The sequence below is a fragment of the Aegilops tauschii genome, chromosome 3 (genome assembly GCF_002575655.3).
Source record: "Aegilops tauschii subsp. strangulata cultivar AL8/78 chromosome 3, Aet v6.0, whole genome shotgun sequence".
NCBI lineage: Eukaryota > Viridiplantae > Streptophyta > Magnoliopsida > Poales > Poaceae > Aegilops > Aegilops tauschii.
This window is the reverse complement of record NC_053037.3, coordinates 38234332-38306420: the sequence shown is the minus strand read 5'-3', so window position 1 is coordinate 38306420 and position 72089 is coordinate 38234332. Positions and strand designations below refer to the sequence as shown.

Genomic DNA, 72089 nt, shown 5'->3' with positions numbered 1-72089 from the left:
ATGAATGACACAAAACACGACTAAATCTAAAGAGTTTTATTATGGCGTTCACATTCCTTCCGTCTCAATTTGATTGCTCAAGAAGCAATTGCAACATCATGCAGTTTTTCTCGCTGACAAGACCTTCTTCCGCTTAGCCACCATATAACGGAACAAGTATGGAAACCCTGCAAGCGCAACCCAAGAAAACAAAAATTATTTTGTTAAATTCCTCATTTTAACGAATTTTTTAACACTATTATATAGAAAATATAGGCGGTATTCTCTAGGCTTTACTTTTCTATATATGCACAAAGAAACATAAAACATCCTTATAGCTTCGGGTATGCATGTGAGATTCACCCTCTAAACATCGAATCGGGTACACCACCATTTCAGCTTATGGGATTCTACATTACATTCTCGACTGAGAAGGTCTGGAAGGCTCATGGGGAGCCCAATTGCACTTTGCTGTCTTGGTTAATTCTACATCGAAAGATTCTCATGCTGACAAATTATTCGTCAAAGACTAGCTCGATGACCCTCTTTACCAACTTCGCTTTGAGACCTCATTGAATGTTATCCACCTATATGCATTGTGTTTTACAAGGAGACATGGCTCTTGGTCAACTATTGATACTTTGCTTTCTTGGCTAATATTACATTACCGACGCAGACAACTTGGTGGTCAAACACAGGCTTGTAACCCTCTTTACCAATTTCGCCTCGGGGCCTCGGCGATTGTTACCCACCTTTGTAAGGATTGTCCCTTCCAGGGATATATGGCTCGTAACCCTCTTTACCAATTTTTCCTTGGGGCCTTGCTGATTGTTATCCACCTTTGTAAGGATTGTCCTTTCCAGGGATATATGGCTCTTGGTCAACAACTGGTCAAATTAAATTATGAGAACCCGATGGCTCAAGATCTGGGAATTCCCCCTCGACTATGGATTGATGGGATCTGAGTCAACATAAGAGTCGAACACATGTGAACTGATTGGCTTCCTTATGTCACGCGTAGTGTGTAGAAGGACTGATATAGAAGAATTTTCACCAAGCAGAGGCTAACCTACATCATAGTGATCTACATGGCCTTAGAGGACATCAATAAGAATACCATCGCTTTTGGCACAACAACCTAGATTGTAGCATATGCCCGCAAAGTAGCTACTAGGTGTATAATAGGAGGGGTTAAGCATGCTCCCCATGAAAACATGGTCCATTTTTATAATTATGTATATATCATTCCTAATGAAAATTCACCACTCTTTTTAGTTGCTCAAAGAAAAATATCACTTCAGTTGTGAAGTGAAGGACTACAATGTCGACAAGATGAAGCATTGTACCTGGAACATATAGAGTCATGGTGAGAGCCAATTCATAGCGATAGTCGAAGGAGAAATTCCATTTATTAGGCATCATAAGGCGGCATTTCCATGATGACTGAGGTAAACTCCAAATATCAGAGCATGTAGCAAACATGACTGCATGCTCAAATGAACAACATTGAGCTCTTTCCATATTTAGTTAATAATCAGGTTACCTTCATAGAAGGAATGGCAACAAAGATTAGGCCAACCTCACTTAACAGACCGATAGGATAGAACACCAAAAAGGTGCTATATCTGGAAACAAATCGTCACACAAGTTATAAAGCAAAAGGCAAGAATATTTAACATAAAATGCACTACATTTGCTTAGAAGTTTGTGTTAAACAACAATTTCTTCATTAACTATAACCAGTACCTACCTAAGCCATAGGAGCCAGTAAGGTGCAAACCCAAATGTCTCCTTCATGCCAAAGAAAGAATATCTGATGATCTGCAGGCAACCAATAAGTTTATGTAACATTACATTTAAAGTGAAGAATACTACAAATCTTGGTTTGGTTCAGATCAACACAAGAAAATAGTGTTTACATTGAGAAACTTCATTAAATAGTTTAGATTTCATTAAATAGTACTAGTACATTAGTTTTGGGGAGTGATAAATGTGTACCTCAGTGATGGACCAGCTTATGATCAATGAAGTTACAAGAATATGAGATTGTGCCTGCAAGAGAGTTAAATGTGCAGAGTGACCAATTAATCAATATCACTGAGAAACTTAAACTAAATTAATGTTTCTTATAATATGAAAAGATCAAAGGCTTGGTAGCTAGCTAGGGACAAGTGGCCGATGATACCTCACGAAAGCTCCACAAGATTCCCCATGTGATGTACAATCTTCCAGTGATTTGTGGAAGAGTTGTCGAGATCGGAGACCTCACGAATCCTTTAAACAATTGGACATTCATCACAACAAACACCAAGGTCGGGTGAGCACACCATGCAAGTTCATAAGTTGCCACGAGTGTGTTATATATACTCATTTGAGTGAACCATACCACAAGAGGAAAATAATGGATACTACTCCCTCAGTTCCAAATTACGAAGTTTTGAGTTTGTCCTAAGCCAAACTTATTAAAATTTGACAATACCAACATCTACAACACCAAATTAGTTTCATTATTAAAATATTTTCATACTGTATATATTTAATGTTGCAGAGATTAACATATTTTTTTGTAGGCTTGCTCAAACTTAAAGATGTTTGACTTAGGACAAACCTAAAACATCAAATAATCTGTAACGGTGGGAGTACATAGTAGCATCACTCTAGAAAATATATAGATCAACTTATCACTTTTTTGAAGGATCTTTTAGACAAAATCCGTTTGCCAAAGAGCTTGCACACACATACTTACACAGTTACACTACACTTGTCGAGATTGACGAATGTTGAGAATATATAATAATGTGACAGGGACTTGCTGGGCCACCACCGGCCCGGCCGGACCCCAACGGGTCCGGACAGTCCCTGCAGCCACGCTGCAGCACGCCGGCCGCCGGAGCCACCACCACAGCAGCCACGGCCCCCTCGTCCCACCACCAGGGAGCCACGCCGTCGCGCACCGGATCGCAAGCCCGCCCCAGCCCAGATGGGGCCCGAAAGGGCCTAGATCTGGGCCGAGCGGGCGCCGCCGGCCAGCCGTCCACCGCGCCGTCCCACAGCCAACGGCCACGCCGCCACGTCGAGTGCACCCGAGGCCCGTAGGACGCCGCCAGCCGAGCAGCACTGCCGCCGGGGAGGAGGGAGCCCCGACTCTCCCTCCCGGCGCGCGAGGAAGGGACGTCCGCCGCCGGCGGCGCCACCCGGACACGCCAGAGGCCGCAGCCGGTGGCGGAGAAGGGGGATGAGGGAGAAGGAGGACCGAGACGGGGGGAGGGCAGGGGGCGCTCCGCCACCTCGGGGGGCGGCAGGAGCGCCAGAGGAGGGGGAGGGGGAGGGGCAGAGGAGGGGGGACCGGGGGGCGCGCGCGAGGCGGCCGGTGCCGGCGGGGAGGGGGCGAGGGAGGCCGGCGGCGGCGGGGCGGAACCCTTGTTCACCCGCGCTAGGGTTCCGCCCCGCCGCCACCGGCCTCCCTCGCCCCTCCCGCCGGCGCCGGCCGCCTCGCTCGCGCCCCCCGGTCCCCCCTCCTCTGCCCCTCCCCCTCCCCCTCCTCCGGCGCTCCTGCCGCCCCCCGAGGCGGCGGAGCGCCCCCCTGCCCTCCCCCTGTCTCGGTCCTCCTCCTCCCTCATCCCCCTTCGTCGCCGTCGGCTGCGGCCTCCGGCGTGTTCGGGTGGCGCCGCCAGCGGCGGACGTCCCTTCCCCGCGCTCCGGGAGGGAGAGTCGGGGCTCCCTCCTCCCCGGCGGCGGTGCTGCTCGGCTGGCGGCGGTGAGGCTCGGCGGCGGCGTCCTGCGGGCCTCGGGTACCCTCGACGCGGCGGCGTGGTGGGCGGCTGGCTGGCAGCGCCCGCTCGGCCCAGATCTAGGCCCTTTCGGGCCCCATCTGGGCTGGGGCGGGCCTGCGGTCTGGTGCGCGACGGCGTGGCTCCCTGGTGGTGGGACGAGGGGGCCATGGCTGCGGTGGTGGTGGCTCCGGCGGCCGGCGTGCTGCAGCGTGGCTGCAGGGACTGTCCGGACCCGTTGGGGTCCGGCCGGGCCGGTGGTGGCCCGGCAAGTCCCTGTCACCATGTCCGGCCGGCTCCGTGCGGCAGTGGAGGTTGTTCCCTCCTGTCGGCTGCGGTGCGGTTGCCTCTGAGCCCGGTGTCTTCTCGTCCTACCTCCAGGTCTCGTGTTGGTGGCCTCAGTGAAACGGTGAAGATGGTGCGATATCCGTGGTGGCACAGGCTGGTGGGCGGCATGTTGGGCGGTGCGCTTCCGATTGTTTGAGGTGGCGGTGGTGGCTTCGGGGCGGGAGAAATCTCTGGCGGCTCGTTCGCCACCGGCACAGCTGCGCCCGTGGGCGTTGCCGGACCCTCCTGAGGGGCGTCGGTGATACCCCCTTCCCCATTGCCATCCGCGTACCGGGGGAAACCCTAGGACTTGTCCGGGCAGCAGCGTCGTCGTCGTCGCATTTCTTCCTGAAGATGTTGCTTGGTACGCGAGGCTTCGGAGTGCTTGGCGGGCGGTGGTTCTTCTCCGGTGGGTGCAGCGGGTGTCGGTCATCTTTGCTTAGTTGAGCTGTCGGCGTCGGCATTTGTTTTTTTTGTTTTTTTTTGGGGTTTGTTTGTGCTGCGGCCCCAGCGAGCTGGTTGTATCGGTTGGATGTTGCTTTATAATCTAAAGCGGGGAAACCCTTTTTCGTAAATATATAATAATGTGAAAGCTAGAGAAAGAAGAAAGTAATTACCTAAAATCGAATGGAGAATCTGGTTTGCCAGCAAGAGGACGTACCATCACCAGGCAAACAGAATCAAGACGTTCAGTTAGTAACATGATAATTAAGAAAGAAAGGAGTCCGCTGCTAAGAAGAGAGCGACCTCCATGAAGGCTGCGGTCTGCGCGAACTGCAGCGGCCGCTCGACGGCGGCGTAGACGGCCTCGTGGCCGGTCTCCAGCAGCGCCGAGGCCGCGTAGCATAGCACCTGCGCCCTGCGAACCATAGAGATCTTCACGGTCAACGGAGCAAGAAACCAGAGAGATCCACTCCACCCATCCATGCATCCATGGCCGTTTGTATTGCGCTACTCACCATCCGAAGAAGACGACCCAGCTGTAGGCGGAGAGGTAGAGCCGCCGGAGCGCCGACCCGGGCGCGGCGGCCGCCATTAGCTGCAGATCGAGCTGCGGCGGTGGATAGCTTGCTCGATGTCAGTTAACTGATTGCATGCAAATCATACGCATCAGAATGATGAAGTCGGAAGTCAAATATATACTGATAGCTATCTGGCTTGCCGCCACGATCACTTTGCCGGGGATATTTGCACTGCTTCTCAACATTGAATCGGCATCGATTTGATCGATCCGGCGGACGGATACGGTTGGGGAGTGCACAGTGGAACCGTTGGATTGACGTTGCAGCGACCGACTTCCCGCCAACTCCATGCATGCATGTGATCCACATGCTTCACCACACCCTGCACGCATATGTATTCTCAAACGAGTATATTGGAAATCGAAGAAAACGTGCATGCAAATATAGCCGAAACAGCATGATGAGGCTACACGTCAGTTGACCGACTTTTTCAAATCGGGTCAATCGATTTTTTGAACGCACGATCGAAATCCAACGACGCCCGACCTTTCTTCTATCTCCATCTCTTCTTCTTCTCCAGCCACCGCCCGGGCGGCCGGCCGAACCGCCTGCGACCACCACCCACGGCCGGCGGCGCTCCCGCGCCGTCCTCCCCGAAACCGCCGGTCTAGCCGCCGCCCCCGGCCATCCCTCTAGGCCCGCCCGCGTTTAAGTTTTTTCTCCGGCAAAGTGCACCACCATCCCCCACCACCGCCGTCCACCACCGCCCCCACCCTGAACCCTAAGAAAGATACTAGGGTAGCCCTCCGGCGAGCCCCTTCTTTCTCCTTCCTTAATTACCTCCGGCTCACTCCGGCCATCTATCGACTGACCCTATTTCAAAATCAGTTGATTGACATTTAGCTAAACTGGAAACAGCACGCATGCATGGATGTCAACGAACAACTGCATGCAGCATTGTACTGCATGTTTCTTTCTTCTAGACTTTTGCATTTCCACCTATGTAAGCTCGTTTGAGCAAGTTATCAATCCAGGATCCCTATTGCATTTGCTTCATCTTCTACCGCAATTTGTTCTTGACTTTGAGTATGGCTTAGGCTCTGCTGTGGATTGCTAATTGAAATGTTCAGGGACTTGGCGATTCTGACAAAATGCTCGTTAGTCAATGATGCACTTATGTATGTATAGTCGATCGAACGCTGTTTGCCTGCAGGAAACTAAGTTGCGGGTGGTGGACGTGATGAAGACGGCCTCTTTTCTCCCCTCAAATCTGCGATCTTTCATATTCATGCCCGCCAGCGGTTCTTCTGGAAGGTTACTTGTGGCCTGGTATATGAGTGTGCTTGCCATGAAAAAGAAAAACAGCTGACAAAAAATTTCAGCTGGCGCCGATTGAAATCACTGAATTTCAGTTGGCAAAAAATTCAGCCGGTGCCGAAACCGTTGAATTCTAGTGAAACTCTGTGATTTCAGTTTTCAATTCGGCCAAATGACCGAAATTGTGATTTGAATTTCGCCTAAAAACCTACCGAAAATTGACTGAACTGAAATTTCAGTGCAGAGAAACAAAACATCCAGGGAAAGAAAAAACACCAGATCACCGTCAAATAGCATATGAATTCTACAAAATATAAATCATCATCTCAACGACAAACATTACTTCATGGAGTCAATAAAATTAGAAGTTCATGATAGTCCAGGATAACATCACTTCGGCAGTCCATAACAGTTCATACAAATATCACAAAAGATGATGAAAATATGATTCTTGACACCCTCGGCAAGCCAAAGTCAAAGTCACTTGTCTTGTCGCCTTTCTTGATTCTTGACACCCTTGGCAAGTCACCCATGATCGCCCTTGCAGCATGTCATCTACACTACACAAAAATGCACAAGTCCAAGGATGCATGAGAGGATTTTCCAGAACATGCCAATTTAATATTTATTTGATAAGTAGTGACAACTGTTGTGGTTACACCAGATTTCAGTACCTTAGTTTGCTGAAAAACAAGGACACCTTTAAATAATTATGTACTCCCTCCGTTCCAAAATAGATGACCCAACTTTGTACTAACTTTAGTACAAAGTTGGGTCATCTATTTTGGAACGGAGGGAATACATGTACATGTGGAATTAGTATAATATAGAACAGTGGCAGAGGCACATATCCACATATTTGGCATGTTCAGCAAGTCATCTACACTGCACAGATGCCATTACTATAATAGAAGTAAAGCTAGAATCAGGTATAAACCAATCCAATTGCAAACTGAAGCTTTGTAATTTAGCAAATAAGTTAAGCAGAAGAACTGACCATTGCTAATAGTAGACACTATCTTTGTCCTCCTTCTTCCCAGATGGTCGTTTTGACTTCCGAGTCTCACTCGCTTCTTCGGTCACCCTCACTAGCTCAGCCTCTTCTCCTGGTTCAACCCCTTGAGTGCTTCTTTCAGGTGAAGGCATCCCACATATCCTCCTCTTCTTCATCATCGAAATCTTCTTCATCACCACTTTCTTCGTCTTTTCCTGATCATCTTCACTTTCCGAAGCTTCCCCCTCTTCATCCAAAGCAGCCATCTTACCTTTCTTCACCCTTTTCCTCCTCACAAGACTTGAAACCTTGACCATCTTCCTCTTTGAGCACACATCGCGAACTATGTCACAAACAAACTGAGATGGGCGACCTCCCTCGTCCAGAAGTGGTTCCGACTCACTCCTTGAGTTGCTCATCCAATCCATGATTGGGTTTGTTTCATCATATTGAGTAACATACTAACATCCATCATGAAAGCACATGGATCAACCTCCTTGTCTTCTCGATAAGTCTCATTTTGCTGAAGGCGGAGCTGCAAGCTGTAACGTGTGTACACCAGCTTTGTCAGCTTAATGTAACTTAGCCTATTCTCACTTTGGTATGGATCAACGCGAAAGTACTCCAATTGTGCGCACACCCACTGATGACACACAATTGTGTACTCTTTGTAGAGTCCCGCTTCGGTACAACCCCCCTTTCACTCGTCTTATCCATTTTCGTATGTATGGTGGGTTGCCCGTCGTACACGTATGTTCCAGAAGCCCAACTCTGTGCTAAACCAACGAGTCTTGAGCTCGGCCCTTTTTTTAATATTCAAAAATAAATGCGGGTAGTGAGATTTCAACAAGTTACCTCTTCATATCTGCCGGTACCAATAATCAACTAGGACATCCCGCCCAGATGTGCAAACTATTATTTTTGGATATTCTTGTGCTAAAAAACTCGTGTGAACAACCTCTTTTTTTGGGGAAATAAAAGGAAGATTGGAGTGGAACCTAAGACCTCAGGTTCGAGGGCAGCTATTCCAACCAATTGAGCTGGCGACTGTTTACAAACAAAACACAATGCAAAACTTAAATTACTCGTACAGTGGTAGATCCGGTTTTTTTTCTTCAAAAATTTCAATATTTCTTTGAAAAACGTGAACAATTTTTTTTAAAGATGCGGTTAATTTTTGAAACTCATGAACAAATTTTGAAATTCGAACAAATTTCTGAAAAAAAGTGAAGAAACAAATTGAAAACATGAATACAAATTTGAATTATGAACAATTATTGAATTTTTTTATATACGGTGAAACATTATGATATACACTTAAAAATATTTAAATACACATTGAACATTTCTTATGGCATATGCTGAAAAATATTTCAATACAATACACATTGAACATTTTTGTGAACTACGTTGAACAATATTTAAATACACATTGAAATTTTTTGTGATATATGCTGAACAAATTTTGAATTGTGAACAAATGTTTAAAAAGTGAACAAACTTTGAAACCGTGAACAATTTTTGAAATCATGAAAAATGGAATCTCGAGCATTTTTTACCACAAAGGATAAAAATAAAATAAAAAAGGATAAAAAGATAAGAAAAAATACAAGCAGAAACAAAAAGGAAGAAAAATAAAAAAAGCAGCAAAAAAAAGAAAATCGGCAAAAGAAAAAGAAAATAGAAAAGGTTTCAAGTGGGCCGCCCGCTATGACCTTTCGCTCGCGCGCTTCAGCGAAAGCATAGCAGCTGGACGCACACGCACATCAAATAGGGTTTGCCAACAAAAAGGCAACGCCATGTTTTCTTTTTTTAGGTCTTATCTGCCAGTTTTTCTACTGCTTTTTTTCTCTTTATAATTCTTTTTTCATTTACATTTCCTTTTTTAATTCGCATTTTTCTAAAATCCTGAACTCTCCTTAAATTCCTGGACTACGTTTCAAATCCGTGTATAATTTGTTTAAATTGGGAACGTTTTTCAAATACATGAATGTTTTCCCAATCCACCATTTTTTCTTAATTTTTACAATATTTTTCAAAACACGTGAACTTTCTTTAAATTCGTCAACTATTTTTAAATCTGTGAACTTTTTGAAAAAATATATGAAAATTTGCAGTTTTCATGATCTTTTTGAAATGTCATGAACTTTTCAAAATTTAAATTTTGTGAAATTCGTGAATTTATTTTCAAATCTTGTGTTATTTTTCAAATTCACACACTTTTTAAAATTGGTGAAAAAATTAGATACATGATTTTTTTCAAAACTGTAATCTTTATTCAAATTCATGAACCTTCTTCAAATTCTTTATTTTATAAATCTGTGAACTTTTTGTCAGATCCATGTTGCTTTTCTACATCCCTTAAATGGCCCCAATTTTTTTCATGGCCTTTTATGACCAATTCAAAGAACCATGACAAGTTGTTTGAGTTTTCGACAATTTTTTTCTGGAGTTTTCTTGGTGAAAAATGATCGATAAATGGTCGGGCGTGACGCAACTTGCATATGGTGTCGGAATTCGATCAAACGTAGCATGGATGCCTAACATGGGCATGCACACCGGCTTGCAAAAGTTTGGGTCATTTCATGCATCTCAAAAAATAGACCATTTTCAACGAAGGGTGTTCGGGTAGGCCAGAAGGGTCCATTTGAGAGCTTTTTTTCGGCAACTGTCAAATGACCCCATTTTTTCATGAGGTTATATGATCGACTCAGGGCACCATGCCAAGTTCTTTGAGTTTTCGACCATTCTAGCATTTTCTGGAGTTTTCTCGGTGAAAATTGGCCAATAATGGCTGGACGTGACGCAACTTGCATACGATGTTGGAGTTTATTCAAACCTGGCATGAATGCCAATCATGGGTATGCCCACCAGCTGGGAAAAGTTGGATTCATTTCGTACATACATGTCTAAAAATAGACAATGTTCAACGGAGTATATTCGAGTAGGCGAAAAGGGTCCGTTTGGGAGCACTTCATTTCTCAACATCCCTAAAAGGCTCCAATTTTTTCATGGTCTTGTATGACCAATTCAAAGCACCATGACAAGTTATTTGAGTTTTCGACAATTCTTGCATTTTCTAAAGTTTTCTAAGTGATAAATGGCCAAACGTGACGCAACTTGCATACAGTGTCGGGGTTCATACAAACTGAAGGAAATATGCCCTAGAGGCAATAATAAAGTTATTATTTATTTCCTTATATCATGATAAATGTTTATTATTCATGCTAGAATTGCATTAACCGGAAACATGATACATGTGTGAATACATAGACAAACAGAGTGTCACTAGTATGCCTCTACTTGACTAGCTCGTTGATCAAAGATGGTTATGTTTCCTAGCCATAGACATGAGTTGTCATTTGATTAACGGGATCACATCATTAGGAGAATGATGTGATTGACTTGACCCATTCCGTTAGCTTAGCACTCGATCGTTTAGTATGTTGCTATTGCTTTCTTCATGACTTATACATGTTCCTATGACTATGAGATTATGCAACTCCCGTTTACCGGAGGAACACTTTGTGTGCTACCAAACGTCACAACGTAACTGGGTGATTATAAAGGTGCTCTACAGGTGTCTCCGAAGGTACTTGTTGGGTTGGCGTATTTCGAGATTAGGATTTGTCACTCCGATTGTCGGAGAGGTATCTCTGGGCCCACTCAGTAATACACATCACTATAAGCCTTGCAAGCATTGTAACTAATGAGTTAGTTGCGGGATGATGTATTACGGAACGAGTAAAGAGACTTGCCGGTAACGAGATTGAACTAGGTATCGAGATACCGACGATCGAATCTCGGGCAAGTAACATACCGATGACAAAGGGAACAACGTATGTTGTTATGCGGTCTGACCGATAAAGATCTTCGTAGAATATGTGGGAGCCAATATGAGCATCCAGGTTCCGCTATTGGTTATTGACTGGAGAGGTGTCTCGGTCATGTCTACATAGTTCTCGAACCCGTAGGGTCCGCACGCTTAACGTTACGATGACCGTTTTATGAGTTTATGAGTTTTGATGTACCGAAGAAGTTCGGAGTCCCGGATGAGATCGGGGACATGACGAGGAGTCTCGAAATGGTCGAGACGTAAAGATCGATATATTGGACGACTATATTCGGACATCGGAAAGGTTCCAAGTGATTCGGGTATTTTTCGGAGTACCGGAGAGTTACGGGAATTCGTATTGGGCCTTAATGGGCCATACGGGAAAGGAGAGAAAGGCCCCAAAGGGTGGCCGCACCCCTCCCCATGGACTAGTCCGAATTGGACTAGGGAGGGGGGGGGGGGGGCGCCCCCTTCCTTCTTTCTCCTTCTCCCTTCCCTTTTCCTACTCCAACAAGGAAAGGAGGAGTCCTACTCCCGGTGGGAGTAGGACTCCCCCCTTGGCGCGCCCTCCTCCTTGGCCGGCGGCCTCCCCCTTGCTCCTTTATATACGGGGGTAGGGGGGCACCCCATAGACACAACAATTGATCATTGATATCTTAGCCGTGCGCGGTGCCCCCCTCCACCATATTACACCTCGATAATATCGTAGCGGTGCTTAGGCGAAGCCCTGCGTCGGTAGAACATCATCATTGTCACCACGCCGTCGTGCTGACGAAACTCTCCCTCAACACTCGGCTGGATCGGAGTTCGAGGGACGTCATCGAGCTGAACGTGTGCTGAACTCGGAGGTGCCGTGCGTTCGGTACTTGATCGGTCGGATCGTGAAGACGTACGACTACATCAACCGCGTTGTGTTAACGCTTCCGCTTTCGGTCTACGAGGGTACGTGGACAACACTCTCCCCTCTCGTTGCTATGCATCACCATGATCTTGCGTGTGCGTAGGAATTTTTTTTGAAATTACTACGAAGTAGAGGACGTAGCAGCCACGTAAAACTTGCTAAGCCCGTAGCAGCCACGTAAAACTTGCAACAACAAAGTAGAGGACGTCTAACTTGTTTTTGCAGGGCATGTTGTGATGTGATATGGTCAAGACATGATGCTGAATTTTATTGTATGAGATGATCATGTTTTGTAACCGAGTTATCGGCAACTGGCAGGAGCCATATGGTTGTCGCTTTATTGTATGCAATGCAATCGCCATGTAATTGTTTTACTTTATCACTAAGCAGTAGCGATAGTCGTAGAAGCAATAGTTGGCGAGACGACAATGATGCTACGATGGAGATCAAGGTGTCGCGCCGGTGATGATGGTGATCATGACAGTGCTTCGGAGATGGAGATCACAAGCACAAGATGATGATGGCCATATCATATCACTTATATTGATTGCATGTGATGTTTATCTTTTATGCATCTTATCTTGCTTTGATTGACGGTAGCATTATAAGATGATCTCTCACTAAATTTCAAGATAAAAGTGTTCTCCCTGAGTATGCACCGTTGCCAAAGTTCGTCATGCCAAGACACCACGTGATTATCGGGTGTGATAAGCTCTACGTCCATCTACAACGGGTGCAAGCCAGTTTTGCACACGCAGAATACTCAGGTTAAACTTGACGAGCCTAGCATATGCAGATATGGCCTCGGAACACTGAGACCGAAAGGTCGAGCGTGAATCATATAGTAGATATGATCAACATAGTGATGTTCACCATTGAAAACTACTCCATTTCACGTGATGATCAGTTATGGTTTAGTTGATTTGGATCACATGATCACTTAGAGGATTAGAGGGATGTCTATCTAAGTGGGAGTTCTTAAGTAATATGATTAATTGAACTTAAATTTATCATGAACTTAGTCCTGATAGTATTTTGCAAATTATGTTGTAGATCAATAGCTCGCGTTGTTGCTTCCCTATGTTTATTTTGATATGTTCCTAGAGAAAAATTATGTTGAAAGATGTTAGTAGCAATGATGCGGATTGGATCCGTGATCTGAGGATTATCCTCATTGCTGCACAGAAGAATTATGCCTTGATGCACCGCTAGGTGACAGACCTATTACAGGAGCAGATGCAGACGTTATGATCGTTTGGCTAGCTCAATATGATGACTACTTGATAGTTTAGTGCACCATGCTTAACGGCTTAGAATCGGGACTTCAAAGACGTTTTGAATGTCATGGACCATATGAGATGTTCCAGGAGTTGAAGTTAATATTTCAAGAAAATATCCGAGTTGAGAGATATGAAGTCTCCAACAAGTTCTATAGCTAAAAGATGGAGGAGAATAGCTCAAGCAGTGAGCATGTGCTCAGATTGTCTGGGTACTACAATCGCTTGAATCAAGTGGGAGTTAATCTTCCAGATAAAATAGTGATTGACAGAATTCTCTAGTCACCATCACCAAGTTAGTAGAACTTCGTGATGAACTATAGTATGCAAGGGATGACGAAAGTAATTCCCAAGCTCTTCGTGATGCTGAAATCGACGAAGGTAGAAATCAAGAAAAACATCAAGTGTTGATGGTTGACGAGACCACTAGTTTCAAGAAAAGGGCAAAGGGAAGAAGGGGAACTTCAAGAAGAACATCAAGCAAGTTGCTGCTCAAGTGAAGAAGCCTAAGTCTGGTCCTAAGCCTGAGACTAAGTGCTTCTACTGCAAAGGGACTGGTCACTGGAAGCAGAACTACCCCAACTATTTGGTGGATAAGAAAGGATGGCAAAGTGAACAAAGGTATATTTGATATACAGATTATTGATGTGTATTATACTAGTGCTCGTAGCAACCCCTCGGTATTTGATACTGGTTCAGTTGCTAAGAGTAGTAACTCGAAACGGGAGTTGCAGAATAAACATAGACTAGTAAAAGGCGAGGTGACGATGTGTGTTGGAAGTAGTTCCAAGATTGATATGATCATCATCGCACACTCCCTATACTTTCGGGATTAGTGTTGAAACTAAATAAGTGTTATTTGGTGTTTGCGTTGAGCATGAATATGATTTGATCATGTTTGTTGCAATACGGTTATTCATTTAAATTAGAGAATAATTGTTGTTCTGTTTACATGAATAAAACCTTCTATGGTCATACACCCAATAAAATGGTTTGTTGGATCTCGATCATAGTGATACACGTATTCATAATAATGAAGCCAAAAGATGCAAAGTTAATAATGATAGTGCAACTTATTTGTGGCATTGCCGTTTAGGTCATATTGGTGTAAAGCGCATGAAGAAACTCCATACTGATGGAATTTTGGAATCACTTGATTATGAATTACTTGATGCTTGCGAACCGTGCCTCATGGGCAAGATGACTAAAACACCGTTCTCCGAAACTATGGAGAGAGCAACTGATTTGTTGGAAATCATACATACATATGTATGTGGTCCGATGAATATTGAGGCTCGTGCCGGATATCGTTATTTTCTCACCTTCACAGATGATTTGAGCAGATATGGGTATATCTACTTAATGAAACATAAGTCTGAAACATTTGAAAAGTTCAAAGAATTTCAGAGCGAAGTTGAAAATCATCGTAACAAGAAAAAAGTTTCTACGATCAGATCGTGGAGGAGAATATTTGAGTTACGAGTTTGGCCTACATTTGAAACAATGCGGAATAGTTTCGCAACTCACGCCACCCGAAACACCACAGCGTAATGGTGTGTCCGAACGTCGTAATCGTACTTTACTAGATATGGTGCGATCTATGATGTCTCTTACCGATCTACCACTATCGTTTTGGGGTTATGCATTAGAGACAGCTGCATTCACATTAAATAGGGTACCATCTAAATCCGTTGAGACGACATCTTATGAACTGTGGTTTGGCAAGAAACCAAAGTTGTCGTTTCTTAAAGTTTGGGGTTGCGATGCTTATGTGAAGAAACTTCAACCTGATAAGCTCGAACCTAAATCGGAGAAATGTGTCTTCATAGGATACCCAAAGGAGACTGTTGGGTACACCTTCTATCACAGATCCGAAGGCAAGACATTCGTTGCTAAGAATGGATCCTTTCTAGAGAAGGAGTTTCTCTCGAAAGAAGTGAGTGGGAGGAAAGTAGAACTTGATGAGGTAACTATACCTGCTCCCTTATTGGAAAGTAGATCATCACAGAAACCAGTTTCTGCGACACCTACACCAATTAGTGAGGAAGTTAATGATAATGATCATGAAACTTCAGATCAAGTTATTACTGAACCTCGTAGGTCAACCAGATTAAGATCCGCACCAGAGTGGTACGGTAATCCTGTTCTGGAGGTCATGTTACTTGACCATAACAAACCTACGAACTATGAGGAAGCGATGATGAGCCCAGATTCCGCAAAATGGCTTGAGGCCATGAAATCTGAGATGAGATCCATGTATGAGAACAAAGTATGGACTTTGATTGACTTGCCCAATGATCGGCGAGCCATTGAGATTAAATGGATCTTCAAGAGGAAAACGGACGCTGATAGTAGTGTTACTATCTACAAAGCTAGAATTGTCGCAAAAGGTTTTCGACAAGTTCAAGGTGTTGACTACGATGAGAGTTTATCACTCGTATCTATGCTTAAGTCTGTCCGAATCATGTTAGCAATTGCCGCATTTTATGAAATCTGGCAAATGGATAAAACAAAACTGCATTCCTTAATGGATTTATTAAAGAAGAGTTGTATATGATGCAACCAGAAGGTTTTTGTCAATCCTAAAGGTGCTAACAAAATATGCAAGCTCCAGCGATCCATCTATGGACTGGTGCAAGTATCTCGGAGTTGGAATATACGCTTTGATAAGTTGATCAAAGGATATAGTTTTATACAGACTTGCGGTGAAGCCTGTATTTACAAGAAAGTGAGTGGGAGCACTACAACATTTCTGATAATACATGTGAATGACATATTGTTGATCGGAAATAATATTGAATTATTCTGCAAAGCATAAAGGAGTGTTTGAAAGGTGTTTTTCAAAGAAAGACCTCGGTGAAGCTGCTTACATATTGAGCATCAAGATCTATAGAGATAGATCAAGACGCTTGATAAGTTTTTTCAATGAGTACATACCTTAACAAGATTTTGAAGTAGTTCAAAATGGAACAGTCAAAGAAAGAGTTTCTTGCCTGTGTTACAAGGTGTGAAATTGAGTAAGACTCAAAGCCCGACCACGACAGAAGATAGAAAAAGAATGAAAGTCATTCCCTATGCCTCGGCCATAGGTTCTATAAAGTATGCCATGCTGTGTACCAGATCTATTGTATACCCTACACTGATTTTGGCAAGGGAGTACAATAGTGATCTAGGAGTAGATCACTGGACAACGGTCAAAATTATCCTTACTGGAATAAGGATATGTTTCTCGATTATGGAAGTGACAAAAGGTTCGACGTAAAGGGTTACGTCGATGCAAGTTTTGACACTAATCTAGATGACTCTAAGTCTCGGTCTAGATATATATTGAAAGAGGGAGCTATTAGCTAGAGTAGCTCCGTGCAGAGCATTGTAGACATAGAAATTTGCAAAATACTTACGGATCTGAATGTGACAGACCCGTTGACTAAAATTATCTCACAAGCAAAACATGATCACACCTTAGTACTCTTTGGGTGTTAATCACATAAGCGATGTGAACTAGATTATTGACTCTAGTTAACCCTTTGGGTGTTGGTCACATGACGATGTGAACTATGGGTGTTAATCACATGGTGATGTGAACTATTGATGTTAAATCACATGGCGATGTGAACTAGATTATTGACTCTAGTGCAAGTGGGAGACTGAAGGAAATATGCCCTAGAGGCAATAATAAAGTTATTATTTATTTCCTTATATCATGATAAATGTTTATTATTCATGCTAGAATTGTATTAACCTGAAACATGATACATGTGTGAATACATAGACAAACAGAGTGTCACTAGTATGCCTCTACTTGACTAGCTCGTTGATCAAAGATGGTTATGTTTCCTAGCCATAGACATGAGTTGTCATTTGATTAACGGGATCACATTATTAGGAGAATGATGTGATTGACTTGACCCATTCCGTTAGCTTAACACTCGATCGTTTAGTATGTTGCTATTGCTTTCTTCATGACTTATACATGTTCCTATGACTATGAGATTATGCAACTCCCGTTTACCGGAGGAACACTTTGTGTGCTACCAAACGTCACAACGTAACTGGGTGATTATAAAGGTGCTCTACAGGTGTCTCCGAAGGTACTTGTTGGGTTGGCGTATTTCGAGATTAGGATTTGTCACTCTGATTGTCGGAGAGGTATCTCTGGGCCCACTCAGTAATACACATCACTATAAGCCTTGCAAGCATTGTAACTAATGAGTTAGTTGCGGGATGATGTATTACGGAACGAGTAAAGAGACTTGCCGGTAACGAGATTGAACTAGGTATCACCGACGATCGAATCTCGGGCAAGTAACATACCGATGACAAAGGGAACAACGTATGTTGTTATGCGGTCTGACCGATAAAGATCTTCGTAGAATATGTGGGAGCCAATATGAGCATCCAGGTTCCGCTATTGGTTATTAACCGGAGAGGTGTCTCGGTCATGTTTACATAGTTCTCGAACCCGTAGGGTCCGCACGCTTAACGTTACGATGTCAGTTTTATGAGTTTATGAGTTTTGATGTACCGAAGGAGTTCGGAGTCCCGGATGAGATCGGGGACATGACGAGGAGTCTCGAAATGGTCGAGACATAAAGATCGATATATTGGACGACTATATTCGGACATCGGAAAGGTTCCAAGTGATTCGGGTATTTTTCGGAGTACCGGAGAGTTACGGGAATTCGTATTGGGCCTTAATGGGCCATACGGGAAAGGAGAGAAAGGCCCCAAAGGGTGGCCGCACCCCTCCCCATGGACTAGTCCGAATTGGACTAGGGAGGGGGGGGGGGCGCCCCCTTCCTTCTTTCTCCTTCTCCCTTCCCTTTTCCTACTCCAACAAGGAAAGGAGGAGTCCTACTCCCGGTGGGAGTAGGACTCCCCCCTTGGCGCGCCCTCCTCCTTGGCCGGCGGCCTCCCCCTTGCTCCTTTATATACGGGGGCAGGGGGGCACCCCATAGACACAACAATTGATCATTGATATCTTAGCCGTGTGCGGTGCCCCCCTCCACCATATTACACCTCGATAATATCGTAGCGGTGCTTAGGCGAAGCCCTGCGTCGGTAGAACATCATCATTGTCACCACGCCGTCGTGCTGACGAAACTCTCCCTCAACACTCGGCTGGATCGGAGTTCGAGGGACGTCATCGAGCTGAACGTGTGCTGAACTCGGAGGTGCCGTGCGTTCGGTACTTGATCGGTCGGATCATGAAGACGTACGACTACATCAACCGCGTTGTGTTAACGCTTCCGCTTTCGGTCTACGAGGGTACGTGGACAACATTCTCCCCTCTCGTTGCTATGCATCACCATGATCTTGCGTGTGCGTAGGATTTTTTTTGAAATTACTACGAACCCCGACACAAACCTGGTATGGATGCTTAACAATGGCATGCCCGCCCGCTGGCAAAAGCCGGGGTTAGTTCATTCATGTCCAAAAATAGACCATGTTCAACGGAGGGTGTTCGGTAGCCAGAACGATCCGTTTGAGAGTGCGTTTTTTCGGCATCCGTCAAATGACCCCAATTTTTTTCATGAGCTTATATGATCAATTCTAGGCACCATGCCAATTTGTTTGAGTTTTCAACGATTCTTGCATTTCTTGGAGTTTTCTCGATGAAAAATGACGGATAAATGGTCGGATGTGACGTGACTTGCATACGGTGTAGGAATTCATTCAAGCCTGGCATGGACGCCTACCATGGGCATGTGCACCTGCTTGCAAAAGTTGGGGCATTTCATGCATGTTCTCAAATAGACCATGTTCAACGTAGGGTGTTCGGGTAGACGAGAAGGGTCTGTTTAAGAGAGCTTTTTTTCAGCATCCGTCACATGACTCCAATTTTTTCCATGACTTTATATTACCAATTCAAGGCACCATGCCAAAGTTGTTTGAGTTTTCGACAATTCTTGCATTTTCTGGAGTTTTCTCGGTGAAAAGGGGCTGATAAATGGCCGGAGGTGTCGCAATGTAACGCCCATGATGCGGCTATATCTCCCACGTGTCGAGGCACGACTTAGAGGCATAACCGCATTGTGGTATTGTCGCAAGAAGGGTTATCTTCACACAATCCCATGTAATGAACAAGAATGGGATAACGAGAGTTGGCTTACAATCGCCACTTCACACAATACATAAATATAATTCATACATCATCCAAAATACACACATAGACCGACTACGGTCAAAATCCAAATGAAAATAAGATAACCCTAAATGCTAGATCCCCGATCATCCCAACTGGGCTCCACTACTGATCATCAGGAAAAGAAACATAGTAACGACCACGTTCCTCACCGAACTCCCACTTGAGGTCGATTGCGTCGTCTGCACTGGCATCGTCGGCACCTGCAACTGTTTTGGTAGAATCTGTGAGTCACGAGGACCTAGCAATCTCACACCCGCGAGATCAATACTATTTAAGCTTATAGGACAGGATGGTGTAAAGAGGTGGAGCTGCAGCAGACACTAAGCATATATGGTGGCTAACATACGCGAAAGAGAGCGAGAAGAGAAGCAACGGAACGGTCGTCATCTAGTAATGACCAAGAAGTGATCCTGAACTCCTACTTACGTCATTCATAACTCAAACCGTGTTCACTTCCCGGACTCCACCAAGAAGAGACCATCACGGCTACACACGCGGTTGATGTATTTTAATTAAGTCAAGTGACAAGTTCTCTACAACCGGACATTAACAAATTTCCATCTGCCTCATAACCGCGGGCACGGCTTTCGAAAGATAATACCCTGCAGGGGTGTCCCAACTTAGCCCATCATAAGCTCTCACGGTCAACGAAGGATAAACCTTCTCCCAGAAAGACCCGATCAGTCTCAGAATCCCGGTTTACAAGACATTTCGGCAATGGTAAAACAAGACCAGCAAAGCCACCCGAATGTGCCGACAAATCCCGATAGGAGCTGCACATATCTCGTTCTCAGGGCACACCGGATGGGCAAGACGTCGGGTTGGCATAGACCCTGGTTGCCCAGGGGGCGCCGGACATCGCCCAGTTTGGGCCAGCACTCGAAGGAGCACTGGTCCGGGGGTTTAAAATAAAGATGACCCTCGGGCTCGCGAAAACCCGGGGGAAAAAGGCTTAGGTGGCAAATGGTAAAACCAAGGTTGGGCCTTGCTGGAGGAGTTTTATTCAAGGCGAACTGTCAAGGGGGTCCCATAAATCATCCAACCGCGTAAGGAACGCAAACTCAAGGAACATAAAACCGGTATGACAGAAACTAGGGCGGCAAGAGTGGAACAAAACACCAGGCATAAGGCCGAGCCTTCCACCCTTTACCAAATATATAGATGCATTAATTAAATAAGAGATATTGTGATATCCCAACATATCCATGTTCCAACATGGAACAATCTTCAACTTCACCTGCAACTAGCAACGCTATAAGAAGGGCTGAGCAAAAGCGGTAACTTAGCCAAACAACGGTTTGCTAGGAAAAGGATGGTTAGAGGCTGACATGGCAATATGGGAGGCATGATATAGCAAGTGGTAGGTAGCGCAGCATGGCAATAGAACGAACAACTAGCAAAGCAAAGATAGAAGTGATTTCGAGGGTATGGTCATCTTGCCTGCAAGGTTCTCAGAGTTGTCGAAAGCTTGATCCTCGTAAGCGTACTCAACAGGTTCCTCGTTCACGAACTCGTCTCCCGGCTCTACCCAAAACAAGAACACAAGCAACGGAACCACAATCAATCACGGGAAATGCACAAGCAACATGATGCAAAACATGTATGATATGCGAGATGTGGTATGCGATGCATATGCGTGCTCCGGAAGGAAAATGATGAACAAGGTAGTAACTTGGCAAACCAAGTATGCCACTGGAAAGATGAGGTGATTTCGGTCGAAATCGATATAAAGATCACTGGAAACGGGTGCACGGTTTGCAAATGACAAGCAAAATAAGAGTGACACGAATCTGTGATTAACAGCATGATAGCACTTAGAATGCAACAAGTAACAATGCTACAGCACTCTAACGTAGCAACAAAGCATATGACAGTAATCTACAGGAGATGCTTGACAAAAGATGAACACTGAGATACGGCTAGTTCATAACATAACAGGTCCAAACAAGTATGGCAAAAGTGCAAAAGATAACAGGTTCACAGACTTGGTGAAAATTACTGGACATGCCTGAAACAGCATCAGGTAGCAATGTTGAGAGCACGAAATCAACATGCTATAGGAACTTAACATAGCAAAACAAGGCATGGCATGAATCTACTAAATGCATATGACAAAAGTCGCTTACTGACCATAAGCCAAAAAGGACCATAAGAGATGATGGCAACCATCTAAACATAGCAAGTTTCGTTAACAGGTTTCAGAGTTAGCAGAAAACAGAGCATGGCAGAAACAATAATATAAAGGCATCTTGGTGAGCTTGATGCACTCACCACAAAGCAATGCATGACAAAACAAGCATACCTACAGCAATATGGCATGTTTATCAAGCTATCCATGGCAAGAGCAAGTATATAGCATGTATGGATCAACTACAATAAGCTTGGCAAAATTGAATAACACGTAAACAATCTGCCAGAAATATTTTATAGCAAAAGTAGAGCAAGATTGAGTTATGCTATGGCACTCCATAATTTCAAACAAGGGCATGAATGGATCATTTACAACAATATCTACAAAACATCCTTATTGAACATCTCCAAAATAAGCATGGATCTCTCTGTAACTACATGGATACATAGCAACAAAATAACAGCAGTCACAGACTTAGAGAAAATACTAAGTCCCTGAAATCAGAAACATTACGGAGCCTAGTTTGCATGCTTGTGCTAGTCACCACAGAGATCACAAAAATACATGGCATACATCTCTGTAAAGATGGCATGACATACAACAAAACACATGTAGAGCTCATGCCCATAAGATGCACAGATTAAAAGCAACAAAAATAACAAATCTCCAAGTTCTGCTAAGTAACAGCAGACAACAGCAACTAGCACTCTTGCACCAGAGATTTGGGCATCAAGATGGACTCAAATGAACATGGTGCAATGGAACAAAATGAAGAGCATCACGAGGCGAACATTTTGATATATTACACGCATGAAACGGAGCTATATGCAGAGAGTTATAATGCGATGAACATGAGCATGTATTGTGAAAATAAAAGACTTGGAGGAAAAACGAGGTCAACCCTTTATCTCTCAGATCCAGATCCGGGGCGCGGAAAACGAGGACGGCCGGAGCTGTTCGCCGGAGGGATGGGGAAGGTCGCTGGGGTTCGGTCCGGAGAGGAGGGAGGCGAGGCGCCCGGGCGGCGGACGGGCCAGGCGGCGGCGCGGCGGGCTCGCGCGGGCCCCGGATGGGCTCCGCGGGCCGCGGGCGTACGGGCGGCGGCGAAGTGACACGTGGCGGGCGCGGAGTGGCTGCGGGGCGGCGGCGGCTTCTGTCCGGCCCCGGGCGGACGTGTCCGGCGGCGCGGAGGAGCGGGTTAGGGTTTGATCTGCGAAATATTTCGAGAGGGGAGGTGTATATATAGGTAGAGGGAGCTAGGAGACTCCAAATGGAGTGCGGTTTTCGCCCACACGATCGTGATCGAACGACCTGGAGCATGGAAGAGACTTAGAGGGGTTTTGGGATGTTTAGAGAGGGGTTTTGCTGCAACACACAAACGGACTTTGCGGTTACCCGGTTAACCGTTGGAGTACCAAACGACCTCCAAATGGAACGAAACTTGACCGGTGGTATACCAAGGCCACTTGGCAAGCCTCGGTCCATTCCGAGAACGTTCAATACCCGCTCACGAAAAGAAACAAGAAGGGCGCGCCGGAGGAGGTGGGAGTACCGGATTGCAAAACAGACAACGGGGAAAATGCTCGGATGCATGAGACGAACACGTATGCAAATGCAATGCACATGATGACATGATATGGGATGCATGACATGAACAAAATGCAAAACGGAAAACAAAACCCGACCACGGAGGGAATATCATAACAAATAGCCGGAAATGGCAAGAGTTGGAGTTACAAATATGGAAAGTTACATCCGGGGTGTTACACGCAATGTGCAAACGGTATCGGAAGTCGTTTAGACCTACCATGGATGCATCATATGTTCATGTCATGCTGCTGAAAGAAGTTGTGGTCATTTATCCATAGTCCAAAAAAGCACCAACTTAGAGGAGTGTGCCAGACTAGGCCATACAAGTGCATCCGCGAGCATGTTGTTTTTCCTAATTTGAATGCTTCTATTACTTGTAATTTCTATCATTATAAATCAACATGAACATTTTGTTATTCACTAACCATTTATTTAGATTTGTCAACAATTTTGAATATTTAAATTATGTATGAAAATTTTACAAGTTTGAACACCTTTTCTACAATTGTTAACAAATTCCTAACAATTGATGAAAATTTTGAACACAAATTTCAAACCATTTACTTTTATAAAAGTTTGCTAACTTTGTTTGAAATGCAAATACTTTTAAAATTTGTGAACAAATTTTCTGAAACGTGAATATTTTTTAAAATTCCAAAATATTTTTAAAATTTGTAAACAATATTTGAAAATAAGAACATTTTAGGGTATCCCAAACAATTTCAATTTTTTTGAATTTTTTTCAAAAAGAATAATAAGGTTCAAAAAGGAGACAAATAAATTAATGAAAAAGAGAAAAAACGAGAAAACCTAGAAAAAGACGCTTAGATGTTGGCCCAACTAGGGACAACATCTCCCATCAGGTGCCTGTTGGTTCTATTTGACGTTCGTGCGTCAAATAGTCGCTGTTTCGCACGGACCTAATTGATACGAGGGAACATGGGCCAGCCATTTTAATTATTAGTGCCTCTATAGATGCCGGATTTGGGAACCTTCTAGATGGTTCCAGGCTGGTTTTTACCGGTTTGGGAACCTTTTAGAAGGTTCATGGATCGTTTTTTCCCTTTGAAAATCATAAAGTTCAAAAAATGTTCAACATATTTATTTATTTATTCATATTTCTCAACAAGTTTGTAAATATCAAGAAATGGTCGCATTTTCAAAAAAGTTCAAATTTTCAAAATTGTTTATGTTTTCAGAAATTGTCCGGAATTTAAAAAACTCATTTTCAAAATCAAACTTTACAAATGTGTTCCACTTTTTGGAAATTTTGTTTTCATATTCAAAAAAAAGTTCGCGTTTAAAAAAAGTCACATTCAAAATTCCAAAAAAATGTTCAACTATCTCGCTGTTCATAGTTCTTAACACTCCGCAGTCCTCTTTTGTCAAGATACTTTGGTTGTTGTAGTGGTTCGGTTCTTGTGTGTTCAACTAAGAGGTTCTTTTAATCAGGCGTTGTTGGCGAAACAGGCTTGGCGACTCATTGATAACCTAGGAAATTTATGTGCAAGGTTGCTCAAGGCAAAATATTTTTCAAATGGGAACTTGCTAGACATAGTCTTTTCTGGTAATGCTTCTGCAGTTTGGAAGGGTATTGAGTATGGATTAGAGCTTGTTAACAAGGGGATGATATTGAGGGTGGGAGATGGGAATTCTATCCGAGCTTGCAGGGATCCATGGATCCCTAGGGGCCCATCTCTTCGCCCAATCACACTGAAAATGAACTACAGGTATAATCGTGTGTCTGATTTCATAGATGAGAATGGTGCTTGGATCAAGGAGCGACCAGACAATTTTTTTTGGCAGCCGGATGTGATACAAATTCTCAAGATCAGAACCTCTCCACGGCGCCAAGACGATTTTCTGGCTTGGCACTCGGAGTGATCGGGGTTGTTCAAGGTTCGTTAGTTCTATGAATGTGTTAGTTCTATGAAAATAGATATATGGGGTTTGATCTGGAATTTTCTTCCATAATTTTCTATTGCCAGTTTGCCACTGCTCCCAGTCATGTGATTCTGGAATTTAATGATCAGTAGTTGTCTATCATAGTAGAAATCCCTTCAATTGTTGCAACCTTTATTATTGAATTGAAAACCATTTGTCTGATAATTTAATTTTCTAGAGTAAAATGAGAGCAATTGGTTTGTACTGTCGCCCCTACTGGAAATTGCATGGCATCATGACTTACTGAATTGCCAGATCCCCTGTTCTTAAAACTTTTTTTATTTAGCTTAACATTTAAGAACAAATTCATCCATAGCTACGTTCACAGAGATGGTAAATAGCTTAAGATGTGCTTGTGGTTCAGATTTCAGAAAAGGCCTACTTGCAGTGCCACGTGCAAGTAATATAACCCTGGTAGTACAGTACCTTGCATGTAGGGCCACGAGTAATATAAGACTATTGTTTTGTTGCTGGTAATTAGAACGTTTGGATGCTCGTTGTTTAGGTTCTGCGTCTAGTTTGGTACTAGTGCTGCTGTGTGTGGCTTAGTTTCTGATGTTTTGAGGTACCCCTGGAGGGGGACGAACTTGAGACATGTGATGTTTTCAGTAATGGAAATTGGGAGCTATGCTCCTAAGTAGATTTTTTTTGAAGAATTGGGTCATGGGGCTAGCTGAGTACCATGCTCTTTTCTCCTATATGTAATTCTTACAAACTGTTCCCTAATTTTCATTTGATGCTTTCACTGAAATAATATTTTGGATTTTTTGTTTTGTGAGCAGTATGCATGTTGTTTGTCCTCTCCACCAAGTAGCGTCGACTACTCCATACAAGCACATAAGCTTATGCTCTTCTGATTATATATTTACCAATGACTATTATGGTTGATAGCTTAAAAGTCTTTGCTTCTATATATGCAGCTGAGAGTGACTTATAAGTTCATGGCAAAAGCAGCAACACGAGTACGCAACCACAAGCAAGCTGAGGAGGTAATAATCTTGGTAGTTAAGTCTTAGATTCAGTATTTTTCTTTTGGATACATGTTTGCTGCTATTTCAGAACATTGAAACTTATTTAGCATTTCGTTTCTTATATGCTTCATGCAAATAAAACTGCAGTAAACATATGAACCGAGAATTTGCTTGGCATGTGTATGTATGCACAGTCAGGTAACCGAATTGACCGAAGCACCGAGGCCCACCACTAACTGTCTCGTGCGTCTTCCATAAATTAGTTCCCATTTGTTCGCTCTGTGTTGCCAGCCAACAAACAAAAAATCAATTGTATTGATGGGATGGCGCGTTAATATGATGAGTGGAAAACAGTGCCGTAGGCTGGCCGGCTGGCCCCCTGATTCTCGTCACATGTACAGGACGCCCGCCAGCTTTTTTAGTGAACCTAGGTACTGTTTGTTGTTGCCTGTTGTCTCGCTCACCTCATGTATTTTTTTTCTTTGAGCATAACACGTGTTGTTATCTAGCCCCGCCGAGACAAAAGTATAGCAGCCATCCCATCCCGCCATCACATCCCGCCAACTGTTCGGCCTGTTCGGTGCAAAACCGAGTACCGAACCGATCGATCGGGGCACGATGATTAATGGATTATTCACGCAGGTTCCTGTCAAACTTTGCTATCAATTCTGTTCCCATATCCTCCGGCACGCAAATTCGCTCAAAGTCATTAAAAATCTGGGAGTTTCCAGGGAACACATATGGAACTGGGATATATGGGTTTCTACAAGTTTTGCGCTTCATATTTCAACTAGTTCCAGTCAAAGCCAATTTCAGGTTTCTGGTTACAAGAAAAATCAGTTAACACTTAACTAGGTTTCAACAAGTTTCTTCATACAAACAGATTTCTGGTTACCAGCAAAATCAGTTAACACTTAACTAGATTTCAGCTAGTTTCAGATAGGTGTTGTTTTGCAATATGCTTGACCAAGGCCACCATAGTTACTGTGAATGTCTGCATTCAGTTAAACCTAAGATACACCCTTTGTTCTCAGGATTTTGTTAGCAGCTTGTTAATAATGCACTTGCCTCTAAATTGCCAGTTACCTCTGAGTTGATACATTTTACTGTCTCGAGATTCTTTTGGCATCCCTGAACAGTTTCCGCTGATCCAAATTATCATCCCTCATGTTATGGGCCTCAAAGAGCAGCTGAAAGACTAATTTAAGGTATGTAAAATCTTGACCATATCACGCATTAATGATCTATCAATGTGCTTGTTTTGTGCCCAGATCCACGATGCCAATATTTGGCCAGGCACAAAATTTTACCCTGGCTTGGGTGGTTACAATTTTTTTTTGCATGCTCAATGCTTGCTCTCAATTTATTTTTACACCTTAAAAGTCTGCTTGTATGTATGCAGCTGCAAGTGGATAAGTCTAGCAAATGCAGTAATGTGACCACAAGCAAGTTGAGGAGGTAATATGCATCTTCAACTTTGATTTTTTGCTGTACAGTCCTCTGGTTTTTCAAATTTGTTTTGTGGATTCTTTCTTTTGTTCTAGGTTGACTTTCATATCAGATCTGAAAGTTTACTGATAAAATTAGTGCAATCTATTTCTTGGGTGAGCTTGGACTATACAGTTTAGTGAAGCAAGCAACAATGTTACACATTCTTGTTTTGTCATATTTGCCCATGGAAGATTTTTGTATGTGAAGCGCAAATAATTTCTGCTTGATCTAATTATGTACGTAATAATCACTACTTGTTGTGATGATGAAGTGCATAACATTCAGAAGAGTTATATGCTGACGTTAAACTGCAGCACATCAAAATCTTTAATATGTTGATTTAAAATCTGAAACGATAGCACCATTTTCCGAGTTTCCGATTTGTTGCAGGCTTCTCAAGATACACAAGTTGATGGAGGTTTGGAAGATCTACAAGTTGCTGGAGGTTTTGAAGGTCTGACAAGTTGCTGGAGTGATGATATATATGTAATATGTCTTGTTTGTTGAACCTCCAGATATTGACAAGTTTTACACTGCTCATTTTGGTGGTTGTTTCAGCAGACAAGCCATTGTATGCCAATTTTGGTTGCATGGCACGATTTCTTTACCTTAAACATATGTACTTTGCATTTTGAGGCATATAATGTCTATATATGTACGGTTCATGCATGTGTTAAAAACATATGTTTTTGGTCTATTTATGTTATTGCATGAGGTCTTACATGTAATCTGATTGAACGTATGTGTAAGTTGTGTGATCTGTCCTGACTGTTTGAACATAATGATTGGATATTTAATCAGGGATATTGCACACAGAATAATTTTGATTGCTTGTGAAAAAGCACGTGATGGCATATTACCTGCCGGGTAAATGTGCTTGTGCAGGCAGTGAAACTGCCGGTAAACTGCAGTTGCTAGCCACTATGAGTCTGCCGGGTGAAAGTAAACTGCCGGCAGATAAAATGGTCGGGGCAGAAAAACTGCCGGGGATTATTTATCTGCCGGGACAAGTAATCCCTGGCAGCCGTTGACGCGGCAGTTCTATCTGCCGGGAAAATCTCTCTCGCGGCAGTTTATCTGCCTTCTTAATGGTGTTCTCCCGGCAGATTATGTGCCATTGCATTGGTGTTGTGGTGTAGTGACACCCGGTTGATTTGAGGGAGCCATCAGCCGGCTGGAAGGGAGTGTTTTCCTTTTTCTTTTCTTTCTTTCAACACCTTTCCAGTCGGATTTTTATTTTCTGGGTACACCTATATACCTACTGGTTCAGCCGGTTCGGCTGCCGTCTGATCGCACCTGGTCTGACGTCTCTAGCCGCAGCTTCCGTGCAGATGCGCGGCATAGTCTAATCACTGACTATTCGTGTCGTCCGTGTGACCCGCACTGCTAAAAGTTCTTCACCGGGGTCGGACCCGACCATGCACGTCTTCTATCTCTTGACTAGTACTAGCTGGTAGCATTGCGTCTGCTTCATTTACCTACTACCTACTGTGACATTTCTTTTGAACATAGTACAATCGAAGTCGATCACATACATAAACATACACTCATTCTTATGAATGCACATGCACATCGTGCCCCTATGAGTATCTCCGAGAGACTGAGCCTGCATGACATCTTCAGATTTTACGAAGTCAGCACAGACATCTCACAGTCGACGGGAACGTCTCCTCCTACTGAACGAACATTGCCGGAAGGCTGAAATAAGTTATAGACTTGAGATTGTTGCTTGCATTATTTTCTGGATTTATTGTAATGTAGCATCACTGACTAGCAATGGCGGCGACACCCTACACAACACCGCGTCTTGGCTTGCAGCATCACCAACTAGAAAATGACGGTGACGCCCGACCTTGCAGTGTCCCATCCCAGCTTGCGGCATCGCCGACTAGTCTTTTCAACGCCAAATGACTTGCTTCTAGCGGCGGTGCCCAACCTTGGGCGTCCCGTCTCGACTTGAAACAACACTGGCCAGCCTTGCAATCTTGTGCGGCCCGAAATACCGTGAAAACTATTTGCACCACGACACAAAATTGCACATACACTACATGGGTGATCGCACCATATCGCTTATGTATTTGTGACATATATTACGTCATCCTCGCAACGTCACGCCATGTGTCGGCGACGACATTATCTTAACAATGTTGCCTCCTGGCTTGCCACAAATGACGACAAACATTTGGAGCGGCAATATTGCCTCGTTGTGTTGCATCTCGGCAAGCCTTTGCAACAGTTATGGCGCCGCCACGCAACGTCACACCTGACTTGTGCAAGTGATGTCGGCGTTGCAGTGTCACATCATGACTTGTGGCAACTAGCCTTTGGAGCATCAGCGTCGTCGTCCTCGTAGCATTGTGCCCCGCCTTGCAGCAATGCCGTCCAACCTTTGTAGTGCCACGACCACGATCCTGTTGTAGTAGAATGATGTGGACCTTGCAGTGTCACATCATGTCTCGGCTTGTAGCGGCGGCGTCACCGGCTTTGCAGTTTTGCGTCCTGGCTTCCAGCAATGAAGACGAGCCTTCCTAGGCCCACGGGTCCTGCTTGTAGTAGAGACGACGTCAACCTTGCAGTGTCACACCGTGTAAGGGCAAGTACAATGGGGGCATCACCCTAGTACTGCCTCAACTCTTAAACTAATCAAAAAGTAAGGAAGCCACCATTTTGAAAAAAATTCTGGCCAACCGTAGCCACACTGCTGTAGCGGAACCCATCGTCCTTCACATGCGTAGTATTTGTTCTTCCTCTCTCTATCTCTCTCCTTGCATGCATCAGCAGAGCTGCCCTTTTCTTTCTTTCTCTCGCTTTTCACACCGAAGAGGCCGGCTCTTCTGCAGGCTACACCTGCTAGTGCGAGGCTATACCTTTTAGTCCGAACCTAACTCCGATCCTACGTGGACCTGCGGGGCAGCAGGTTGAGGCCACCCATTGGCCATGCCCTAATGGCTTGTACTGGTAGTGCCTCAACACCGACCAACATTTGCATTGGGGGCGTCGGCCTGATAGCGATGCATTCTGGCTTGCAATATCGCCTAAAGATAGATTAGCCCTAAGAGTGCTTATTGTTGTTAAATGCGGGAATGGCTACATGGCAGTTGCCTGATTTTCAAATTTGGGCCACTCTATCTTTTTGGCCGTTGGATGCATATCGAACGGTGGGCAACCCTTCTTCTTCTTCCCCAGGCCACCGCACGGGTCACCGGTTGAACCGCCCGCGACCACCACCTGCGGCCGGCAGCGCTCCCGCCCAGCCTCGCCACCCTGCCCTCCCCGGAACTGCTCCCCGGTCTTGCCACCGCAGCATGGGTCACCGGCCGAATCGCCTGCGACCACCACCCATGGCCGGCGGCGCTCCCGCGCAGCCTTGCCGCTCCGTCCTCCCCGGAACTGCTCCCCACCGCCGGTCTTGCCGCCACCCCCGACCATCCCTCTAGCCCAACCCACATCCAGCTTTTTCTCCGGCGAAGCCCACCACCGCTCCCACCGCCGCTGTCCACCATCGCCCCCACCCTAAACCTAAGATAGATAATGGGGTAGCCCTCCGGCGAGCCCCTCCCTTCTCCTTCCTTCCTTTCGGCTCACTCCGGCGAACTCTCAAAATCGACTAACCCCAAATTTGGAAGTCAGTCGACTGACATTTAGCTAATGTGGTTAAATACGCAGCATATACTAGCTAACACTACTCCTAGTACAGTATCTTGTGAGTTACAAAAATAGTAGCAGTTTTTTAGATGAATAGCATCAGTTTCTTGTTGAGTACGTATTATATCAACTAGGTACTACTACTAGAAATGACAAGTCAGTGTCAATGGCATGCAGCCATAGGCGTAGTCAGGTGAAGAAACACAGGCGGGAGCACGACATGGACTGGCCGTCATGTTGGCTTCGCGGTGGGCGTGTTCGCTCGCGAAATCGAAAATGCCACAAATGATTTATAGCCCCTCACCCTAGACACGTGGTTGGAAGGAGAGGCGGCGGATGAAGCGCTCGGTTACAGTCGGTTGTGAGGGATCAATTTCCCTTTTTGAGACGGAAAGGAAAAGATTGAGAATCATCCAAACCGGAGATTGCATGTATGAGATGCTGAGGAAGTTTGAAGCTAGCGGTCAGTGAATGTCACAAAACACGATTCAAGGTTTAAATAATTTTATTCTAGTATTCCACATTCCCTCTTTCTCAACATGATTGCACAAGAAGCAATTACAGTATCATACTGTCTTTGCTGCTAACAAGACCTTCTTCCGCTTATCCACCATATAACGAAACAAGTACGGAAATCCTGCAAACGCAACGAGATAAAAAAAGCATTATCTTGTTAAATTACACATTTTTTTACTGAAAAAATTAACACCATTATGTGCATAATATATGTGGCTCTACCTCTATCTATGCACAAAGACACCTAATTCAACATCCTTATAATTTCAGCTAAGTATGTTAGATTCACCCTCTAAACAATGAATGTGGGGACACAGTGATTTTGGCTTAGGCGGTTCAGTCCCATGTTCAAAGTTCAGAAGAGGTGGAAGGTTCATGGGGAGACCAATCACATTTTGCTCTCTTGCTAATTCTACATTGAAAGATCCCCACGCAAAAGGGCCCCAGTGAATTATCCATCTTTGTAAGGATTGACCCTTCCAAGGATATATAGCTCTTGGTCAACAAATTGTTAGACTATATATGAGAACCCAATAGCTCAATATTTGGGAACTTCCACCTCGGATGTGAATTGTTGAGATGCCATATTGCTGTGAGTCGACAAGAGAGTCAAACACAAGCAAAGTGGTCGGTTTCCATACGTCATGTGGAGTGTCTAGAATGGTTGAAATAGAAGAATTTTTATTAGGCAGAGACTAACCTATGCCAAAGTGGTCCATCTGTCCTTAGTGGCCATTAACAAGAAGGGCCATCACCTTTGGCACAACACCCAAGAGAGTAGCACATCTTCACAAAGTTGTTACTAGGTGTATGATAGGGGTTTTAAGAATGCTGCCCATGTAAACATGGACCCTTGTTTATAGTTACTTAATTACATATATTATCTTTAGTGGAAATACACCACTGTTGATGGTTGCTAAAAAAATATCACTTCGGTTGCAAAATGAAGGCTAATGTCGAGAAGGAGTATTGCACCTGGTATGATTAGAGCCGTGTCAAGAGCCAATTCATGGCGGTAGTCGATGGAGAAATTCCATTTATTAGGCATCATAAGATAGTATTTCCTTGACGTCTGAGGCAAACCCCAAATATCAGAGCATATGTAACAAACAAGACTGTTCAAATGAACAACATGAAACCATTTCCATCTGTAGTTATTAATTTGAGTTACCTTCATAAAGGGCATGGCAACTAAGATTAGGCCAGCCTCGCTTAACATGCCGGTAGGATAGAACACCAGAAAGGTGCTATACCTGGAAATAAATTGGCGCACAAACTATAAAGCTAGTGGCTTTAAGAGCAATTTACTAAAAACATACTAGATTTATTTAGAAGTTTTTGTTAAACAAAATTTCATTCTTTTGTTATAACCAGTACCTACCTAAGCCATAGGACTAGGGGTCTGGAAGGTGCAATTTTGAAATATGACTAGTACCTACCTAAGCCATAGGAGCCAGTAAGGTGCAAACCCAAATGTCTCCTTCATAGCAAAGAAAAAATATCTGATGACCTGCAAGCAAACCAACATGTTTTCATTGTAACATCACATTTAAAGTGAAGAATATTGCAAATCCCAGTTCAGTAAAGCTCAACAGGGGAATTTGTGTTTAGATTGAAGAATTGTAGGGATTACTATCAATTTAGATCTCATACTTAATACGCCCTTTCTATATAAACTAATGATGCCTTGGCCACGTGTGTACCTCAGTGATGGACCAACTTATGATCAATGAAGTTACAAGAACATGAGATTGCGCCTGCACAAGGGTTAGATGTGCAAAGCGACCAATTAATCAATCTATTCCCGAGAAACTAAAACTAAATTTGTGTTTCTAATTATATGAAAATGTCAAAGGCTTGGTAACTATGGAGGAGAGCCAGATGATACCTCTTGAAAGCTCCACAAGATGCCCCATGTGATGTACAATCTTCCAGTGATTTGTGGAAGAGTTGTCGAAATCGGAGACCTCACAAACCCTTTTAACAGTTGGACATTCATCTCAATAAACAACAAAGTTTGGTGATCACACCATGCAAGTTCATAAGTTGCCATGAGTGCCTTATAGTGTATACTAGTAATTTGAATGAACGGTAACCACAAGAGCAAATGAAACGATACTACTCCATCTTCCAAATTACTTAAGTTTTCTGTTTGTTCTAAGTCAAACTCACCAAATTACGTTCATTATAAATATATTTTCATACTATATATATTTGATGTCCCATTTTGAAGGATTTTTGAGACAAAACCCGTTTACAAAAGAGCTTGCACACACACATACATACTTACACTGCACGAGATTGACGAATGTTGAATAATGTGGAAGCAAGAGAAAGAAGAAACTAGTTACCTAGAATCGAATGCAGAATCTGGACGGCCAGCAAGAAGACGTGCCATCGGAATCAAGATGTTCAGTTAGTAACTTTGATAATTAAGAAAGAAAGGAGCTGCTAAGAGACGAGAGAGACACGAGAGCGACCTCCATGAAGGCTGCGGTCTGCGCGAACTGCAGCGGCCGCTCGACGGCGGCGTAGACGGCCTCATGGCCGCTCTCCAGCAGCGCCGAGGCCGCGTAGCACAGCACCTGCGCCCTGCAAACCAGAGAGATCTTCATTCTTCACGGGCAACGGAGCGAGAAACCAGAGAGATCCGCTCCATTATGCACCCAAGGCCGTTGCGCTACTTAATTACCATCCGAAGAAGACGACCCAGTTGTAGGCGGAGAGGTAGAGCCGCCGGAGCGCCGACCCGGACACGGTGGTCGCCATTAACTGCGGAGCGAGCTGCTGCGGTCGAACTGCTAGTAGTGCTAGCTAGCTCGCGATGTCAGCTGTTAATCAATTGCATGAACCAAGTATACGCACCAGAGAATATGCTCAAGCCGAATTCGGTTGCCGCCACGATTACTCTACTGGGGATTGGTGTCGTTATAATTGCATTGCTTCTCTACTTTGGTTTGGCGTTGATTTAATCGATCGGGACTTCGGGAGGACGGATGCGGTTGGGGAGTGCACAGTGGTTGGGGAGTACACGGTTGAGGAACGGTCAGATCGGCGTTGCAACAACCGATTTCCCGCCTACTCCATGTATACATCCATGTGATCCACGTGCTTCGTCACACCCTACATGCATGCATATGTATTCTCAAGCTAATACTATATCGAAAATCAAAGTAAATGTGCATGCAAACGTATAGGCTGAAACAGCACGCATGCATGTGTAGTACTCTGCAATATCGAAAACCAATGTGATTTAACATTACGCGGACAACTTTTCCTAAACTCTTAAGCAGTGGGGCAAGGGAAGTTTTGATTAAAGCGGTATGCCAAGCTATCCCAACTTATTCTATGAGCTGCTTTAGACTTTCCATTGGAAGAAGTGGAAGGATATTGCAATACCTAAAGGAGAAGGAGGGATGGGTTCTAGGGATTTCGAATTATTCAACCAGGCTATGCTGGCGAAACAAGGTTGGAGGTTGCTTACATCACCAGATTCTCTATGCGCTAGAGTCTTAAAGGGTAAGTACTATTATGATCATGAATTTATGTCAGCTAAGAACAAAAGAGGACCCTCGCATATTTGGAGAGCCATTCTTCATGGCCGAGAGGGTCTAAAATTAGGCCTGATAAAGAGGGTTGGTGATGGTTCTTCTATTCACCCATGGGAGGATCCATGGATTCCTTTTAACCATGGTTTCAAACCCCTAGTTCAGCTTCCTGGTGCAGCTATCAGTAGGGTGGAAGAATTGATTGACGCAGACAATGATGAATGGAATATGAATCTATACCTACTATTAAAACAAGGTGATATTCTTGGTTTCGTCTCGTGATTAGTTTTTTTTACCGTTATTTTGGTCACGTACGAAGTGGCTTGGTCACTTACAAGGTGGCGAGGTGGTACTAAACGCTTATCTCAGTCCGTTGCTGCGCTGCAATTTTAAGTCCGTTGCTGGTGCTGGGCCTCCTTTGTATCGTATCGTACAGATACATATATATGGGCCAAAATTATTCATGTGGGCCTTTATAGTTTGCCAAAAATATATACAGTCCTCCTTCGTATCGTACAGGGTTGAAATCATGTTTTTTTTCTTCCACGCCTGGCTATCCCACGCCTCGCTAGCCCCGCTGGGTATTTCGGCTCAGTAATCCCTTCCTGTACGACTGAAAAAAGGGCAGGTCTTAACCTTGTCCGACTCTGCATCAAAATCTATATCTATACCTACTAATAAAGCAAGGTGCGTTTCGCTTATTTTTTCATCCGTTCATCCATATTTGTTTTAAATTTTTTATTATTCAAGGTGGTATTAAATTTTTTTGCACAAATTTTCGTCTGTCGCGTTTTCCCTTAGTACATAGCGCCAGATTCACTCAATCACGCCTCTCTGTCTCAGCCCACACATCACCTGCATGGGCCTCAGCCCACCGAATCGAATCCAAGGGCCCAGGCAAGCCGGGAGGAGAGACAAAAAATTACACATTGAGGTATCGAACTTGTTGACCTACAGGTAAACAGGAAAGGCCAACTCCACTAGGCTACATCATGGTTGCGCAGAAAAAATGGATTCGTTCGTTTATTAAATTGTCCCACACGGCTTCCTTACACCTCCTCCAACCAATTTATATATGTCTATGATTCGAAGTCAACAAGCCGTCTCAAAGAGTGGGTCCTAAAATATGAGCATGAAGGAAAGGAATTAAAAGGAGGACTAGATTCCGCTGTTATGAGCTGAAAGGAAGGAAATGAAATTGACGGTAGGAAATAGAGAAAGGAATAAATTCCCTCCTTATGAAGGCAGGAAGGGAAGGAATTAAAGGAAAAAAAATAAAAGAAGGAATTAATTTCGCTATTATATGTGAGGCATGCCTGAAGGGAAGGAATTAAAGAAGAGATTAATTTTGCTGGGAATTAAAAGAAGAAATTAAAATTTCACTCTACGTATGGAATTTTTTTAGGCAGATGTGAGAGAGGGCGGATTAAATATATGGGGCCATGCATCATTGGTTGTACATGCACCTGTACACGCTAATGCATCAAAAAATGACCTGGCTCATGGAGGAGCTTTTGAATCTCCTGATAATGTTTTTTTGGGTCTCATGTGAGGTATTATAATTTGTAATGAGTTATTATTTATGCAGAACACAACCAAACAGTGAATTGGATCCTATCAAATACCAAATTACCATTTCGAGCTCAAATACAAACATCCAAATCCATTTGAAAATGAAAAAAAAGAAACCGGTGCTTTGCCTGTTTTTTATGACCGGGAAATATTGGTAAAATAGTGCGTCAACTTTGGATCGACCAGTTGACCTTGAGCCCATGTACCCCAAAGGACCAACAACCATCTAGGGCACCAACGCTTTGTGAGTTTTTTAATGGATTACATCCAATATTATGTGTACTCATTTGATCTATGGTAAAAATATATATAACGTTAATATTCCCATTTTTGACATGAATGAATAGATGAACCGGCAGTCCAACAGGTGAGAACCTTAACAGTTAGCCTCTCCGGTTCGGTTTTTAAAACTATGGTTCGATAGTCATAGTGGAACGACATGACATAGTTCGCTGCTGGAAAAGATGCCCAAGTTCATGTTAGAGATGAAGTAGGTGGACGGTGGCGATAGCGAAGTGTATTTGGTTTATGTTGAGTCAATAAGTTAATGGCCTCACACCATAATTTAATTTGCATTAAAAATTACTATTGTGCGTGCTTAATAAGAAAATGGATCGCCTGATATGTTATGACATGATAAGTTTTGAACCACATGAATATGTACGCGACGGTTTCAACGCACGAGGAGCTGGTATAGGTGGGGGCTCGCGAAATCGGCATGGTGAGTGTGTTGACCAAGATCACCGCCTTGAGACTATTTTGTTGTAATATGTGGGCAAGTGACTGTCTTCGACAATGATGACAAAGAGAAGAAGTGAGAGCACAGATGATTCGCCAATGGTGCGCAAGAGTTTGTTTCTCCCGTTGCAACGCACGGGCATTTGTGCTAGTTTGATTAATGCAAATTTTGTGGAACCGGATGTGAGTGTAATATGCAGGATTCCTATTAGTAATTCAGCTGAGGATATTTGGGCTTGGCAACCAGAAAAACATGGTCATTTAACTGTGAAATCGGCATATAGAGTTCTTGTCTCTAAAAGTCGTCAATCTGACCAGCCCGGGTCTAGCATCAATCAGGAAAAGGTATGGAAGAAAATGTGGAAACTTGAGGTCCCTCCCAAGGTGAAGAATTTCTGGTGGCGTATTATCCATGACTTTATACCCTGCCGTGCCGTTTTGAAGCGACGACACATGGAGCGTATTGATTTCTGTGACACTTGTGGTCAACAGGAAACTACAATGCATGCTATCTTTGATTGCACTTGGGCAAGGATCTTCTGGGAGCAGGTGAAGTCCCTAACTGGCATAAAAATTCCTGACCTACACCCACACTCCTGGATGTTCGATGTGGTGGATGGTACAAAGATACCCCAGTCTGAAGCTTGTATAATTTTAAGTGGAGCGTGGGCGATCTGGACTGAACGAAATGCAAGAAAGCATGGAGAGTCTGGGCGCTCTATCGTGCAATCAGTAAGATGGGTGATAGACTCGGTAATGAACTTAACAAGTGCTGGAATAGTAAGCAAGCCGAAGCAATCAAAACAAATAGAATGGAATCCACCTGATGAAGGCGTGATGAAGATTAATGTAGATGCATCCTTTGATGATATTTCCTGTCAAGGTTCGACTGGGCTGGTTATTCGGGATAGGGAGGGTGCATTACTTCGTGCACAAGCCCTTTGGTATAATTTTGCAGCTAGCTCACAGTCCATGGAAGCAGAAGCAATTCGAGATGGGGTTCGAATGGCTACTGAGAGAGGTTTCAGCAAAGTTGAGGTGGAAACTGATGCTCAAGCTATTGTTAAGTTGTGGGAGACAGATACCTTCGATCGTTCGGAGATAGCTGGCATTCTTCAAGAGACCAGGGAGCTTTCTGATCAATTTGAGAGTTTTAGGCTGAAATTCGTACGTAGAGAAGCTAATGAAGCGGCTCACTTATGTGCGAAGCAGGCGACAAGTGTTAGGAGGAGACGTTTATGGCTTAATTACACTCCTGTTTTCCTAATGAACACGTTGTATCGTGACTGTATGCCTGCTTAAGTAAGCAATAAAACTCTTTTATCTTGCAAAAAAAAAACATTACGCGGACCATGCCTTTCCCGAGTCTGCTGTGTGGGCCTTTCTCCCGTGCCATGCCTTTGCGGGCGTTGTTCTTTGCTGCTTTAGAGCATCTCCAACAGTCGTGCTATATAAGCGCCGCGCTGAAAAAATTGCGTTTTTAGCGTGCGCGCGCAACCGCTCCGGACGCTCCAGCGGAGGCGAAAAACCGCACGCGCGGCATAAGTAGTTCAGCGCGCGGGTCGAAACGGCATCGCGCGCCGCTTATTTCGTGCGCCCGCTTTCGCGCGCTGCACACTCGAGCGCCAGCGCCGGCGCCGGCGCCGGCGAATTCGTCCGATGGACGGACGCGCCGACATCCCCCTCACCCCTTCCTACGCCCGCGACCCCGCCGCCGCCGCCGCAAACCCTAGCGCGGGGAGTGAGCTTTGGCTTCGCCTCCGCCGGTGTTCCTTCAAGCACCGGTATCGCGCGCGGCCTTTTCATGCCGCCACGGACAACCTCGGCGGCGGGTGGCGTCGCGCCGACGCCCGCCATGAAGCCACGAGCCCCCCTCTCGAAGCTCCCAAATGCGGCACGGGCGAAGGCGGGCAAGGTGTCCGGGAAGAAGAACAAGGCGGCGGACGGCTCCTCTAGGCGACCAAGAAGAAGCTTGCAGGGCGTGCAACGGATGCAGCGGCGATATCTTGCTATGCAATACTTGGTTGCAAGTGTCGAGGGATCCCGCCGTTGGAGGGGGATCAAAGTAGAGATGCATATTGGCTCCGGATGAAGGATCACTTTGATCTACACAACAAAAGTGGAATTGACCGCTCGGGAAGATCTCTTCGCTCCCGGTGGTCGACAATCAACCGAGATTGTCAAAGGTGGGCGGCCGCGCTTAAGGCGGTTGACACGTTGAACCCAAGTGGCACTAATGACAGAGATAGGGTAAGTGCATTTTCTTTCATGATTCTTTCATGTTCATCATGCTTTTTCTTGGTGTTTCAAGTGCTAACTTGTTCTTTTGTTTGTAGCTCACTATTGCACAAAACTTATTTCAAGGAGAGGAGAAGAAGACCAAGAAAGGGAAGGTCAAGAAAGGGAGACCATTTACCTTGCCTCATTGCTATGAAGCGTTGAAGGATGATGAGAAATGGAAGCCCGTGATGGTGTCGATGATGAGGTGAGCAACAAAAGCAAGCGAACTATTGATTTGGATGATGATGAGGAGGAGACATCAAGTGACGACGGCAAGAGAAGCCCTACACCAAACTCGGTTGCGTACTCCAAGCCAAAAAGACCAAATGGATGCAAGAAAGACGGAAAAGAAAAGAAGAAGGGGAAAGGAGATGACGAGCTAAAAAATGCTATGGAAGTTATTGTGAACGCAAGAAAGGAAGCGGACGAGGTGAGGAAGATGGCAAGGAACCAAGATGCCGCGGCCGAGGAGAGGAGGGTGGCGCCCGAGGAGAGGAAGGTGTCATTGGAGGAGAAGAAATTGGCCATGAAGGAGCGAACTAGATTGTTGGAATGGGAGAAGTACTTGTTCTTCATGGGCACATCTACCCTCGATGAGAAGCAAAAGGAGTACGTCAATCTTGCCCGTGAAGAAGTCTTGGTCCAAAAGAGAGCCATGGTTGGCATGGGCGGCATGGGAGGCATGGGTGGCATGGGTGGCATGGGCGGCATGTGAGGCATCGGTGGCGTCGGAGCTACCATGGGCGGCATGGGAGGCATGGGTGGCTTCGGAGCTACCATGGGGGCCATGGGAGACATGGGTGGCTTCGGAGCTACCATGGGGGCCATGGGAGACATGGGTGGCTTCGGAGCTACCATGGGAGGCATGAGTTTTGCGTCACTCATGGGAGGCATGTGAGCACCTCCGGGTGACATGGGTGAACGCATGTCTTTCGGTGTGCCTCACCTACCTTCGCATGATGCCGTTGGAGATCTTGCCAACAGCTACCGAGATCCCAATGATGATGCGGCGCGACACAATGAAGAGGAGGAGGAAGAATCGTCTTCGGAGGATGAAAAATCGGAGGAAGAGGATGACGGAGATGAGGATGATGAGGCATGATTGTTGATGTGCCATTTGTTTGTGTGAACTTTTATGTCATGAACTTGGTTGCATGATCTTGAACTTAGTTGGATGATGATGTGATGTGGCATAATTTTGAACTTGTCATGAACTTGTTTGGGTGATTTTTAAACTATGCTATGTGTTGTTTTGATGTTTGAAATATCACCATATTGTCTCCAAAATGCAACATATGGCAGACGCCGCCTGCTCGCGCGTGATGCAGTTTAGCGCGTCTGCTGGAGCGGCTCGCACGCGCTATATTTTGCAGCGGTCGCTGGAGCCAGCGCTCCGCGGCGCGCAAAACTCACGATTCCAGCGGTGTAAATGTTTTTTAGCGCGCCGCGCGTTGCGCGCCTATTGAAGATGCTCTTAGACGACCGCGTGCTTGCGCACTACTGTGTATGGTGTGTGGGCAGCGGGTATGAGCAACGCTGAGATGACCGATCGATTGTTGCAGGTCGAGGTGTATAAAAAAAGACCGTTTCGTGTCGGTTTGGATGGTGGGAATGTTTCCTTGGGCGGTGCGACCACTGCCATGTGGATCCCTTTTGTGTGGGGAGACAGTGATGCTTGCGTTTAATTTGTGAACTTTTATGAAATTTATGATGTTTTTAATACAAATTCATGAACTGTTTTTAATACATTTTTTTTGAAATTCATGCTATTTTCTAAATTCACGAACACTTTTTCAAACTAGAATTTTTTTAATTTGTGGAATTTTGAAAATTACAAACATTAAAATTTACAAATAATTTTAAAATTGAACATTTTAAAAATTTGTGAATGTTTATTAAATTCACATACATCTTGTGAAGTCTAGAACAATTTTTCAATTCAACATTTTCTCAAATTTATTACTCCCTCCGTCCGGAAAAGCTTGTCCCTTAAATTGATGTATCTAGCATCAAGTTAGTGCTAGATACATCCATTTGAGAAACAAGCTTGGGATCAACTTTTTCAGACGGAGGGAGTATCATTTTTAATCCATAAACTATTTTAACATTCACAAATATTTTTAAATTCCACATAGTGGGGAAAATAAAAGAAAAAAAAATCACGAATCATGCGTACCAGCGTATGCTGGGAGCTAGCGATCGGAGGTGTGCACCAATGGACCGTCCCACCCCACATGCTAGCAATCGAGGTGTGTAGGAGACCGCTCGATATGTACCGCACATTGTCTTGCCTTATGACTTGTGCATGTGGATGGCGTGTGTGACGCACCGGTGGATCCGCTGTCGCAGTGGGGAGAATGGCTGCGTGCCCTCGCCGGGTAGAGCATCGTCGAGTCATCAGGAGAAGAAGCAGTGGCAAGGAACATCCAGCAAGAATATAAGCAGAGAGAGCTCAATGTCAAGTGGGGGTGACAATGGACTAAGAGGGTATGCATTTGTGCGTGACCTCCCAACCCGCAGATCTCTGTACAAAGAATATATGCCCTCGGCTGACTCCCACACTGGTGGGCCAAAGCAGAAGGGGAGGGAGCAAGAAGAAGTCCAGAGCCCGCAAAAAACGCACACCGGTGCAGAAGGGGCGAAGGAGAGGGATCTACGTCATGATTTGGAGGAAAAACGGGAGAAACACCTCAGAAACGAGCTACATCAGAAGGTGAGGGAAGGTATCATCTCCCCGAGAAAGAGTCATGACCAGAGAGAAGGGCAACAACGCAGGGAGGAGAAAGCACCAAGGGAGCATTACAGGTGGCCGGGGTATTATGTCAGGAAGCCTAGAAGCGATGTGGGATCTTCTCGGCAGCGAGAGGACCACTATCGGTATGCTCCCAGGGAGAAGAAGAGACCATCAAGGCAAATGTGGGTGCCAGTAGGAGAAGGAGTTCGGAGGGAAGGTGGTGATGCTCTCGTTGGCGAAAAACGGCAGAAAGTGTCATCTGTCTTTGAGAGGATCGGTGATCATGGAGCTAGATTGGCGGACCCCGGCAGCCGGGGCCGCCGGGAGCAATGAATTTCCTTTTTTGGAACTGTCAGGGATTGGGGTTGGACCCGACAGTTGGAGAGTTGAGGGACCTGATTAGGTCGTACAACCCAGCGGTGGTTTTTCTGTGTGAGACAAAGAAGAAGGCGCGAGCAATGGATAAAGTCAAGTGGAGTCTAGGGTTCCGTCACGGCGTTGCGGTGGATTGTGAGGGAAGGAGTGGTGGATTAGCTCTATTGTGGAGGGACCATATTTCGGTTACACTCAGACCGTGGTGCCAGTACTATATTGATGCGGAAATCATGTCGGAGGGAAGAACCGTTAGATTCACTGGAATCTATGGTGAACCTAGGACGGAGCACAGGCGGAAAACGTGGGATGCCCTTCATTATTTGAGACGACAAGACAATTTACCTTGGCTTTGTGCGGGGGACTTTAACGAGATTCTTTTTCAAACATAGCAGAATGGAGGCAATCCTAGGAACTTCTACCAGATGGAGGATTTTCGGGAGTGCCTTGGCGACTGTGGGCTAGTGGACTTGGGTTTCACTGGTTACCCTTTTACGTGGGATAATAAGCAAGACGAGGGGGCAACCATTCAGGTTCGGCTCGACAGGGCCACATGCAATGACGAGTTCTTGCACCTCTTTCCGGATGCGGCGGTCGAACATGTTCTTACCGAGGAGTCTGACCATGCGGCACTGTTCATCAGAGCGGCGGCATCACTGGATGCAGCGGGCCACAAGAAGCAACGGTTTTTTAGATTTGAAAAAGCATGGACAAGGCACGAAGATTATGAGCAGATGATTGTGAGGGCCTGGGAGCAAGCAAAGCAACAACATGGGGTGCATGCGGGAATGAGCGGGAAACTGGGCACCCTTACCAAGGCCATGCAGTCGTGGAGTAGGGAAGTGTTTGGTTCCCTTCGCAAACAGATTTCCAAGCTAAAAACACAGCTAAGAGATGCGAAAGAAAGGGCGCTGGTGACCGGTTATTTCCAGGAGGTCAAGGATATAGAGAGTTAGCTTCACGATCTTTACGAAAAGGAGGAAATCTACTACAAACAGCGTTCGCGAATTGACTGGTTACAGTGGGGCGATCAAAATACAAAGTATTTCCAAAATCAGGCTTTGCATCGTAGGAGAAAAAACACGGTGAAGGCTCTGCGCAGGGAGGATGGTACGCTCTGTACCTCTAACGATGACATGCGGTCTATGACATTGAATTTTTATGCTTCTTTGTTCAGCTCCGAGGGCTCCAATGCAGCGGCAAGTGTGCTGCAACACATTGATTCTCTAGTCTCGGAGGAGATGAATTGGAAGCTCACAGCCATGATCACCGACTCTGAAATTGAGACGGCTCTATTTCAGATGGGCCCTACGAAGGCGCCGGGGCCGGACGGCTTCCCGGCGTTGTTCTATCAACGACACTGGTCGTTAGTTAAGGAGGACGTGTGCAGGTCGGTCAAGGAGTTTTTGGCTGGAGTGGCGACACCGGAAGGTTTCAACGACACAGTTATAGTGATGATTCCTAAAGTCACCTCACCGGAGTTGTTGTCTCAGTTTAGACCAATTAGTCTGTGTAATGTGCTCTACAAAATTGCAACAAAGGTACTGGCCAATAGACTCAAGGGAATCCTTCCTGTTTTGATCTCAGAAGAACAGAGTGCCTTTGTACCGGGGCGACTCATCACGGATAATGTGTTGGTGGCTTATGAGTGTGTCCACGCCATCAGGATGAGGAAGAGGAAGAAGCCTTTGTGCGCGGTTAAACTAGATATGATGAAGGCATATGACAGAGTGGAGTGGATTTTTCTTGAGAGGGTGTTGGAGAAGTTTGGTTTTCACGAGGCATGGATTCAGATGATAATGAGGTGTGACGTCGGCAAGATTCATGGTGAAGCTCAATGGGGGGATCTCGGATTCTTTTCTGCCGTCTAGGGGTCTCCGTCAAGGGGATCCCCTCTCGCCTTATTTGTTCTTGTTCTGTGTGGAGGGCTTCTCGGCATTGCTGAAACATGCACAAAGCTCTGGTGACATAAAGGGGGTGTCTTTTGGGAGCACTGGCCCCATGGTTACCCACCTCCTCTTTGCAGACGACAACATTGTGTTCCTTGAGGGTTCTGAAAGTAATCTCCTTGCTCTCAAAACTATCCTCCGGGACTATGAGGCAGCCTCGGGACAGAAAGTTAACTTGCAAAAATCTTCTATCTTCTTCGGGAAAGGGAGCACTGAGGACACCAAAGAACAACTTAAGGCTGTTATCGGGATTAATTCTGAAGCTCTAGGAGAGAAATATTTGGGGCTGCCCACAGCTGTGGGGAAATCCAAGGAGGGTACGTTTAAATATGCCCAGGAGAGTGCAAAGGGTAAGGTCACGGGTTGGAAGGGGCAAGGACTATCGAAGAAGGCTCGTGAGGTGTTGGTCAAATTGGGGCTCCAGTCAACCCCAACTTTCACCATGAGTTGCTTCCAGCTCACCAAGAAATTGTGCGGGAACCTGACATCTATCTCTTCAAAATTTTGGTGGGGCGAGGCAAATGGTGAGAAGAAGGTTCACTGGATTGCGTGGAAGAAAATGTGTGAGAGTAAGCATGAGGGAGGGATGGGGTTTCGAGATATGGAAGCTTTCAACCAAGCTTTACTCGCCAAGCAAGCGTGGAGATTATTGCAGGTCCCGTCTTCTCTGTGTGGGCGTGTCCTTAAGGAACGGCACTATGATCATGGTACAATTCTCAATGTGACATGTCCGAGTGGGGCATCATATACTTTCAGAAGTATTGTGCATGGTCGGAACTTGCTCCTGGATGGTCTTATATGGAGAGTGGGCGACGACTCTTCCATACGTATCCACCATGATAGTTGGATCCCTCGCAAAGGTTGCCTGAGGCCACTGGGCCAGGTGTACATACCGGGTATAACGAGGGTGAGCGATCTTCTAAACACCGAGTCCACAGGGTGGGATCGGCACAAGCTGCAAACTATGTTCATGGAAGATGATGTTCAGGATATTATGCAGATTTGTGTGGGTGGTCCGGGCACAGAAGACACTTTGGCATGGAACTTTACAAAGAACGGACAATTTTCAGTGAAGTCGGCTTATCATCTGTGCATGCAAAAGAAGAAAGCGAGAGCAGGGCAGCCTGCCTCATCCTCAACGGCGGCGAACCACAGGAGGTGGCTGGCACTTTGGGCCTCCAATGCGCCGGGTAAGGTGTTGATCCATGTGTGGAGACCGATCAAGAATGGCCTGGCGGCGGGGGCAGAACTTCTCCGCAGAAGAATCAAGGCCGGAGTGTTTTGCCCTGCCTGTGGACGTGAAGAAACTTTGTATCACAGATTTTGGGGCTGCTATCATTCCACACTTTTTTGGAAAGAGTTGAGCTCGGTATTGGGTGCGAGGGTGGCGACCCCACCTCGATCGATAAGCACCCAGAGTTCGATTGCATCCTGGTTGCTACAGTGGTTGTCCGATGCTTCAGATGATGACAAGTCAGCGATGGTCCAGGGTCTATATGCGCTTTGGCTGGCAAGAAATGACACTCGTGATGGAAAGCGAATTGAGGAGGCCAGCATGGTGGCGAGGAGAGTAGCAGCTCCCATGGACGAATGGAAGAAAGTGCGAGGACGAACGGAGGCATCGAACATCACCCACCCAATGTGCAAGATGGGAACCACCGGCATCAGGCTGGCTCAAGGCTAATGTCGATGGAGCTATGTCTCGGGTGAGACAGGGTGGAGGAAGTGGTGTGGTGTTCAGAGATGAAGATGGAGCTTTCAGAGGTGCGGATGCTATATTTTTACCGGATATTACAACAGTAGGAGTGACGGAATTGTTGGCTTGCCGGAGGGCGGTAGAATTAGCTCTACAAAGAGACGTACCCAAGCTCCACCTGAAGACCAACTGCCTCAACGTCGCCAGGATGCTGAATGAGCAGGGCCGGAACCTGTCGGCTGTTGGCATCATTGTGGAAGAGATCAAGACGATGGCCACAAACTTGGGTGAGTTCAAAACCTCGTGGGTTCGGAGGGAAGCGAATAAGGCGGCTCATGAGATTGCTCGTTTTGGTTTATGTAATGAAGTTTCGGTTTCATGGGGAATTTCTCCTCCAGATTGTATCCTTAGTATTGTTTCTGATGAACTTCCTATACTAGTTTAATAAAGTGTGGAGGAGGATTTCAAAAAAAAAAAAATCGCCTACAAATTACACGTCTATCGTCGTCGGGCGCGGCGGAGCGGAGTCCTCCTCTTGGCACCTTAAGCGCCGAGTTGTCGCTAAAGCGCCTACTAGCGATCGTTCTGGGCTGCTTCCTGGAAGCCCACCTGTGATTCTCTGTTTCGCTGTCTTTCGTCGTGCTATTTCGTTCTGTTTCTCTATTTCATTCAATGGTAGGTAGGTGTTTTTCTATTTACAGACCAGACCATGCTGATATTATTTTTCTTGTTCTTTTCGCGAAGACTATTTTCCTTCTTGAATGAGTAGAACAATAAAAAAACAAAATACGTTGCTGAACATAGTGTTACATTACTATGAATTGATTAATTTATTTGTTTCTTCGTTTCTAGTAGCTGAAGAAAAGATACAAAAATAGTTTCTGGATTTTTTAAAGGAGAAAATATCTATGTGTTTAGTTGTTTGACAGTGGAGTATTAAAAAAGGATGCTGAAAACTATTTCAAGTTCAGTGGAAGTTTTTCTCTAGTTGCCCGCCATAAAAAAGAAGCAACTACGTTAATAAACTTTTTAGAAATATAGAATTGGGTTGCGGAATGAGAAAGGAACATTTTGATAAAAATGTAGGTACATATATGATTAAGCAAAATGATACAACACATCGTAGTACAAAGACAAGTAGAATATTCCTTCACTTTGGTGAAATCTTTTTCACTATCATGAACTAAATTTAAATATGGAGAACTTTTTTTGTCATCATTCACATAATTTGAATTTTGTGAATATTCTTTTAATACCATGAACTAAATTTTAATTCCACAAATAAGATTTGAATTTGGCAAACTATTTTTGGATCTCATGCACTTAATTTGAATTTCGTGAACTAAATTTGAATTTTATGAATAGTATTTTGAATCTGGTGTACTTTTTTAAATCGTCCTTTCTGGACACACCTATTTGAGAGAGCCATAATGATGCTATGATTTGTTAGAATTGCTCTTTGTGCTTCACTTAAATTTTTTGAGCTAGGGAATTGCTCTAGTGCTTCATTTATATTTTGAGCACGGTGGTGGTTCAATTTTTTGGAGAAATACTCTCTTGCTTCACTTAGATTATTTTGAGAGTTAGTAAAATTTTGAAGAAATATCCTGTCATGCTTCACTTATATTATTTTGAGAGAAGAAAATTTTGAAGAAATATTTATGCTCTCTTGCTTCACTTAAATTTATTTGAGAGCTTGTTATTAGCAATGGTAATTTGCTTAAGATATGAAATTGGTCCCAAAATGATAGATATTCAAGAGGGATATAATAAAAACTTTCATGAAGATCATTGGATATTAAAACTTGATTCATTGCAATAGTTTTGTGATATGGAGATAGTATTATGTGAGTCATGTTGGTGAGTAACTGTGCTTTAGTAAGAATATTGGTGTTAAGGTTTATGATTCCGTCAATAGTTATGCAATGAAGTTACATCCTACTTGTGGTGCATTATTCTGTGTTAGTTATGTTCAATGCTCATTTATGATCATTTTTGTTTTTTGGTTGGTTGCTTCTCAATCTATTTGCTAGCCTTTCCTTGTAATAAGAGGGAATACTACTTGTGCATCCAAATCCTAAACCAAGTTGTGCCAAATGAGTCCACCATACCTACCTATATGCGGTATTTCCATGCCGTTCCAAGTAAATTTGTATGTGCCAACTCTAATTTTCAAAATGAATTTCCTTTTTGTGTGCCCGTACCGCTCATGAAGCGGCAGGGGGTGGCCAATTTTTTCCATGCTGGGTATGTTATTATCAAGATGAGTGTTTATTAACTTGTCATTGCATGAGAGTGTGGCGGGTAATAGGGATGCCCAGTCCCGAAATGATTTTTTATATATATGTAGTTCATAATAAATTCCTTGGAAAGTGTTGGTACGGAAGGCACCTGTGTATACGGCTAGCCATGGATTGTGAAAGAATAGTGGAAAGAAAATAAACTTTATTCTATGTTTGGGAACCGCCTAATTTACCTAGCATGTAAGATATTGGGAATTCTCGATCGTTTCCGTTGACAGAAAAGCATGCCTCTCAAAACAATTTTATCTCTCAATTTAAGCTACGAGCTTTGGCACCTCTACAAATATCTGCTTCTCTCTACGAAGTGCCTATCTATTTACTTTTATGCAAATTTTATTTTATTGAGTCTCCATCTTCTCTTATAAAGCACCAACTAGGGAACACTATTGTCATACTTTTCCAATTTGGTGAAATGTTTTAATATCAAATCATGACTTGAATTTGGCGACTTTTCTAAACTTTGTGAACAATATTTTGAGTTTTGAGATCTTTTTTCTGAATATAAGGTGCAAGGTTTGAATTTGATAAAAATAATAATACCATGAACAACATTTGAATTTGGGGAACTATCGTGAACAAAATATGAATTTGTTTTTTTATTTGGTGAAGTTTTTATAAAAAATTGCAAGAATTTGATGAACTATTTTTGGACATCGTGAAGAAAATGGTGAACAGGATTTGAAATTGGTGATCTTATTTTGATTATTGTGCATGGAATTTGGATATGGTGAACTACGTTTGAACACTGTTAAATTGTTGTGTACAAGATTTGAATTTGGTGAAGTATTTTTGAAATTTTTGAACAATATTGAATTTGATGTTTTTTTATTTCGTGAATGAAATTTGAATTTGGTAAAATAAATTGCATATTCTGAATAATATTTGGATTACTTATAAATATTTTTTTTGAAGTTTTTGAACTTTCATGAATTTGATGAACTATTTTTGAACATCGTGAAGAAATATTTTAACTTCATGAAATATGAAATTTGTGCACAGATTTTGATTGTGTGTGAACAAGATTTGAATTGAGTGAATTTGTTTTCAATATAGTAAATGAAATTTGAATTTGATGAACTATTTTTAAATATTGTGAAGTAATTTTGAATGTCATGAACTAAATTTGAATTGATTGAAGTTTTTTTGATATCATGAGCAATACTTGAATTTGGTGAATCATTTTGAATATCTGTAACATGATTTGAATTTGGTCAAATATTTTGTATTTCGTGAACTTAACTCGGATTTTGTGAACAAGATTATAATATGCTGAACTTGTTTCGTACATTGTGAACATTATTTGAATTTGATGAACTATCTTGAATGTCATGAACTAAAATTTTATTTTATTAATGAAATTTGAACTTGGTGAACTATTTTGAATGAGATTAATAAAATTTGAATTTCATGAAAAAATGAATTGATGAACATTTTTGAATTTCACACATGAAATTTAAATTTGGGAACTATTTTTAAAATCATGATCTAAATTCAAATTTTGGGAACAAACTTTGAATTTGGAGATCTTTATTTGGATATTGTGTAGAGATTAGAGAGTTGTGAACAAATTTTCAATTTCGTGAACTTCTTTTGAATATCATGAATTTTATTTTAATTTGTGTGAACTATTTTTGAACAACATGGAGAATTCTTGAATTTCATGAAAATGTGAACTAAATTCCAAAATAATATTTGAATTTGATGAACTATTTTCCTAAAATGTGAATAACATTTGGATTATGTTTAGGTATTTCAGGATTTAATGATTTTCTCTATCATTGTGAATTTAGTGAAAAAGATTAGAAAGTTGTGAAAAAAATGAATTTGATCAACTATTTTCAAATGTCATGAAGAATTTTTGAATTTCATGAAATACTAATTATGTGCACAAAACTTGAATGTGTGTGAACAAAATATTTGGTGAAGTATTTTTGTATATTGTGTTAGAAAATAGAATATTGTTCATGATATTGCACTAATTAGATAATGAAAAATCTGACATACAAAAGTTGTTATGCATTTTGGGGTTAGTCTATTTTATAACTATTGAAAACTCCTTTGTTATATATAAGAATGAAACTTTGTTGTATGCCGAGGATTAGAATAGCAACTCGAGACCAGAGCGTAGATTTGCAGCTCAACAGTGAACTATGACCAAACCAAACTCAAGGGATACAAGTGTAACTAAGGATGCAACAAACCAATAGTGTTCCGTCGACATTTCACCATCTGATTATGAGAGTGTTCCGTAGTACTTTGCAACAAAAATGCCAAAACATGCAGGTAACCTGGACTGAAAAATAACTTGAATTGAGCACTTAACATGGACGAAAGGAAATTTGGACAAACAAACAATGAAGATCATATGTTCTGGGGATTATACTCATTCGCTAATGAAAATTCTGATATAAAAGTTGGTATGCGTTTTGGGGATCGTAGCTACATTAGAAAGACAATTTTAAAATTATTCAAAATTTACACTATGACACATTGCACATCAGACTGATGATACTTTTTTACAAGGCTAATACTTCGTCATCCAACTTAAAGTAGTTTCAAATCAATTGACGACAATTGGGAGGGAAACTTCCTTCAACTTGTTCTGTGGAGATTTGAAAAACTTGAACGCTGAGATTATTCTATATTTTTGTACATTTTCCTGTGAAGTTGCATAAAGGTGTACTTAGCCAACAAAAAAATCTTTGAAAATTTTATCGAAACGAAAAGAAGAATAAGGACTTCGATGTTATGTTGGGATATGGGAAATGCTTACCACATGGAAAGGTTTATTGTTTTTGTTATGAATGTAAAGTGTGAGTTAATGGCCAGAGTCATGCCTGTATTTTGAGTAATAAAACAAACAAAAATCATTACTATTATTTAAAAACAGAAAAGAAGATAGTGAGAACAGAAAATTATCAAGTTGTTGTGTACAAAAAAAATGAAAAATCATTATTATTGAAGGTTGAATGCTTTAATAAGGAATGACATTAACAAAATAGTTGGAGAGCAATAAGTAGAACCTACGTGTAAAATCAAAACATAAGAAAGAAAATCATCCGTAAAGCCTATTTGTTCATAGAGAGTTATGACTAAAAGTGACTATGAAATTTTCGATGTTTTATCACCATAGACAAAAAACTAAACATGATAAGTGTGCTTGTCAATTCTAGCTAGCCGCTATGACAACATTTTGATATCAAATGTTTGATTAATTTTGTGTACCGTGGTTAAGAGTTTATGCGACTTGGTGAGGAATTGTTTCATCTTATAGGTACCTGAGTATGTTTTTGGCCTTAGACAAGTATATTCGATACTCGAATTTGACGGCTATTCCTGTAGTGGGTACCGGCGGCCCTCCACTATGTCATGTCGCCATTCGCCATGGTGGCAACCCTGGAAGCGCAACTGCTTGTAGCTATTGTGGCTGTGTGGCATGGGGAAGCGGGTAACATGCATGTAGTTAGGCGAGTCAAGGGTGGGAGTGAAGATGGTCACGTCGGTGAGTAAACACCTTGCAAAGAAGCCAAGCATAGGTGGTTTCTCGTGGTGCTTGCGGAAGCGGCATAGGAACTTGGGGTCGAAGAGGATGTTGCCCCAACATGGGCATACTAGGGAGGTGTGCGGCAGGGAGGATTGTTGCGGAGGGAGGCGGAGGAAGATCTCCTGAAGGAGGTCCTCGTCATCAAGTGGTAGCACCGGCAAGGAATGGAGGCGGCTCATAATTGATTCAATAATCCCCTCAACCGATCTAGATCTAGGGTTCCTAAAATCAAAGAGCGGAAGAGAATTGTCAATAAATCAATTTGAAATTGGGGAAGTAGGATCTCAGGGAGAAGAAAGGGAAAATTAGGGGAACTCACCGTTTCTCCTAGAGGAGTTGTGCCATAGGGCCGCTAGGAGGGACGACCATCGACGGCTGCTTGGTAGAGTCACGGAAGGGATGCACAAGCAGAGAGAGAGAGAGATAGAGATAGATAGATAGATAGAGAGAGACTTATTGGACACTAACAACCAAGTTCAGTGCATTTTTTTTGTATGCTCACACTTTTCAAGATACCACAAGCCAATATGTGCATGGGAGATTGATATGTCTCCAACGTATCTATAATTTTTGATTGTTCCATGTTATTATATTATCCATCTTGGATGTTTTATATGCATTATTATGCTATTTTATATCACTTTTTGGGACTAACCTATTAACCTAGTGCCCAGTGCCATTTGCTGCTTGTTCCTTGTTTTTGTATTTTACAGAAAATCAATACGAAACGGAACGAAAGTTTTTGACGATTTTTCTTGGACCAGAAGACATCTAGGAAGCTTCGGGAGGACGCCAGAAGGCCCACGGGTGAGCCACAAGCTCACCAGGCGCGCCCTAGGGGTGGGGGCGCCCTATGAGCTTGTGGGCCCCCTGGCTCCTCTAACCCTAATCTCAGCTCTATAAATACCCAATTATTCCCCGTATATAAGAGGTCACACCGAAAATACTTTTCCGCCGCCGCAAGCTTCTGTTCTTGTGAGATCCCATCTTGGGGCCTTTTCCGGCACTCTGCCGGAGGGGGATTTGATCACAGAGGGCCTCTACACCAACCTTGCTGCCCTTCCGATGATGTGTGAGTAGTTTACCACAGACCTATGGGTCCATAGCTAGTAGCTAGATGGCTTCTTCTCTCTCTTTGATCTTCAATACAATGTTCTCCTCGATGTTCTTGGAGTTCTATTCGATGTAATCTTCTTTTGCAGTGCGTTTGTTGAGATCCGATGAATTGTGGATTTATGATCAGATTATCTATGAATATTATTTGAGTCTTCTCTGAACTCTTTTATGCATGATTAAGATAGCGTTGTATTTCTCTCCGATCTATTGATTTGGTTTGGCAATAGGAGAGGTGCTTTGTAATGGGTTCAATATTGCGGTGTCCTCACCCAGTGACAGAAGGGGTAGCGAGGCACGTATTTGTATTATTGCCATTAAGGATAAAAAGTTGGGTTTATTCATATTGATTGGATCTATCCCTCTACATCATGTCATCTTGCTTAAGGTGTTACTCCGTCCTTGTTAACTTAATACACTAGATGCATGGTGGATAGCGATCGATGTGTGGAGTAATAGTAGTAGATCCAGGCACGAGTCGGTCTACTTGTCACGGACGTGATGCCTATATTCATGATCATGGCCTTAGATATCGTCATAACTTTGCACTTTTCTATCAATTGCTCAACAGTAATTTGTTTACCCACCGTATGCGTTCTTTCAAGAGAGAAGCCTCTAGTGAAAGTACGACCCCGGGTCTATTCTTATCATATTATTTTCAGATCTATAAAACCAAAAACCCAAAAATACCTTGTTGCAATTTATTTACCTTTACTTTATTTTGCACTTCTATTTATCTTTTATACCTATCTCTATCAGATCTCATCTTTGCAATTAACCGTGAAAGGATTGACAACCCCTTTTATCGCGTTGGGTGCAAGTATTTGTTTGTTTGCGTAGGTGCAACCATTGGAGACTTGTGTGTTCCTCCTACTGGATTGATACATTGGTTCTCAAACTGAGGGAAATACTTAATTATCTCTACTTTTCTGCATCACCCTTTCCTCTTCAAGAGAAAAACTAGAGATGTCTGGAGGTGAGACCATCCCAGTGGAGATTTTATTTAGATTAGGTGACCCATTGCGGCGATGAAGCACGTGCTGACTTGAATACAAATTTAATTTCTTAGCAATGCCTTCCTTTCATATCCATATTTTTATTTTAAATGCTAATGTTGGGAACATTGTTTGTACAAATGACGCTCTAAAATATGAAGAAGGAAATAATGTACAACTAAAAATACATTATACCTGGTCCGTTAGAAAACCTGTCATACAAGTGGAAAAGCTTTCGACTATGGCACATACTAAGAGTTAGTATTTGCTTTATAGTAAAAAAGAAAACCTATATAAGAAAACTAAAAAAACATACACACTCCAATTATCAGTGGAAGACATGCCAACCTCACATATTTTACTAACAATGACACCAAAGAATAAATTACTATTTTAATCCCGCAAATTCTTGAGAAGGAAGAGAAATGGAAACCAAAAGAAAACACTCCCAATGCCAAAATGAACATGTTTTGTTTAGGCAAAAGTTTGCTGCTTCTGTCGAGATTTTATGATGTGCACAAGTGGACATTGCATGGCTTATACAGACAGCATTAATACAACAATGTCATTGGACATGTAGAAGTAACCACTGAAAGTGAGACAATATGGCTAAAATGAACATATAGTAGGAAATTTAGTTCACTTGATCTTTATATATAGTCAAACGGTTCTATGTACATATGTAACCTACATGACCTCATTAATGTTACAAATCAAAAGAAAGCTTGCAAGCTGCGAAAGACAACATAGAAATTGTCTTAGAATGATGAGTTGGTTTGGTCGTCCTTTTCCTTGGTGAGATGCAGTTATCTCGTCATTCACGGTAACCTACGACAATAAATAATATATATTAACTAGGAAAAGAGATGTGTACATGCAGAAGTGTAGAAAATCTTGTAGAACAACAGTACTAACATTTCGTGTCAGTTAGACAATGACAGGGTTTTGCATATATCTTTCTTGTCCTTGCCGTGTTATCCATCACCATAGATGTTACAATATACATTACCTAGACCATATTGAGCAATCAATATTCAGAATAAAATAATGACAGACCGCAACAGGATGGTACGTATGAAATCCAACAAAGAAATAAAAGATCAGTGGCTGATAGAGCTCACACTTTCCTATCAGAGAAAAATAAGAAATGAAAAGGGGAACAAAGTTCACGCTTCACATAAAATTAGAAAAACAATAAGAAAAGGAGTTCACACTTCATATATAAAATGCTAAACAATATAAAAAACAAAACTATGTCGAGGAAAGGAAGAGCATATGATTCCTGGCAAAAGAAACATGAGAACCGGGTCTAGCATATATTATCCCATTTCTACGTGAGCCACAGGGGTAAGAGGGCAGGGTCATGGAAGAGTACACACCTCCATGTTGTCTAAGAATATAGATGGAACAATCCGTTCTAGTTTACAACATAAATAATACTACCTCCGTTTCAAAATATAACGAACTGTGGAAATGATAAACCTGAAACCAAAAATAGAATTTAGTGGAGTAGCTTTTGCAATATATCAAGACTTTTTTCATGTCAAATACTCTTTTGTAATTGAAAGGTAAAGCGCATGAGCGATGAGACAACCTTCATGTGTTGGATCTTTATTTTGGGCAAATATGCATATGTCAAACAAAACTCTTTGATGGCCTCCTAGATTGTCAGCTCTTCCGATGTAACATAATAGAGCTCTTGCCGATTGCTCAAAATAAAAGATTTAGAAAAAATCTATGTAAGAAAATAAACTCCCACCTTCAAATCAAGGCCTGCTCTCCAAGCTTTTTTTAAGCACTAACCATCGAACAATCGTTCTACGGTATTTTTCATTAAAATAAACCAAATTACAAAATAAACAAAAAAGCTAAAAAACTACAAAGAACAAGGCTACAAGCCTATCCAACACTAGTTTTGGGGAAATTCATGTCTGACATGTAGAATTAACTGAGATGTGTTGAGATCCAATCCTTGAAAACAGTCATAGCAACATCAATCTCAGAACATAGTGGATACTAGGGATCAAACCGTAACAAAACTAACTCGATTCCATGATAAATCTCATCTAACCCATCACCGTCTAGCAAGCCTACGATGGAATTACTCACGCACGGCGGTGAGCATCATGAAATTGGTGACGGAGGATGGTTGATGATGACGACGGCGTCGATTTTCCCTCTCCGGAGCCCCGAACGGACTCCAGATCTGCCCTCCCGATGAAGAACAGGAGGCGGTGGCGGCTCCGTATTGTAAAACGCGATGAATCCTTCTCTCTGATTTTTTTCTCCCCGAAAGTGAATATATTGAGTTGGAGTTGAGGTTGGTTGAGGTCCAGGGGACCCACAAGGCAGGGGGCGCGCCCTAGGGGGGGGGGGACGCCCTCCTCCCTTGTGGGCAGCCGGTGGGTCCCCTCTGGTAGATTCTTTTGCCAATATTTTATTCCAAAAATATTCTCCGTAAATTTTCAGGTCAACCCGACAACTTTTATTTCTGCACAAAAATAACACCAAGGCAACTCTGCTGAAAACAACGTCAGTCTGGGTTAGTTCTATTCAAATCATGCAAATTAGAGTCCAAAACAAGGGCAAAAGAGTTTGGAAAAGTACATTCGATGGAGACGTATCAACTCCCCCGAGCTTAACCCATTGGTTGTCCTCAAGCAATTCAGTTGATAAACTAAAAGTGATAAAGAAAAACTTTTACAAATTCTGTTTGATCTTGTTGTTGCAAATATGTATAGCCAGCATTCAGGTTTTCAGCAAAGATCATGAACTAACCATATTCACAATAACATTTAGGTCTCACGTTTACTCATATCAATGACATAATGAACTAACGAGCAATAATAATAAATCTCGGACGACAACACTTTTTCAAAACAGCCATGATATGATATAACAGAATGGTATCTCGCTAGCCCTTTCTGAGACCGCAAAACGTAAATGCAGAGCACCCCTGAAGATCAAGGACTGACTAGACATTGTAATTCATGGTAAAAGAGATCCAGTCATACTCAATATCAATTAATAACAACGCATGCAAATGATAGTGGTGCTCTCTAACTGATGCTTTTTATAAGAGGATGATGACTCAGCAATAAAAGTAAATAGATAGTCCCTTTGCAGAGGGAAGCAGGGATTTGTCGAGGTGCCAGAGCTCGAGCTTTAAAATAGAGTTGAATATAATTTTGAGCGGTATGCTTTCATTGTCAACATAACAACCAAGAGATCTCATTATCTTCCATGTTAGCTACATTATAGGCGGTTCACAAACAGAATGGTAAAGTTTTTACTCCCCCTCCACCAACAAGCACACTCCACGGCTGGTCCGAAACAACGGGTACCGTCCATACCAACAACAGTCCTGGGGGAGTTTTGTTTGATATTTATACTTTGATTTGATTTGAGCATGGAACTCATCGTGAGGATAACCCACCTAGCATGGAAGATACTGACATCCCCCAGTCACTACATGAGCGATTCGGGCATACAAAACAGATTATTATTTGAAGGTTTAGAGTTTGGCACATGCAAATTTACTTGGAACGGTAGGTAAATACCGCATATAGGTAGGTATGGTGGACTCATATGGAACAACTTTGGGTTTATGGAAGTGGATGCACAAGCAGTATTCCCACTTAGTACAGGTGAAGGCTTGCAAGAGATTGATGAGCGACCAACTAGAGAGCGACAATAGTCATAAACATGCATTGAGATTAACCAACATTGAGTGCAAGCATGAGTAGGATATAAATCACCATGAACATAAATATCGTGGAGGCTATGTTGATTTTGTTTCAACTACATGTGTGAACATGTGCCAAGTCAAGCCACTGGAATCATTCAAAGGAGGATACCATCCTATCATACTACATCACAACCATTTCAAAAGCATGTTGGCACGCAAGGTAAACCATTATAAACTCCTAGCTAATTAAGCATGGCATGAGTAACTATAATCTCTAATTGTCATTGCAAACATGTTTCATTCATAATGGGCTGAATCAAGAATGATGAACTAATCATATTTACAAAAACAAAATAGGTCGAGTTCATACCAGCTTTTCCTCATCTCAATCATTTCATCAAATATCGTCATTATTGCCTTTCACTTGCATGACCGAACGGTGTGGATAATAATAATAGTGCACGTGCACTGGACTAAGCTGGAATCTGCAAACATTTATTCAAAGGAGAAGACAAGGTAATATGGGCTCTTTGTTAGATCAACAATAATGCATATGTGAGCCACTCATCATTTTCATCGTGGTCTTCTCCTCTCAGCCCAAAGAAAGGAAAAAAGAATTTCAAATAAACACACCGATTTTTTTTGAAGTTTTGTTTTTTGAAGAAAGTAAAACAAGAACGAGAAAAACTATTTACACGGGAAAGCTCCCAACAAGCAAAAGAAGAACGAGAAATATTTTCGGGTTTTCCTTTAATACTACTACTAAACAAGGAAGCAAAACTAAAAAGAAACTACAACTAATTTTTTTTGGATTTTCTCAAAGATTTTCAAACACATAATAAGAAAGCAAGAAAAAGAAATAAACTAACATGGATAATACAATGAAAAATTATGAACACCGACAACTGGAATGAGTGTGTGAACATGAATGTAATGTCGGTGAGAAATAAGTACTCCCCCAAGATTAAGCTTTTGGCCTAAGTTGGTTTAGGGCCACGGCTGGCCTGGCGGATATCCAAAGTTGTAGTCGGGGTTGTACTGGGATGCGGCAGCAACTGCCTGAAGGGCTGCAACATGGAGGCGAGTGGCCTCCACCTCTCTCTCATACTCGTTTGCCTCCTCTCTAGTTATAAAATATCTCCCTTTTACCTGAAAGTTAAGGAAGGCAGAAGCGGTAAGCGTAATATGGACAGCACACTGCCTATCAAAGATTAGTCGGTACAAGAGGGACTGTTCGTTCCTTACAAGAAATTGGTAGCGTACCAAAACATTATAATCAAGGAAAGCAAGTGGTAGTTCAATGTCATTCCCCCTTATGGGTACCCCGAGATAATTAGCTAAACGGGTGGCATAAATCCCACCAAAGAAATCTCCATCTTTAGCATTAAGATGTAACCTCCTCGCAAAAATAGCCCCCATGTTATATCGTTTATCACCCGTTACTGCACACTTGAGGATAGTAAGATCCGATGCACATAGGTGGCTATCATCATGTTTACCATTAATGCATCTACCTATAAAGAGAGCAAAATAATGTATGGTAGGAAAGTGAATGCTCCCTATGGTTGCTTGTGTGATATTTCTAGTTTCTCCCACAGTGATGCTAGCAAGGAAATCATTATACTCAGTTTTGCGAGGCTCACTAATAATGCCCCCTTGTGGAATTTTGCATGCATCACTAAAATCTTCAAGGTCCATGGTATACGATTTATCATATAGATGAAATAAAACAGTATGAGTATTGCGCTGGGATGTAAATTTAAATCTGCGCACAAATGAATCAGTGAGGTGATAGTACCGCCGACACTTATCTGACACGAAGTCCTCTAGGTCAGCGTTTTGTATGTACGCCAAATTCCTCCTTGAACCCTGCCTGAACCATGAATTCATCCAACGACCATTCACAAGGCCGTACTGGAGCTTCTCTTGGTGGTTCAATGTCCGGCTCACGTATCGCGAGCCTTGGGGCTTGCTTCCTTGAGGAACCACCTTGATATATCCTCCTAACCATTTTTCTTCCTCTGAAAAATTTCTGAAATTTTTAGTGACTCAAAATAAAAGTGAAACTGAAAAAAATTGATAGCAACTACTCCCACAAGTGTCTAGAGGCTATATCATGCATCAAAACTACTTTGGACCATATAAATTTGACATGCAAGCTCAAGAACAGGGTCACCTTAGCAGCAAAAATTTGTAATAAATAAAGCACTAGAACAAAAACTAATTGGACCATTGGAGGAGTCACATACTGAAGAACAATCCCCCAAAACAGTTTTGCAAATGGAGCTTTGCACAAGGAGATCGAAAATGGCAGCAAGATGAGCTAGAACACGGGTTTGAGCAACGGGATGATTTTTCCTGGAGGAAGACGAAGTGGATAGGTGCTGGAATAAGTGAGGGGGACCCACGTGGGACCCACAAGGCAGGGGGGCGCGCCCTTCACCCTTGTGGTCCACTGGTGCAGCCCCCTGGTGTGTTCTCAGTGCCAAAAATTCTAAAATATTCTATTAAAAATCATACTAAATTTTCACGGCATTTGGAGAACTTTTATTTTCGGGACATTTTTTATTTCACGGAAAATTCAGAAAACAAACAGATAATACTATTTTTGCTTTATTCCAACTAAATAACAGAAAGTAGAAAGTATGTACAGAAGGTTGTGCTTTCTAAATTCATCCATCTCATGTTCACAAAAAGGAATCCATTAACAAGGTTGATCAAGTCTTATTAACAAACGTCTTTCGTATAACATGAAACCGGAGAATTTTTTAATAACACTAGGTTACCTCAATGGGGATATGCATGTCCCCAACAATGAGAATATCATATTTCTTTTTGACAGTAGGGAGAGGGAATTCAAAACCTCCAATAGTAATAGTTGAAATTTTTCCAATATAATTGATACTATGAACTTGAGGTTGTTTACCGTATGCTCATTCCCATTAACATGAAAAGTGACATTGCCCTTGTTGCAATCAATAACAGCCCCTGCAGTATTCAATAAGGGTCTACCAAGGATGATCGACATATTGTCGTCCTTGGGAATATCAAGAATAACAAAGTCCGTTAAAATAGTAACATTTGCAACTACAACAGGCACATCCTCACAATTACCGATGGGTATAGCAGTTGATTTATCAGCCATTTGCAAAGAGATTTCAGTAGGTGTCAACTTATTCAATTCAAGTCTACGATATAAAGAGAAAAGGCATAAAACTAACACCGGCTGCAAGATCACATAAAGCAGTTTTAACATAGTTTCTTTTAATGGAGCATGGTATAGTTGGTATTCCTGGATCTCCTTGTTTCTTTGGTACTCCACCCTTGAAAGTGTAATTAGCAACCATGGTTGAAGTTTCAGCTTTTGGTATCTTTCTTTCATTTGTAACAATATCTTTCATATACTTAGCATAAGGAGACATCTTTAGAATATCGGTCAAACGCATACGCAAAAAGACAGGTCTAAGCATTTCAACAAAGCGCTCAAAATCCTCATCATCCTTTTTCTTGGATGGCTTAGGAGGAAAGGACATGGGTTTCTGAACCCATGCTTCTCTTTCTTTACCATGTTTCCTAGCAACAAAGTCTCTCTTATCATAGCATTGATTCTTTGATTGTAGGTTATCAAGATCAACAGCAGGTTCAATCTCCACATCATTATCATTACTAGGTTGAACATCAACATGAACATCATCATTAACATTAGCACTAGGTTCATGTTCATCACTAGATTGTGTCTCAGCATCAGAAATAGATATATCATTTGGATTCTCAGGTGTATCTATAATAGGTTCACTAGAAGCATCCAAAGTCCTATCCGTTTTCTTTTTCTTTTTATTGCTAGGAGGACTAGGTGCATCAGTATTAATTCTCTGAGAATCTTGCTCAATTCTCTTAGGGTGGCCTTCAGGATACAAGGGTTCCTGAGTCATTCTACCACCTCTAGTCATAACTCTAACAGCATTACCATTATTCTTACTATTCAACTCATTGAGAAAATCATCCTGGGCCTTAAGTACTTATTCTACTTGAGTTTTAACCTGATGTTGGCTTGAACTACGTCGGCATTTCCCCCAAAGAGGAAGGGATGATGCAGCACAGCAACGGTAGGTATTTCCCTCAGTGATGAGACCAAGGTTATCGAACCAGTAGGAGAACCATGCAACACCACGTAAACAGCTCCTGCACACAAAGAACAAACACTGGTACGCGTCGGTGCTACACAAATGGTTCTTAACCCCTTTCCGTGACGGTGTTCGGAACCGTCGCCAAGTGAGTGACGGCGATAGGGGGGTCCTTCCCACATGACCCAGAAACCGTCGGGGATATGCTCTCCTGGCACACACACGCTCGGCAAAATGAGGTCGTGTGCGACCGGCGAGCGCTCAAATACGGAAATACGTACAATACAGCTAAAAATACAATTATACAAGCAAAATTGTTTCCGGTCACAAGTACATCCCACACAGTCAGTCCCCGCTAAACGTTTCCGTTCGTATGTACATCCCACACAGTCGCTCCAAGGAAAACATTTCCGTTCACAGGTACATCACACACAATTTTCCCCGTTAAATCATTTGTGATAGCGTTGCCATTGCACATGATATTAACAATTTTATCGTTTGCGTTGTTGAATGCATCTAAACCTGGGAATGGTTTGGACTCAAACTATAGTTTCAGATCGGTTTTCCTATTGGTTTCCTTTGGTTTGGATTAAATGGGCTGACCTCCTAATGTAGACTGGTTTGGTTTGGGTTTTTCGTATTATCGGCTTGGTCTGGTTTGGTCTGGTCAGAGACCAAACGGTCTCAAACCGTTCCAACCCGTGGATTGAGAACTAAATCAGCGACCAGATTCCCTTCCAGATCAAAGAAAGCATGCATTGGCAACGTCCTCCTCGTCTTCTCCACTGCCGGTGTAGACCATGCTCCTGCTCTCTCAATGACATGTCTGTGCTCTGGCATGTACCTGATCGGCGTGTACTACGCCAGCACAGAGACGCAGACCAACATCGACCATCGTCTCGCGAGCCTCGGCCTACTACGGCACGGCCATCGTCTGCTCCTCCTCCTCGGCAATCTGGAGCCTTGTGCAGTGCTGCGGCAATGTCCCCCGACAGGACTGAGCGCTCTGCGTGGCCGCAGCGGTGCGGGCACGGGCCACAAGCTAAGCCTTCTCCTCAACACCCAGAACACCACCGGTATGGACCTGGTCACTTTCGACCGAGCGTAATGGAAGTTCATGTCCGGCAACGCCGGCAACGGCGCGAACAATGAGCTGGCAACGGACACGGTGCATCTCAGACGCGGCGGCGGCGGAACCAAGACGACCATCTACAGGCTTGGGTATTGCGCCAGGGACATCACGGCGGCAGACTGCGGGCTATGCGTGGCGCACACGGTGGCCGAGCTGCCCAACTACTGTCAGACCACATGATATACAACAGTTGCATGGCGCTCTATGAGGTGTACCACTACTTCTTCCCGCTCAATGGCGCCGGCGAGTTGGACGACGAGGTCGGACAGTGCAAACAGGATCTCCTTAACCCGTGATGGATGGAGTTCAGCTATAGTCAACTACAGTGTTTATATCTAGCATTATAGGATGTTCTATGTATGATGCACTTACATTGTGGTGAGTAACATGCACATCCAGTAGCAGCTAATCGCCCTTCCAATGCCTCTCTTCTCTTCCTGTAGTAATCGGACACACCCTTGGTTTGAAACTTCAGTTTCAGACTGGATGCGGGTGAATAATTTGGATTGGTTTGGCTTGAAAATACGTACAGTTTGGATTGGTTTGGATTGTAGCATTCACTATTTGGTCTGGTTTGGTTTGGTTGATGCCCTTATACCTGTATGGGTTGGGCTGGATTCAATCTGGATGACAAACTATTCCCAGGCTTAAATGCATCACACATGATGCGTAGAAGGAACTGTGTGGCAAAGGCTGTCCATCACACACGGTTTTTATGTGGTAAACGTTTGCGCAAGGTGGCCTAACGCAAACAGTTTTCAAGAGGATGTCGTGTGTGCAGTGGAGATTGATCGCACACGTAGTGGATCCTAGAAATGTTTCTGATCTCCACGTCTATCACAGACGTTTCGCTTTTGCAAACCATGTGTAGTGTAATCCCTAATTTAAAAATCACATGTTTTGAATTTGAAAGTAGGAAATCACTTATTTCATATCCAACCATGTTTATTACAAATATAGGTTCAACCACGAATGCATAATTCCATGCACAGGTACATATACTGAAGAACTATAGAAGCACCAAGTAAAGAATGATGAACCACAGTTGTACTAAAGACTGTAAAGAGAGAGGCGAAAGACATTCTGGTTGCTGGAGAAGGTGAAGTGGAATGCCCATATTGTGCCCTCCTCCATGCGTAATGCACGCACGACTCTAGGCCAACCCCTTGTGATGGTTGCCCGTCCATCCTTCACTGTCTTCATTACGACTTCTCGATGCTCATTGTAGTCTGGATGAAATACTTTAACCTTCATTGCGTGTCCACCAATCATGTACTTTGCGAGGTAATCTTGAGTGAACTGCTTCGGGAACCACTGCGAACGAAAAAGATTCAGAGATTGTTGTCTAACAACTCATTATGGGCAGTAAAAAGAGAAGGCTGCAGAGTTTGTAGTTACCATCCTACAGCTCACTGTTGTGTTGGATAGAGCATAAACAAATAATTTGCTTGCCACCATTCGTATCTTTTTGCTAATAATCCTTATCAGTTTCCTCACTTGATGCTTGTTCATGTATATCTCATTGCCCCATACGCAAAAAGGGTCAATGCGTGGATCCTTGCCAAGGGCATATGTACCTACAAGCAACAAGTCAATATTAGAAGCTAACAAGTGTCCAGGCCTGGATCTATATGCACTACATTATGGAACGACGGGGGGAGTACAAGCCGAGGGATGAAGCTAACCTCGGCGGAAAATGGTTTCAGCATGCTGTTAAAGCAGATATAAAATGGAAGGTAATGTTACCGACAGCAGGCTTAACAACCATCAAATATTGCAATTCAAACTGGTATTGTTGAAAATGAATAGAACGTAGGTAATGCTTAAACATCACACTGGGTAAATGTGTAAAACTGAAATAAAGGGCATGTGTTAACTACACCAGGAATAACTGGAACCAAATATAGCTGTTCAAACTGGTATGATGTAGTCGAGCGGCACAGTTCCGACTTGCACATAATGAACAACACATTGTGAATGACTGAAATAAACAAGGCATAAATGACCAGTATAACAACCAAATATAGCCATTGAAAACTGGACAGAGTCTCACTGCAACCAACCTAACAAGCAAATACAGATAAACAGGGCATATGCTTGAAAACTAGACAAATGCTCAGTGCAACCAACCTAACAAGCAGATACAGATAAACAAGGCATCTGCTTGATAATTGGACAAATGCTAAAAAAGTAACCTAACAACCAAATACAGATAAACAAGGCATCTGCTTGATAACTGGACAAATGCTCACTGCAACCAAACTAAGAACCAAATACATATAAACAAGGCATCTGCTCGATAACTGGAAAAATGCTCACTCCAACCAACCTAACAACCAACTACAGATAAACAAGGCATCTACTCACTATAAACAACCAAATATAGCCATTCGTGAAACTGAAGTGGACAATTCATACTTAAACATCACATAGCCCTATTGAACAATACATTTCTGCATAACTGAAATAATTAAACACGACATAGTTAAAGCACCGCACGGCAAATGCTACTACAACAAAGGGTACGGGTTGGCAAGCTAGAAAAGGTAAGATTTGCTGATAGAATGTTGCCTCACATTTCATGGACGGGATCCTTCCAGTTGGAAGAGCACATACCCATGGTGCACTCTTTGATGTCACAGATGGGCTGTTTCACCTTGGAAGAACCTTCGTGGGTGCCCTCCTCGTGGTCGTGGTCGATGAGATCTGACTTGGCAATTGAGGATCCCAAGCCGCCGCCGTAGAACGCGTCCTTCAGAAATGACAAAATGGGCTCGATGGCGTATAAAGATCGCAAATCCTTGACTGCTTGGCGGAGGAGATCAGCGGCAGGGTCGTCGAAGAGATCGACGGTGGTTGAACCAGAGGGGTTGGGGATGGACCACTTAACCTGTGACATAGCCCGCGTGAAGCCGTCGCTGTGGACGAGCTTGATGTCGTAGCCAGCTTTCCCAAGATACAGTAATACGCTAGCCCGCTGACATGAAGCCTTCGGCATGGCAACGTAGTCAACGGCTTCGCCGGCTTCCGCAGTGACGTGTTGCTCCGGGATCGAAAGGTCGGGGCGAATGGCGGCCACCTCGCCAACGTCCACCGGAGAGGCCATGATAAACCTATTCTTGGCCGAACGCTCGTCAGGCTCCCCGGGATACGTGGTCGAGCTTAGGCTGCAACATTCTGGGGCAGGGGATGTGGATCTGGCGTGGAGAGACATCGCAGGCCTCATCTAAAAACTCAGGGGAGTGGGGCGATGGTATGTGAATCACTGGGTAACCTGAACTTTATTATCTAAGGTAGGAGGAACGGGCAGACTGGCAAGGGTTGGCGGCGGCGCCGGCGGCGGCGGCGAGCTAGGGTTCGAGTGGGGGACTGTGGAGGGGGGGAGTTGTTTGAGGATACGCCACAGCTACTGAAAATTTTAGTAATGGTGGGTGGAGATGGTGGTGGACGAGGGAGGGCGACGGTTCAAATGCCTCGACTACTACAATTTTACTATAAGGTCGGTGCTGGAGGAGTGTGGGCGACGGTTGAAGTACGACGACTACTAAAATTTGGGTAAAGGAATTGATGTGGGGCGGGAGCGCCCAAGATCGTGCACGGTCCAATAACAATATGCGTGTATGATAATAAGGAAAAGTGGCGGGACCGCTGATTTTTGCAACGCTCTAGGCAGGTAGTTTGTTTTTATATTTCTAGCTAGCTGGTCTATCGCACACGGTTCGTCCTAATTTCCAAATAAACTTACCCGCCTTTAGCTTGCACAGGTGGTGATTTTATAACGCACTTGCACCGCACACGGTTAAGCCAGTACCTCCACCCTTTGCTCACGCTTGCACGGTCGTGGTGATTTTACAGCGCACTTGCATCGCACACGGTTGAGCCAGTACCTCCACCTTTGCTCGCGCTTGCGCAGGCGTGGTGATTCACATCGCACTTGTATCGCACATGGTTAAGATATTATACCCGTGTCCGTTGAGCGTCATCAGAGTCTTTGCAGCAAAAAAAACGTTAGAGAGGGTCAGAAGACAGCCACACCAGCATGTGGCCCAAATATATGCGAGTGAGAAGGGTGGTCTGTGATGTTCAAAATTCCAATGCGCAAATTTGACCGCGCGGGCCCACGGTTGGGCGCATCATCGAAGATCGATGAGAGGGGCCAGAAGTCAAGAACCACCTGGAAGTGGCCAAATATATGTAGGAATATTGGGGATGTTTAAAACTTTAAATACACAATGCATAACTTTGGTGGCACCTGCCTCGCAAACCCGAAAGCACCCTTGGATATATATCTATAATGACATAATGTCGTACATAGCTAGGATGCTTGGCCCACCACCTCCCACTTCGTGTTAGCGGGGCGGATGGACGTAATGATCGATACTTTGGTCATACATGCATGTCGCCATGACCTACCATAAGACGGACCAATGAATCTATCGTTTGGTCAAACGACAGTTGTTGTCGATAAACCGCTTGGGCCAATAGATTGAACCATCATAAAAATTGCACGAGAGGGACCACAAAACCAACACCTCTTGCATGCGGCCCAAAATGATGTACGTTGGGAAGGGGTGATGTGCGTTTTCAATATAGAATAATGTACAATTTAGACGTGGTGCCTACCTCTCGATACAGACAACAACCATGAAGGCAAGGTAGTTAAGGACGAGATACACAGGGTATGATGTAGGTTGAACCCAGCAATCCAAGCATGTGGGAGGGAATCCTGACAACGCATGAGCTCGAGCTTTGGTTGAGTGACATGTGACAGTGACCGGCCCTAACACGAACTAGGAGGAATCCATTGATGGCCAACACATACCCCTCATTATCGGTCAAAGGGATGATATATATACACTCGGGGAGCACACAGATATGCGTGTCGTCACAAAAAACCGCACAAGGGAGACATGGTCGATCAGAAGACCCTGTATACACTGCATGCGGCCCGAAAATATGTATGGGTACGGTGTTGTGTGATGTGTTTAAATCCTGAATGCACAACTTCGATGGGCCACCAACTACATTACAAACTGAAACCGTACCCGTCTCCAAGCCTGGTTCAATACGTACGATGTCGGTTTCCCAACTTCGAGGCGGTGACGGGGGGGGGGGGGGGGGTCGTCCCATGCATGCGCTCAAACTTTATTTGGTCTAGCATGGGACACATCTATATCTATACCCCTATATAGTGTGCGAATAACCTTGAAAGTTGGTCGTTGGATGAAGCCAATCCGACAATACAGAGATGGCAAATCCGAGCACTACTAGCCGTTGGATATCATCTACATTCCACCAGATTCTGCCACATGTACAATCTAGAAGACTCCATGGTTGAACTTAAGCATAATGCACCAACCTCAAAACACAAGCACTTCTCCTTTGTTCTCTAGAATCTTCCATATCTTAATTGCCCAAACTTTTTTTTCTAAATGAATTGTCACTTTTTGTTTTTACTTTATACTTTACAATGCACAATTCCATGAATCTTAAAATAGATTTTTTATAAAACTAATTGATTTTGGATGAGATGAACTATAAGAATTAAACGAACATCTACATCATGCATATATGACTCAAAGCTTACATGCTATAGTGTGGTATTTATTCATAATTTGGTTACCAAATCTCATGCGTGCAATGCACCTGTACCTTGCTAGTAACAATAGGAAACCATCATGATCAAACCCTTCTCGTTGTTGGGTCAAAGGGATAGATTGTGTGGGCCCCCCTAATTGTCGGTAAAGGATAGTATATATACCTCGGGGAGCCCACAAATATGTGCCGCGTCTATAAGCCGCACAAGGGAGACATGCTCGAGAAGAACACCATGCCCCCTATAACCTGCATGCAACCATAAAAAGGTTTATATAATCGCTAGGACTGGTCAAGTCAATCATTCTTTAATTTTTTAGAGCAAAAAATAACCCATAGAAACTTAGTAGGTTCTAATAATCGCCATGACAGGTCAACTCAATCATTCTTTAGTTTTTTAGAGCAAAAAATAACCCATAAAAACATAGTCTACAAATTAGCAAAACATATCGTGACCTATCATGGCATTTAAATGAAGCTTGAGATATGCAACTTCCCAACGGGTCACCCATCCTTGGACTACTCCAGCCCGAGCACGCTTAACTTCTGCGTTCTATTCGACTAGGCTAGCGGATGGGAAGCCGCCCCTTGCTGATAAGAATTGCCTCCTTACCCTTAAGGCGTTTCACGCTGGTCACCCTATGGGACCTACTCCCTCCTATCACACACATTTTTGCTTTTAGAAACTGTGTGGGATATTTACATGCATGGCCGGTGTGTCGTCGCTAGCCTTCAATGAGCACTGACATTGGTAGCGGGAAAATGATGGGAGAAGAGGCGGGAAACCGATGAGAGGAGGGGCGAGAAACGGTAGCCTGTTTAGAAAACTTAGTAGAGAAGGAAGCGTGAGCTAGCACGACGCATGCACACAGTGATTACCCATGTACTGCATGTGTTGTCGAAAGGGCTCAGGGTTGCCGTTCGATCTGGGAGCATCCAATGGTACACACGTACGATCCATGGGGTTTGGGTTATGGCCAATCAGAACGCACGACTCAGATCGCGAGCGCAGCAGGGGGGAGGGGGCATCGGCCACGGGTTGGTATGTACACGACTTTCGTGAGTGAACCGTGTGCTATTTGAAAACATTTCGTGAGAAGAATCTCAGTTTTTAAATCCCCGTAAATCCAAAACTCACCCAAAAATCGTGAAACCTGGCATGGTGTCACGACATGGCACATATATGTCAAGGAATTTTTTCGTCCATTTTGGCGCAAGTTTTATTACAAGCCTCTTACAAACCGGAGCTTCTCCCAAAGAAGCCTCGTGTTTCCGATAGGGAAACGTGTCCCCCTTGTGGGCGAAACGTAATCACTGCCTCTTTTCGCCTTGTATTTTCTTCTACGGGCAACATGGAACGACATGATATCCGTGCTGAAATTTCAACTTATTCAGGGTTCGTTTGGCCTTTTTATACACTAAGTGAGTTTCCTAGGCATTTAATGTCCATAATTCAAATCTGAACTTCAAATACATGCTCCAGTTCACCAAAATGGCTTGAAAATTTATACAAGTGTCCTTGGGTGCATGTTTAGGTCCCATGCCAGGAATGGGAATGAATTACAACCGTACCCGCGTACTGGCTTGTCCTCAAACATTTGGAATCTCGGATTTAAATCTCCGTAAATCCTAAACTCACCAGAAAGTCATCAAAGGTGGCATGGTGTCACGTCATGGCACATATATGTCGTGGTAAGAACATTGTCCAATTTGGGCCAAGCTTTATTACAAACCTCTTACAAACCGGAGCTTCTCTCAAAGAAGCCTCGTGGTTCCGATAGGGAAACGTGTTCCCCTTGTGGGCGAAACGTAATCACTGCCTCTTTTCGCCTTGTACTTTCTTCCACGGGCAACATGGAACGACATGATATCCGTGCTGAAATTTAAACTTACTCAGGGTTCGTTTGGCCTTTTTATACACTAATTGAGTTTCCTAGGCATTTAATGTCCATAATTCAAATCTGAACTACAAATGGATGCTCCAGTTCACCGAAATGGCTAGAAAAATTATACATGTGTCCTTGGGTGCATGTTTAGGTCCCATGCCAGGAATGGGAATGAATTGCAACCGTACCGGTGTCCTGGCTCATCCTCAGACATTTCGAATCTCGGTTTTTAAATCCCCATAAATCCAAAACTCACCAGAAAGTCATCAAAGGTGGCATGGTGTCACGTCATGGCACATATATGTCGTGGTAAAAACATTTCCAATTTGGGCGAAGCTTTATTACAAATCTCTTACAAACCGGAGCCTGTCGCAAGAACCCTCGTGGTTTCGATAGGGAAACGTGTCCCCTTGTGGGCCAAACGATAATCTCTCCCTCTTCTAGCCTCGTATTTTCTTCTACACGCAACACGGAACAACGGGAGATTCGCGCTAAACTTTGAAATTATTCAGGCTTCATTTTGACCTTTTTTATTCATAATTGAGTTTTCTAGCCATTTAATGTCCATAATTCAAATCCGAACTACAAATACATCCTCGAGTGCACCAAAATGGCTAGATAAAACATACATGTTTCCTTGGGGTGCATGTTTAGGTCCCATGGAACGAATTCAACCGTCTCGCCGTCCTGGCTTGGCCACAAACATTGCGAATCTCGGTTTTTAAATCTCTATAAATCCAAAACGCACTAGGAAATCATGAAACTTGGCATGGTGTCACTACATGGTACAGATAATTTTCCAATTTGGGCGAACCTATATTACAAGCCTCTTACAAACCAGAGCCTGTCACAACCCTCGTGGTTCCGGTAGGGAAACATGCCCCTCTGGTGGGCAAAACGATAATCGCTGCCTCTTCTCGCCTTGAACTTTGTTTTCTACAGGCAACATAGAATAACAGGAGTGTCGTGCTGAAATTTGAAACTGTTTAGGGTTCGTTTGGCCATTGTATATATTACTAATT

At 43.4% G+C, this 72089-nt stretch overlaps 3 protein-coding genes and 1 pseudogene across 3 annotated transcripts in view; 2 read left to right on the top strand and 2 right to left on the bottom strand.

Annotated features, from left to right (window-relative positions):
• Positions 1–5244, bottom strand: part of LOC109749525 (very-long-chain (3R)-3-hydroxyacyl-CoA dehydratase PASTICCINO 2B) — a 5334-nt gene extending 90 nt beyond the window's left edge. Inside the window, exons 1-9 of the mRNA XM_020308474.3 lie at positions 5036–5244; positions 4824–4935; positions 4694–4712; positions 2165–2253; positions 1978–2031; positions 1730–1800; positions 1523–1604; positions 1326–1422; positions 1–167 (exon numbers count right to left, since the gene is read on the bottom strand). The exon at positions 1–167 is cut by the window's left edge and continues 90 nt beyond it. Coding sequence (XP_020164063.1) covers positions 97–167; positions 1326–1422; positions 1523–1604; positions 1730–1800; positions 1978–2031; positions 2165–2253; positions 4694–4712; positions 4824–4935; positions 5036–5112 — 672 coding nt within the window. The 5' untranslated portion in view covers positions 5113–5244 and the 3' untranslated portion in view covers positions 1–96. The remainder of the gene's footprint in view (positions 168–1325; positions 1423–1522; positions 1605–1729; positions 1801–1977; positions 2032–2164; positions 2254–4693; positions 4713–4823; positions 4936–5035) is intronic.
• A 26454-nt stretch (positions 5245–31698) lies between these two features.
• Positions 31699–34812, bottom strand: LOC109757348 (very-long-chain (3R)-3-hydroxyacyl-CoA dehydratase PASTICCINO 2B). Its single transcript, XM_020316171.4, has 9 exons — positions 34491–34812; positions 34279–34390; positions 34150–34168; positions 33687–33775; positions 33502–33555; positions 33238–33308; positions 32970–33051; positions 32774–32870; positions 31699–31919 (listed from the first exon to the last, which is right to left on the bottom strand). The coding sequence occupies exons 1-9, from the start codon at positions 34565–34567 to the stop codon at positions 31849–31851; spliced, it is 672 nt and encodes a 223-aa protein (XP_020171760.1). The 5' UTR covers positions 34568–34812; the 3' UTR covers positions 31699–31848.
• Positions 34813–43467: 8655 nt separating this feature from the next.
• On the top strand, positions 43468–43998 carry LOC109757347 (uncharacterized). Its single transcript, XM_020316170.1, has one exon. The coding sequence runs from the start codon at positions 43468–43470 to the stop codon at positions 43996–43998; it is 531 nt and encodes a 176-aa protein (XP_020171759.1).
• A 2690-nt stretch (positions 43999–46688) lies between these two features.
• LOC109757346 (uncharacterized) lies at positions 46689–63882 on the top strand (annotated as a pseudogene).
• Positions 63883–72089: the final 8207 nt, after the last annotated feature.

Bases quoted from the DNA above. Each gene is read 5' to 3' on its own strand.
- LOC109757347 (XM_020316170.1), top strand. From the start codon at position 43,468: ATGGAGGATTTTCGGGAGTGCCTTGGCGACTGTGGGCTAGTGGACTTG.
- LOC109757348 (XM_020316171.4), bottom strand. From the start codon at position 34,567: ATGGCGACCACCGTGTCCGGGTCGGCGCTCCGGCGGCTCTACCTCTCC. The intron at 33,309-33,501 runs GTACACACGTGG...GTTTGCTTGCAG, and splicing joins TAAGTTGGTCCATCACTGAG to GTCATCAGATATTTTTTCTT. The intron at 32,871-32,969 runs GTAACTCAAATT...GGTTTGCCTCAG, and splicing joins TTGCCATGCCCTTTATGAAG to ACGTCAAGGAAATACTATCT.